Raw genomic sequence first — 69708 nt, 5'->3', positions numbered from 1 at the left:
ACCTGGGAATAAGCAGTGCACGGGGAAAAGACAGTGCATTTTAACTAATTTTACACTTAGTCATTAAGATATGGATCAGGGTATGGGAGTTATGCTGGTTATGCTGGCAAATTGAATGGCCACTGGAGGTTTGGCTAGAAGTCAAATGAGCCACCCATTGTGCAGAGTCAGTTTATGCTGGTCAATTGAAAAGAAAACAGGGAGAAGGGAAAAAAAAAAGAAAGCTTTTAACTCAAGTTATAGTTCCAAGCTTTCAGCAAGCTCCCATTTCCATTTCTTCCTTCTCCCTTCCCCCCCACCTCTAGCTGTGAAGTGCAGATTACTTCTTGAGGAGAGCTTTAGTGGGAGTATGGCAGGGCTGCTTAGGCGAGGGAGCCTTGGGTGTTGGCAATGCTGGAGGCTGGAGGAGTGGAGAGTAGAAGCAGCTCACCAGAAAGCAGCTCAGCTGGTAGTAGGCAAGTAATTGATGAAGTGAAGCCAGATTTAAAAGTAGGTAGTCAGTGTAGTTAGGTAAATCGGGTCTAATATCGAGTGAGATCTAAAATGGAGGCCATGAGAATGAATTCCCGGAAAAGATGAGCAACTCTACTAGAATGTTAATGAAGTCTAGGAGACAGCCCCCAGCAGATTTGAAGATAGCCCATCCCAAAGAAATGTTAATGAACAGCCCCAGCAGATTTGAAGATAGCCCATCTCAAAGAAATGTTAATGAACAGCAAACTTAAAGATGCTGCCTCAGAAGTGCTTCCTGCCCCCATTACTTCTTTGGCCCACCTGTGTCCCACCCCTCGGGCCTTCCCACCTACATTCCATCACCGAAAACTATAAAATGGAGAAACAACCTCACTTCCACGGATTCCACCTCTTGGGTCCCCTTCTTCCTCCAGGAGAAGTCTTTTCTGCTGTCCTTTAATAAACTTTCTAATTTCTACTCTGACCTTGCCTCGGCAAGCTTCTCTGGTGTTATTCTTCAACATTGGGGAAGCAAGGACTCATCACCGGTCAACAGCGGTAACAAAGGGCCCCCAGAGCAGAGTATGGTCCTCCCTTGGTATCTGTCCTTGGTATCTGCTGAGGATTGGTTCCAGGACCACCATAGATAACAAAATTGGCAAGTGATCAAAATAGTTATTTTCATATAACCTACACACATCCTCCTGTAAACTTAAAATCATTTCTAGATTACTTATGATTCCTAGTACAATAGGGAATAATGATGAGGAAAAAAAAAAGTATGTCCATGTTCAGGATAGACACAACTATCATAGGACACTGACTTACATTTTTCTTTTATTTATTTCTATGTGGTGCTGAGGACCAAACCCAGTGTCTCACACATGCCAGGCAAGCACTTTACCACTGAGCCACAATCTCACCCTGGTCCTTCTTCTTTATTTTTTTATGTGATGCTGGAGATTGAACCTTGTGCTTGTGAGGCAAGCACTCTACCTACTGAGTTATATTCCTCAACCCATCCTTCTTATTTTTATTTTGAGACAGGATCTCACTAAATTGCTGAGCCTCTGACTTGGAATTACATTTTCAATATTGCAGATTTAGAACCAGTGGGCCAGACTACAGATCAAATAGTCTAAAAGGTTTTTAAGCCTTGGGAAACAATTCTGTAGATAGAGCCTGGGGCCTGTGAAGTTTCCCCGGTCTCTGAGCAGACAGGCTTTTGTGAGAAGATTCCACCCTGCTTCCTTCCATAACAAGGAGATATTGTTTGCCAACAATGGCCTTTGTTAAGTGTAAATGGTTATTTGCCCTTTGTCCTGGAAACAGGGCAAACAGGATGGGAGGTTTTCAGAAGCAGAGCAAGAATTCAGAGTGTGTGTGTGTGTGTGTGTGTGCCCCCACGTGCACCCAGGTGCACACACTGTTGGGGATTGAATCCAGGGCCTCACACAAGGAAGCAAGTGCTTTACCTGAGTTACATGCCCAAACTCATAACTATGCGACCTTGAATAAGTTAACTCAACCACTCAAAATCTCTGAGTCTTCATTATTAAAATGGGATTCAGTATTAAATAATAAATGAGATGTTTCAGGTGCTTGCAGAAAGGCTCAGAGTTGTGCCTGTACTGTTCTTTTTTCTTTTTTTTTAAGAGAGAGAGAGAGAGAATTTTTTTAATATTTATTTTTTAGTTCTCGGCGGACACAACATCTTTGTTTGTATGTGGTGCTGAGGATCGAACCCAGGCTGCACACATGCCAGGGGATCGAGCTACTGCTTGAGACGCATCCCCAGCCCCCCTGTACTATTCTTGTTGTGCTGTCACACAGGGAACCACAGTCAAGGATTCTATTCTTGGTTTAATATTCTATGGTTACCATATTGAGATTCTTAATTTTTTAACAAAGGGCCCATGTTTTTTTTTTTTTTTTTAAATATTTTTATTTATTTTTATGTGGTGCTGAGGATCGAACCCAGGGCCTTGCACATGCCAGGTGAGCGCTCTACCGCTGAGCCACAACCCCAGCCCCTGGGCCCATGTTTTTTTTTTTTTTTTTTTTTTTTTAAGAGAGAGTGAGAGAGGGGGGAGAGAGAGAGAGAGAGAGAGAGAATTTTTAATATTTATTTTTTAGTTCTCGGCGGACACAACATCTTTGTTGGTATGTGGTGCTGAGGATCGAACCCGGGCCGCACGCATGCCAGGCGAGCGCGCTACCGCTGAGCCACATCTCCAGCCCAGGGCCCATGTTTTTAAAAAATTTTGCACTGTATTGGGCCCTGCAAATTGTATAATTGGTTCTGTTATCAAGGGGAACATACTATCTTTTTACCCAGGCCCCCTGGTTTTGAAGTCAAATGACCTTTCTGAGGGATTCCAGTAAACAACATAGGTTAACAGTGTTAGTGCTATGTACTGGGGAAAAAGGAGGTGGTGGTGGGGGGGGGAAGGAGGTGGCACTGGGGGAGATCCAGTGGCTTGTGGTTCCCAGGCAATAGTGAGGCTGTAATGCAGAAGTCTGAGATCCTTAACATGATAGGCATGTCCTTGCTGCCTGATCTAGAAGAGCTCTTTTTAAGCAGAGTTTCAGATGCTTAGAAACCCTGGGCTTAGCGCTCCTGGACCCTTTGAATTTTTCCTACCCTTCCACAGTTGACTCCTGGGAGGGAAACAGCACAGCATATAATTTAGGAGTGGGTTGAACTACAGGAATTCTTATGAACTCAGCTAGTTGTTTCTTGTCAAACAACAAATATAAAAATTCACAAATGTTCTACTCTTTCAAAGTATTTTTAAGCATATACTAATCTGATCATGTGGTGGGAGAAAGAAACAAATTGAAGTACATTTAAATGAATAAAACCATTTCTGAGGTTGCCTTTAGCTCCATAGAAGAGATTGCCATTTCAGGCTGATGTAAAATGTCACCTCTGTTCATGTCATCGTAGAACATTTATTTCCTCTTAGTGGTGAGTGAAATGAAATATTCATTTAGCAAATCAAGCAACTGATTAGAAACAAAATTGTTATATGAAACAGTATGTGATTGATAGGGGACAGACACATGCAACTGATGGGAATATGAGGTTAAGGGAATTGTAAGCAAAAATAACCAAAATGATTTAGGCACCATAATGAAATACCTGGGACTGGAGCAGACTTCATGGATCAGCTACCTACGTCTTTTATTCAGCAAGGGAGTCAGGCATCTGAGGGGCTTACTTTCTGGGTAGAAAATGGCCCCCAGTTACAGAGGGATCTAGGTTTTTATGAATTACATGGAGAGATGACTTAATCTCTTCAACAGAATGTGTCAGTTTGGGCATTCAGGAAACAATTTGTGAGGTTTTGAAACTTGTTTTGTCTGGGCAAGGATGGAGGGTCCATTGTTTATCTTTTCCTCCAGGGGGTTATTGAACTGTCACTGAGAAAAAAATAATCTTTGGCTTCTTCTTCCAGGCTTTATTGTCACTGGGAAAGAATTTACTAGGAAAGGATCAATATTTTCCTCTTCCTAGGGACTGCCACTTTAGGATTAGTGTTCACCTCCTTCCTAGGGATTATCTTGTCACTTGGAAAGGATTTATTGGGGAAGGATCAATGTTGTGCCTTTTTCTTTCCTCCCTTCTCCATGTCACAGTGTCTTGGGGGAGGGGGTATTGTCATTTTCCATATCCTTAGGAATAATTCTATAAAATGGGCCCACTGTCTGACCCCCCACATGATTTCTTTTCCAAGAAGAAATTTACCTTCAGCCCAATTTACCTTCCTGGCCTACCTGGACAGGATGAGTCACATTCCTCAGCAAACTACCAGTTATCTGCAGGAGAAATGCAGGCCCAAAATAATATCCATAAGAGGAATCCAAGTAACCCTAAATGGGAGACTTTTGTGAACCTTTTCATAGACCAGATCCCAAAAGTCAGGGATAAGGATTTATAGTTAAGAATTCAATTAGAGAATCAGTCAGCATGGACAAAAAAGACCTAAAATTGTCATGGCAGTGAGGATTTGAAAGTCTGATATCATCCTGCTGTCAGGTACAAGTCAAGAGGTGGACCTGGATAGGACTCTCTGTATAACTAATAAGATTGGAGTACAGGAGAGACACACTGTCCCTCTCTTCTCTAATAGGACCCCCTCATCCCCATGTCTCCTTTCCCCCTTTCCCATCCTTTCTAATAAACTCATTCTTGTTACTCTGACATGTCTGAAGTCTTTCTGATTTGATCACAAAAATTGGGGTTTGAAGCAGGAGTCTTTGCACTGAGTTGATTTCCTGGAAGACCCCAGCCCTGTAACATGACAACTAAAACATGTTATACAAAATTACCATGGGTTCTGATTGCAATTGTGTTCCCATGTACTGTTTTTCCTCTTCAGCAATCTCTTTCTTTCATGCACACACACATATATACACATCCTTCCCAAAGAAGACAGTCATCTGATTTCAGTTATTGCAAAGTTCTGGTAAAAATTTAATCAAGCTGCTTGGGCATGATGCAGCACATGTGCAATCCCAGTGACCTGGGGGGCTGAGTCAGGAGGATTGCAAATTCAAGACCAGCCTTAGCAACTTAGCAAGGCCCTATCTCAAAATAAAAAATAAAAAGGGCCGGAGGTTTACTTCTGTGGAAAGTGCTCCTGGGTTCAATCCCTAGTACTACTTTAGCTTTTTTTGTTGTTGTTTGTGTTTTTTTGAGAGAGAATTTTTTAATATTTATTTTTTTTAGTTATCGGCGGACACAACATCTTTGTTTGTATGTGGTGCTGAGGATTGAACCTGGGCCGCACCCATGCAGGGCGAGTGCACTACCACTTGAGCCACATCCCCAGCCCCAATAATATTGGGATCTAAAGTGCCATTAAGCGTCCATTTAGAGTATTGAGGCCAGATCTGATTGCACAAATGGGTAAGTTTTAGGGGGGTTAGGTCCAGGGTGTGAGAGACCCTAGGTTAGCTAAGAGGCAACCTAGAGGACTATGGAAGGGAATGAATGAGGAGTAGCCCATGGTGAGATGTAGGAGGCAAGTTTAGAGGTGGGGCGTCCCCCAGTCTCAAGTATCACCCAGTCAAGAGGTTGGTTACGTTCAGGGGGCCGTCACCACTACTGGGTAAGTGTTGGGGGCAGGGCCCATAGAAGCACTTGGGCGCCTGGCAGGGATTACGTAGAAGGGGCAGAAGCCATAGGCAGAACCCAAGGCTGAGAGATCTCACCAGGAATAACTCCCAATCACCTTTGGTGGTTTTTCTCAAAACCCAGGACCCAAATTAAAGACCACCTATAGACCTGGTCAGCAGTAGGGACCAGCCATAGATGTTAAAGCTGTGGCTGGGGGTGCCCCTGACCACACGGTAATCCTGGGAGTGCTGGTGGATTGACCATCAATCCTGGGAATGTAGTAGATCATTTAGGTAAACTGGAGACAGGGATCTTACCTGAAGTGTCTGGTAGTGGGTGCAGAGAGGGCATTCAGCAGAATGGAGGGCCTGATTCCATGATGGAATTCGGATTGGGGCTCAGGGACACTCAGTGACCCTTGAAGAGGGGAACAAGCACATGGGGAACCCAATCCAGGGTTTCAACACCAATGAAAAAAAAGCGAGGAACTGGGAGATAGGTGAGTGAGAAATGAAAGATGGAGACCAGGCAGAGATACACATGAGAGTTCATTTGTCAGAGCTGACAAATAAAGGAACATCTCTCCATAGATGGAGAGAGGACATACAGGCTTGGGTTCTGTGACTTTTATGGGGCAGGTTCAGGGATTAGAGCAGAATAGGTCTGAACACAGGTGGTAAAGGGTTGGGTTGGTATAAGGGAATGGTGAGCCTTTCTCAGAAAGGCCCTTGGGCAGAAAAGTGAAACTTTTTCTTAAGATGGCAGCTGTCACTTAAGGTGGCCATCCAAGTGCTAAGCAAGGATCTTACAAACGTGGATCCCCAAAACAGCATTTCCTGGGTGCATTCACTTCTCAATGGTTCCAGCACACAGCACCAGATCTGTCCTTGGTGCCATGTAAAGATTTAAAGAAAATTCTATATCATCCTTTCTAATCTCTGAAATCAAGACACTGGAACTCTAGGGAAGCAAGAAAGTGCTCTGGGGTGTGTGAAGAATTCTCTTCTCATACTTTACAGTTTGGAAAGTCACTTTCCATTCAGATTTCATTCAAACCAGTTTTTTTGACCCCAAAACAAATTGTAGTTGGAAGTTCTGCTCTTCTTCAGGGGGCAATTGCAACCCAGACTTAGCTAGGATCTTGCCCTCTTTCTTTAGAGAACAATTTCTCTTTATAGATGGGTCTCTGGATATTACACCTTCCCACTATCAGTGACTAAAATGACTCACAGTGTTACTAGCAGCCTACCCCAGGGACCCTGCCTACATCACTGCTGGCAGGATTCACCCACCTATATATTACTCATATGCATAAGAAGTAAGCAAATAAGCAGCTAGATGGCTTCTCTGTGGGCCCCACAAAAGCAGTACAATTTATAGAAACAAAAGCCAAATGATATGCTAAACACGATTTAGTTAGCCTGTGCTAACCAAGCTGGGGCAAGAGGCAATCTCCATTCTCAGCTACCTTGATATCCCCCAAGCCCAGGAGTAGGGTGGGGTAGGAGAGGCCTTCACCTTTTACTCTCAGCATTGCAAAGTTTTCCTTAAGTTCAGAGGAGTCCTTGGTTTCAAACAGTTCTTTCTAGTTTTCTTTCATTAAATAAAGCAAAAATAGGGACTGGGGTTGTAGCTCCATGGTAGGGTGCTTCCCTAGCACTGCTGAGGCACTAGGTTTGATCCTCAGCACCACATAAAAATAAATAAATAAAATAAAGGTACTGTGTCCATCTATAATTTTTTTTTTTAAAGAGAGAGGAGAGGGAGAGAGAGAGAGAGAGAGAGAGAGAGAGAGAGAGAGAGAATTTATTTATTTATTTATTTTAGTTCTCAGTGGACACAACATCTTTGTTGGTATGTGGTGCTGAGGATCGAACCCGGGCTGCACGCATGCCAGGCGAGCGCGCTACCACTTGAGCCACATCCCCAGCCCCTCCATCTATAATTAACTAACTAAATAAACAAAGTGAAATAAACAAAGGCCCTTTGTCTTTGTCAGGGACCCAAGGCTATTAACCTTTTGTAGAATCACACACATCTGCATAGGTTGCACTGGGTTTAACACCTTGCACAGAAAGTCAAAGTAAAGCCAAGCACAGTGGTGTACACTGATAATCTCAGCTATCTGAGAGGGTGAATTCAAGGCCAACCTTAATTTAGCAAGACATTGTCTCAAAATAAAAAAAATAAAAAGGTTTGGGCATATATGTAGAGGCCTAGCATCCCTGGGGTTAATTCCCAGTACCAAACCAAAAAATAAATGAATAAATAAATAAATAATAAAAGCAAATAAACATGATTCCTATTCTGTGATTAGATATTGCTTTGCCAGGAATCAACTTTCTTCCCTTTTAAAGTGAAAAATTGCTTATAAAGACAATGCAACTGTTCTGTAACTTGAATGTGGTGGTTGTGTGACTATATATATGTCAAAACATAAGATTATCCACTAAAAAGACTGATTTTTGTTGTACACAAATTATTCCTCTAATAAGAATGCCAGCAGGAAAAATGTGGATGTGTAACCGATGTGATTCTGCAATCTGTATTTGGGGTAAAAATGGGAGTTCATAACCCACTTGAATCTAATGTATGAAATATGATATGTCAAGAGCTTTGTAATGTTTTGAACAGCCAATAAAAAAAAAAAAAAAGAATGCCAGCAGGGACTGGCATGGGTGGTGCATGCCTATAATCCAAGCAGCTTGGGAGGCTTAGGCAGAAAGTTCATAAGTTCAAAGCCAGCCTTAGCAACTTAGCAAGGCCCTAAGCAACTTAGTGAGACCCTGTCTCAAAATAAAAAAGTAAAAAAAAAAAAGGCTGGGGATTTGGCCCAGTGTTTAAGCACCCGGGTTAAATCTCTGGTACCTACCCCCCCCCAAAAAAAAAAAAAAGGATAACAGTTGCAGGGAGTGACTCATGCCTACAATTCTAGCAGCTCTGGAGGCTGAGGCACAAGGATCCCAAGTTCCAGGTCAGCCTCAACAACTACCTCAAAATAAAAAATAAAAAGGGCTGGGGTGTAGCTCAGTGGCAAATTATCCTGTACTAAATCCCCAGTACTTCCCTTCCCCCCAAAAAAGAATACCAACAACAACCCAGTTTATTAACATGGAAAAATGTGTAAAACACTATAAATCAGAAGGCAAGAAAGAACTGCAGGAATATAGCTATGCATATATATAAATAAGAACAGGGGAGAAATAAGAATTTAAACTATTCTGTTGAATCAGAATATAGTCTTTAAAAATTTCTTTGTAATTGGTGCTTCGAATTTGGGATTGTAATTGTTTCTTAGGGGGTGGTTGGGGTTGAATTCAGGATCTTAAGGCTAGCAAAGTATTCCCCTACTGAGCTATATCCCCTGCTCTGTAAAAAAGTTAGAAATGAATCTGAAGCAGAGCATAGTGGCACATTGGAGGCAAGCTTGGACATCTTTGCGAGATTCTGTCTCAAAAATAAATAAATAAATAAAAAGGGCTAGCTCAGTGGTAAAACACCCTTGGGTTCAAACCCCAATACCATAAAAAAAAAAAGAGTGTTTGTTACATTTATAAAAATGCATGTAGTACCCTTTAAGTTGGTTTGCTTCATGCATTTTGTTATATCTCAAAAAATTCTTTAAAAAAAGTTTAGCAGGGCATGGGAATAGGAAAGACAGTAGAATGAATCTGACATAACTTTCCTATGTTCATACATGATGAATACAAGACCAGTGTAATTCCACATCATGTTCAACCTCAAGAATGGTATGTATATATAATGTATGTATAATAGTGTATAAAGTACACTCCACTGATGTGTACATCTAAAAAGAACAAAAAAAAAAAGCTTAAAGAAAAATTCTACTGATCAACAGTATACAGCATATCCAACTGAAAAAAATCATCCACACTTAAAATGTGTGCAGTCCACCACAAATTACGCCTCAATAAAATAAACTGGACCTCTAGTGGAGGAGTGATCAAGCACTTCGGCAACGGGTTCACACGACTCACCCCCAAAATAGGCCTCAGGCGCACATCAGACCTCCGCAGTACCTGCGGCCTGAGTCTCCCTAGGGGGAGGCAATCACACAAAAAAACCGAAAAGCCCCCGACACTCGAGGCCTTTCCGCCCACTGAGGGAGGTCTAAAGCCCTCAGGCCCTGCCATCAGAAAGAGAACTGTCGCCTCTGGCTACCCAGTCCCTGCACTCAGCTGCCGCCGCGCTGACGTCACCACCCTGCCTCCCAGTCTCTGGCCTCCGTTCCCGCCCCGCCCCCTTTCCCGGCGTGCGCCGCGGCTAAAATTCCCCGCCCTGGGCTTCTGCCTGTCGCCCCAAGATGGCGGACACAATGAGCCGGTGCCGCGCCGGTTGGCCCTGAGGCGACTCTGAGGAGGAACGGTCGCCTAGGCCCCACGGTCCAGGCAGAAGAGTATCGCCAGTGCGAGAGGGGAAGGAGGCGGACTTACTGCTCGCAGCCCTTCCGCTCGCCGCCAGTGCGGCGCCCGCCCCGCCCGGGTTGGCCCTCCGCAGCCCGCCCGCTCGCCCGCCATCCAGCCCCGCCCCGGCCCTGCGCCGCTGCCGCCTCCAGCAGCCGCCGCCATGAAGCTGACCGACAGCGTGCTGCGGAGCTTCCGCGTCGCCAAGGTGTTCCGCGAGAACTCAGACAAGATTAACTGCTTTGACTTCAGCCCCAATGGCGAGACGGTCATCTCGAGCAGTGACGACGACTCCATCGTGCTCTATGACTGCCAGGAGGGCAAGTGAGTGCGGCGGTGGCTCTGGGCCCGGCTCTTGAGTCCCTCCCTCCCTTCTGTGGCCCAGCACTGGTCCCGCGGCCCGCCCTCCGTCCAGACTCCGGCCCCCGGTCTCTTTTGCTTCTTCCTGGGACGCCTGCACTCCGCAGCCGTCCAAAGACCTTTTCTTTCTTTATAAAATAACGATAATCGTAATAATAATAACATTTTTTTTTATGTCTTCGGCCTCTTCAGAGTGCTTCTGTGTCGTTTTCCGAAACCCGCCTTGACCTTGACCTTTAAGGGCCCTGTCCGTGCATCCCGGGCCCAGCAGGTAGCTTTTCCCGCTCTTCCGACCGTAGGAGGTGCAGGTCGGCTCTGGGCTGGACGCAGAACTGGAGGGACTGCTCTCCTACTCATCCAACAGCGTCAGCTCTCTCTGCCCTTTCCGCGGTGACCTCAATTCAGCTCTGGCACTCCGCCGGTCCCCAGCTTGTCGTGGCCTTTCTGCCGTCAGGCCCCGTCGGTTGCATTTCTTGGCTGTCAGGATTTATTTGTTGTGCTTCCTTGAGCCCCTGGCCTTTTCTTCCTCTTCCAAGCCTTGCACTTATTCCCTCAGACCTGGTCTCCACGTTTATTATAAACTTTTTAACATCCTGAAACTTTTTTTTTTTTCCTTTTTGCCATTCACAAGCGAATTTGACTGTCCCATTCTGATCCGAATGTGAACTCCTTAAAGTAAAGCATCCCAGGACAATTTCGTGTTTCCCCTTACACATTATTTTAACAGTTTCTGGTCCACTTGGAATTATCAAAATTCTGAATCTGGTCATCAAAGTTTTATGTTGCACCAGGTCACTACACTTGGCATGTCTTTGCAATATCTTATGAACAGAGAGCGCTTTACCTTTTCCTCTGTGGGCCTTCTCAGTCTGGCCTCATCCCTGTGGACTTGCTCCAAGTCCTTGCTGAATTGCTCCTTTGGAGCAGAAACTAGTTTAGACTAAATTTTATTTCCCCTCAGCCTCCTTTCCCAAGAAGGTTTGAGGATGTTCCCTTTAATTCAGTGGCTACTAGTTTTTTCAGACTTCATTTTGTTACCTAGTTACAAATTTTATATTTTGAATCCTTGGATTTTTTTTCTCTACTTTCTCCAAGCTGTCCTTTTTGATCCCCCCCCCACCCCCAAACAACTGATGTTTTTCTTTTGGAATTTGTCTCTTCATTTGTGAATTTGATTATCTAAAGTAATGCTGTTTTGGACAGAACTATGTTTTCCCCAAATTTCTTCCCCACTGGAGCTATGATAAAGTATTATGTAACTGGCTTTGGATCTGCTTGCAGTCATGTGGAAGAGTGGCCTACAGTGTGATGGTCCTGGGGGAGAGGGAAGTTTTTTCCTCTAGTACTGGCTATTGAACCCAGGGGTGCTCTACCAGGAAGCTACATCCCCAACCCTTTTTCAAAAATTTGATAATGGATCTCCCTAGGTCATTAAGGCTGGCCTAGAATTTAGGATTCTCCTGCCTCAACCTCCAGATAGGTAGCTGAGATTACAGGTGAGCTCCACTGCACCTGTTGGGGAAAAGGAATTGTTAGCTGAACAGATACTTAGTTATTTGAGTCAGTGTTATTCATTTAGTAGATGAATTCTGTCCATGTCTGGCTACTTGAATCAGTTTGTTGTTTGTGATGGGATTACTTGCTATGTTGCCCAGGCAGCCTCAAATTTATAATCCTCCTGCTTCAGCCTCTGGAGTAGCTGGGATTTCAGGCACATGGCCCAGCTTTTTAATGTTTGGAAGAGGAAGTAATGTTTAAAGCTAGGGTAGAGATTGTCATTGTGAAGTCCTGGAACTAGAAGTAAATTGAAGCTGGTTTGCTTGAAATTTTCAGTGCTTGCGCACAAGATTAGAACCTACCTCCAGAACCTAACAGTGGAAATACATGTCTACGTTCAAAGGAAATGATGGTTGTCCTGGCATTTCTTCAGTTTGTCACCAAATGTTGAGAATTTCTTCCTGTTATGAAGTCTTATATTGTAAAATGCCAATTTTGGCTTTTTACAATTATAGACTTTTTGAAAGTTACAATGTTTCAAAGACTTCCCTTGGGGAAAAAAGAACATACTTGAAATACACTTGAAAAAATGATCCAACAACTTATTAAGTTTTGCACCATTTGCTTTATCATTCCATAGGTAAATATTTAACATGCCTTTTTTTCCCATTACAGAGTAAGTTGGAGATATCAACCCCTTTATCCCTAAACATTTCAATATAGATTTCTTTTTCTTTTTTTTTTTTATATTTATTTTTTAGTTTTCGGTGGACACAGCATCTTTATTTTATGTGGTGCTGAGGATTGAACCCAGCACCAGGCGAGCGCACTACCGCTTGAGCCACATCCCCAACCCTTTTTATTTTTTAATTTTTTAATTTTTTTTATTTTGGGGTACTAGGGATTGTAGTGTATCAAGGGCACTTGATCACTAAACCACATCCCCAGCTGTATTTTGTATTTTATTTAGAGACAGTCTCACTGAGTTGCTTAGCGCCTTGCCATTGCTGAGGCTGGCTTTGAACTCTTGATCCTCCTGCCTCGGCCTCCCTAGCCGCCGGGATTACAGGCATTTGCTACTGCACCCGGCTATTTTTTATTTTTGATACTAGGGACTGAACTCAGGGGCACTTGACCAGTGAGCCATATCCCCAGCCCTGTTTTGTATTTTTTATTTAGAAACTGTGTCTCACTGAGTGACTTAGTGCCTCGCTTTTCTTGAGGCTGGCATTGAACTTGTGATCATCCTCTCTCAGCCTCCTGAGCCACTGGGATTACAGGCATGTGCCACCATTCCCACCCTTTTAATTTTGATTCAGGGTTTTGCCACGTTGCTTGAGGCCTTGCTAAATTTTGATCCTAAGTGTTGTGTATGGCCTTGAGTAAAGACCCTTGAAATGAATCTAATATATTAGGATCTTTCAAACCAGGAAATGAAATTATAGACTTATTAGGAACAAATCTCAGGTTAATGTTTTTGATAAATTTTAGAAGGCCATATCAATGTTTAACACTCCTCCCCCCAACTTCATTTTTTTTTAAGAGAGAGAGAGAGAGAGAGAGAATTTTTTAATATTTATTTTTTAGTTTTCGGCGGGCACAACATCTTTGTATGTGATGCTGAGGATCGAACCCAGGCCGCACGCATGCCAGGCGAGCGTGCTACTGCTTTAGCCACATCCCCAGCCGTCCCCCAACTTCTTTATACCATATTCTTTTAGCATTGGTATTTCAGGGTCTTTTCTGTTTTGCCATGGGCTGAAATAGGGCTTGGTTTGATACATATAAAGTTAGCTGTCTTTAGAAAGCAAGTGCATGCTCATAACTTACTGCCTCACCGGATGCCATGCAGTAACCCTATAGCAGAATCCTAGATGGTGGACCAAGTAGTTTTTTTTTTTTTTTAACCTTTCTAGAGTGACAATTATTTCAGTAAAGGTAAGCATGTGGAAATTCCAGTGCATTTGTTGTGAGAAGTCTTATTTGGCTTCATTGGCATTAGCAACAATTGAAAATGCAAATAATTGACTTTTTTTTTGCAGTACAGTGAATTGAACCAAGGGGTGCTCTACTACTGAGCTACAGTTGCCAGTCTGGTCTCAAATTTGTAATCCTCTTGCCTCAGCCTCCTGAGTAGCTGGAATTATAGGGTGTGTGCTACTGATCTAAATGATTGATTTTTTTTTTTTTTTTTTTTTTTGGTACCAGATATTGAACCCAGGGGCACTTAACCACTGAGTCACATCCCCAGCTCTTTTTATTTTTTTATTTTAGTATCAGGGATTGAACCCAGGGGTGAGGCTTAACCATCAATGCACATCCTGGACTGTTTTCTGTGTTTTAATTTGGGGGGGGGTACCAGGGATTGAACTCGGGGGCACTCAAACACTGAGCCACATCCCCAGCCCTATTTTTGTATTTTATTTAAAGACAGGGTCTCACTGAGTTAGTTGTTAGTACCTTGCTAAATGGCTGAGGCTGGTTTGAGCTTGTGAACCTCCTGTGCTACTGGAATTACAGGCATACACCACCAAGCCCAGACAAATGATTGGCTTCTTAAGGCTTCCCGAGTCATTTAAGTGTTTAGCATCCAGGTTCCAAGAGGATTTCGCGTAGAGAGGGTGAATATTTTCATAAATTTGAACTCTTGATAAATGTTGGTATAGGATTTTGAAATCCTTCTAAGACTTAAAATGTAGAAATTTATTTTTAAGTCATTTTAGGAAAGTGGTAGTGTGGTTTACCACTAAATTATGTCCCCAGTCCTTTTCTTATTTTATTTTGAAATAATGTCTCACTAAGTTACCCAGGCTGAGCATGAACTTGTGATCTACCTGCCTCAACCTACTGAGTAGATGGGATTATCTGTGTTTGCTTTTCTTACTTGGTACATATGAGTTGTTCTGGCATTCAGATCTAATTTTACAGAGATAATTGGGTGGTTTTTGTTGTTTGTTTTTTGCTGAGATCTGCTTTAGCTTGATCTTGAAGGTTCTATAAAGACATTTAGGAACTTCATCAAATGAGTTGGTAACCTGGACTGGAAATGTGTGATTTTATGTTAAAATAAAAAGAACCATTTTTTTACTAGGGATTTAGGCTTGCCTTTAGAGTTAGGTTTGCCTCCTAAAAGTTTCAGCAAATAGGATATCTTCTGCCAGAGCAGGGTATACTAAGAAAGGCAGACTGTTTTGCGTCTGGTTTCAGTTTTCATAAATCATTACCTTCTTGAGGAAAGCTTTCTAAGTGAAAGGCTTAAAAAAAAAAGCTCTTGGGGTTGACTTATTTTCATGTCCCTCTTTGTTGTTAAGACATGACTTGTGTGTTGTTTTGTGTATCTTTCTTTCTAAATAGGTATACTTTTCTCAAAAGCTTTTAAGTTTTGTAGTAGAGATTGAATTGAGCTAGGTATAGTGGCACATGCCTGTCATCCCAGCTGAGGCAGGAGGATCACAAGTTCAAGGCTAGCCTCAGCAACTTGGTGAGGCTCTAAGCAATTTGGAAAGACCATGTCTCAGATTTTTTTTTTTTTTTTTTTAAGGTGGTGGGGTAGTTGGGAGCTGGGAACGTAGCTCAGTAGTAAAGTATCCCTGGGTTCAATCACCAGTACCCAAAACCAAAGATTGAATCTACCTGGGCACTGTGGCACACATATGCACACCCAGCGGCTTAGGAGACTGAGGCAGGAGAATCTCAGGTTAAAAGCCAGCCTCAGCAACTTAACAAGGCTGTAAGCAACCTAGTGAGACACTGTCTCAAAATAAAACATATAAAGGCTGAGGATGTTGTTTAGTGGTTTAGCACCCTTGCGTTCAATCCTTGGTACCAAAAAAATTTTTAAAAAGATTGAACTCGTGAACCCTCATATTTACTTATGCTTCATAATTCTTTCTGTGGCCATTGAGCTTGATTTAAAAAAATTTAAGAGCACAGAATGTCATATTGTCCAGGCTGGTCTCCTTTGATGTAAAATAACAACTTTGTCTTAAAGGAAATAAGACCATTTTAATTTTTTTTTTCCTGAGGCAAATATGAGTGACCATGCCCTAAAAACAGATTAAATTACCCTGAATGACATGTTTTACTGTGGAAAAGGTTATATGAAGTCACCAAACAGAAGAAACTCATAAATCAAACACTTATAACTGATAAGCACCCCTGGGTTCAATCCCTGGTACAAAGTGAGAGAGAGAGAGAGAGACAGACAGACAGGATATTATGTCAGTATGAAAGTTAAGGTAAGTAGTTGTTAAAGGGCCTAAAATGTCCTGAGATGATTTTGGCTATCGAAAACATTCTTTCTCTGTACCCATCACTGTGTTCTAGTCAGCTAAGGTTAAGCATTCTGCAGAATCTTCAACATATATATAGATGCAGTTTCTTCAGAGAACTTCAGTTTACATTGTCACAGAGCAGGAAGCTGAAACTCCAAACCTCAATTCTGGTGTTGCAACAAAAGAAAATTTAAAGTCAGACACCAAGAGTCATGTAAGAGAATTTTATAATCAATGAAGATAAAGTGGAATGAAGTGAGAGTAAGGTGAAAGTAAAGAAGGCACAAGCAGAGAACACTCTCAAGGGAAAGAGTGATAACAAAGGAAACAAAGCTACTTCCACATTCATTGTTGTTTTTGTGTTTGCCTTGAAAACTGGACCACTTTCTGCATCATTCTTTACCAATCAGGTATTCAACTCCTTCACATCAAGGCAGTGGAGTTTTTTACCCTAATTGGTCCTTTCTGTTGTGGTAGCCATCCTATTCAAAAGGTCTTCATCTGTAAGTCAAGCCTATGTTAATGTGGCTGGGGTCAGCAATCAGAGAGGTTAACTTATCATGGTCCTCAAGATTTTGCCCTTTCTGAAACAAGGAGACACTTGGGGCCATAACTTCTAGTTTATCTTGACCTTTATGGGCTCTGTAGAGAGTTAGACCCATAAATCTTTCTTTCTTAATGTATTCCCCCAACTGGCTCTTTTAACATTGTTTATCTTCAAGGTTTATGTACTAATGTTTTTCTACAGGTTATCTACTATAAGTTATTTACTCATCTGTCTTGGCAGTACCTTATAATAAACCTGTGATTTTAAATAAACCTTAAAATAAATCTGTAGGGATCTTGCTATGCATTTTACTATTCATTTCTACTAACTACTACCTAACAGCATCTCAAACTCAGAGCTCTCTGGGGTTCAAGGAATCCCCAGCCTCAGCCTCCTAAGTAGTTGGGACTACAGGTATACCACCTCATCCCTTGATTAATTGATTTTTCCTCCTTTGGTGTTTGGAGGGTGGTACTGGGGATTGGATCCAGGCGTATTCTACCATTGAGCTATATCATTAGTCCTTTTTTTTTTAATACATTTTTTAGTTGTAGATGGACCTTTATTATTTCTTTATGTGGTGCTGTGGTTCAAATTCTCATACATGCTAGCAAGCGCTCTACCACTGAGCCACAGCTCTAACCCCTCCATTTTGTTTTTGATTATGAGATAAGGTCTTGCTAAATTGTCTAGGCTGGCCTCAAACCTGATGATCTTCTTGCCTCAGCCTTGTGAGTCAGTGGGATTATAGTAATGCACCACGGTGCCTAGCTATTTCCTCCTTTTGGATGCAATTCTGTTTTCTTTTCAGTGTTAGAACTTACTGACTGAGACTCCTCATCCTCACCACATCATTTCAAGTGCTACTCTTTATATGGAGATGTCATATTTTGGAGTTGAAGAATTTTGATGATTTTTTTTTTCTCTGTCCATTTCCTCATCAGACCAAAGAGAACCTTATACAGTAAGAAATATGGTGTGGACCTCATCAGATACACGCATGCAGCAAACACAGTCGTTTACAGCTCTAACAAAATAGACGGTAAGCAAACCTTTTTAGGAAGTTAAGGTTATGGTTTCCTTTGTTAAATAGTTCATGAAATCTTTGTGACTACTTCTGCTTTGTTTATAGTTTAGTTTATTTTCCTATGATGTTAGCAATTTGGTAATTAAATTATAACTAAAGGAATGCTGGAAGCAGTACTAGCACTTTGAAAGATTTGGAACTAAGAATGAAAAATCTACAGTTAATATTGAGTAGAAAAGGAAGCAACTAATTACATTTACTTCTAAGTTAATACTCCTTGAAACTTGAAAAAATACTTTTAGAACAAATAAAAGGAAAGAATACTTGACACATAGCAAGTAGTAAACTATTGAAGAAAAATAGTTCCCATTCTTAATATGTAGATTTGAGGTCTGGGGGTGTATCTCAGTGGTAGAACTTAACAAAAGGCTCTGAGTTGGATCCCTAGCGCCGCAAAAACAATATGTAGATTTGAGAAGAGTTTTCATAAAAATATGAGAAAACTTTAGTTCACTCTTCAAATCCCTGGGCTCTAGCAAACTCTTAGGCTCAGATGATCCTTCTGCCTCAGTAGAAGTTTAAATAAAGAAGAGTTTTTGATATAGTGCATCATTTAATGGTCTGTGTCATAAAGGACAGTATACTAACCTTAGTCATCTTTGATTTTAGGGATACTTTTTTAATCTGAATTTTATTCACCCCTCCACCCCCACTCCTGCTTTTTTTTTTCTTTCTTTCTTTTTTTGCGGTGCTGGGGATTGAACCCAGGGCCTTGCGTATGCCAAGTAAACTAAGATATATCCTCAGTCCCTCCCTTTTTACTTTTAAATAAAACTGATCATCTTTGAAGAATAAATTATTTTTAGAAATTAAAACCTGTGAATTTCTTTCTGTAATAAACGGTCTTTGTTTTTATCTGCATTTCCCCTGGGATGACTCCTTCCAAGTTAAAAGATTGTCTTGATAATTGAGCTATAACACTTAATTTCATATTAGGACTCTTTTTTTTTTTTAACGTTGCCTCATTGGTTTATTGTTTTACTTTTTATAGTAACCTCTCTCTAATGTCATTCAACAAGGATTGCTTAGACTGCAATTTTGGCTGTGTCTGTCTCAGAGCAGATGGGCAGAAGTCTTCATATTTTTTGTTTGTTCTTTTTTCCTTTAACAAGATCTTCTACCTGTAGTTGATTTTTTTAGTAAGTATATTATTTCTACTTTTCATGTCTCTATTTCAGAAGTGGTTTTTTAATAAACAGTGCAGTTGATGCTTTTGGATAAGAATATAAAACATTAGGATCCTGAGGAAAATATTTGTATATAATCATCTGAATGACTGGTACATTTCTTCTGTTGGGCTGCTTTTCTGAGTGATTAAATGAGGATTCTCCAAATGTGGTACAATATCAGGCAAATGTGTGGCACTTGCAGCTTTGCTGCCAGGCCTCTGCTGTGGGAATCTTGCTTTTCCTGTCTCAAGTGCATCCTGAAGAGTTCTTCCAGCGCTCCGTTTCCTTTTTGCCTGATTCCAGGCTGAGGTAGTAGTTTGTACAGTTTGAGGGTCTATGATACCACCCGGTACAAGGAGATAACTGTACAGGCCACTGCCTTGCCAGGAACAGCGCGCCAGCTACCAAGTGGGGCGGAAAGGATGGTGAAGCCCTGCTCGTCTCTGGGAATCCAGGTAATGGGGAGGAAGTCTTTTCTTCTTAGGGCAGGTGAGTAGTTTCTAACACTAGATCAGGAATACTTTATAGTTGTCATTTGAGAAGTTTGAAGATGTTTTCAAAGAAACTGTAGTTACAGAACATAAAAAGGTAGCCTTTTCTGAAATTTCCCAGGTTAAATACCCTCTTATTAGGAAGTACAATTATGAACCACCACTGGGTGAATCACATGCTGCTTTCAACCTCTATGTTCTGGATTTCTGTTTGACTTTAGAATGTTCTTTCTGTGCTTTTGTTTCCCTGCATTTTGGTATCATTTTCTATTACTATTTTTCAGCAATTTCTTCTTTTTCCTCATCTTTTTTAGAAGCATAGTACTTTCCTACTTTTCCAATTCTGTTCTTTATGGCACTTAATTCCCCTGCCACCATCATCTTTTTTATTGTTTACTTTTTAAAATAGAATGATTTGTTTTTTTCTTTCCATTTTTATTTTTGGTATTGGACATTTAACGCAGGGGTGCTTTATCACTAAGCAACATCCCCAGTAAGTTGCTGAGAGCTTTGCTGATTTACCGAGGCTGGCCTCAAACTTGCAGCCCCCTGTCTCAGCTTCCCAAGTTGCTAGGATCACAGGCAAGCACCACTATGCCCAGCTGATTAGTGGGTTTTTTTTTGGGGGGGGGGTTATGTGTGGGGGGGGATTCTTTTTTTCTTTTTGGGGTGCTGGGAATCAAACCCAGGGCCTCATGCCAGCAAGCACTTTACCACTGAGCCACATTCCCAGCCCCTGACCTGGATTTTAAGGGTGTGTGTCTTCTTTTTCCTAAGCACAAATCTTGCTGATTATTCCTTTCTTTAAAACTGCAAAATCTCATTTCTGTTACTTGATATATTTCGTGAGTTTGATATATATATATATATATATATATATATATATATATATATTTTTTTTTTTTTTTTTTTTTAATGTCCTCAACCCAAATCTAGACATTAGTTTCTGTGTTAGTTGCAGTGTACATTGTGTATCCTATGGAATGTTGGGATGGGACAGTCTTGAAGAACCCTGGAAAAAATTGCTGCCAGGGTCCATCCTGATCTGTAGCTTATTGTGGCTGCTCATAGCTTTGAGCCTGTTTCCTCAGCAGCCAAATGTGTTTCTATAAGGTTTTTCCATTCTGTGGGCACTAAGACTAATAGTTTTTTGCCAGGGTATATTTGCAGGGCAAGTTGCATTGTAATTTTGAAGAAGCCAAATATTGATAGTCGAACAGTGATTTATTTTACTTTTAATTTTGGTATTGATTGGGATTGAACCCAAGGCCTCATACATGTTAGGTAAGCACTCTACCACTGAGTTATACCCAGAGCCCCCAAACGGCTCTGTCTGTATGCTGTTAACTTAGAACTGCTTTTGAGTTGTGAGAAATCTATATACCTACTCTTAAGCTGCTAAGAAGAATTATTCACCATTATTTATTAAACACTTTACTTGGGTGATGGAATACAGTGGGTTTTTGATCCTGTCTTTTCTTCAAGATGAAACTGCAAAGTAAATTGCTTTTAAATAATATAGTATCACCATCCCTTATTTGTCTTCTTGCAGATACTATCCGTTACCTATCCTTACATGACAACAAATACATCAGATACTTTCCTGGACATAGCAAAAGGTAAGACCCAGGTATTGCAGAATTGGGTAGTTATTTTATCCCTGAGCTAACCCAGAAAACAGAAGAGTGGATTTTATTAGTGAACCAAAGCTATTTCCTCACTGCTCTTTGGTATTCTTTTTATAAATCTTTAGGAAGATATAGTCATGGTGATGTTGGGAATGAGTCTGATAACCATCAGGAACAAGTAGCCAGCTATTGGGGTAGGTTGGGATTGAAGTTGGGTATTCTACCACCAAGTAAACCTGACTATCTTTGTTTCATTAGCCTGCCCCCACATATGCTAGAAATTGAACCCAGTGGTACTAAAGCATGGAGCCACATCCCCAAATCTTTTAATTTTAAGACAAGATCTCTCTAAGTTGTGGCTTTTTGTTAGCCCTTCTTAAATAGTTAATTCTCAATTTCCCAAGGTTGTGAAAGCAGGGGTAGAGCTACAAAGATAAAGAAAATCTCAGTTAAAATATAAGGAGGTCTGGGGTTGTGGCTTAGTGGTAGAGTGCTTGCCTAGCATGTGGGAGGCACTGAGTTCAATCCTCAGCACCACGTAAATTTAAATAAATAGAATAAATTTAAAAAAATATATGTGTGTGTGTGTGTATGTATGTATGTGTGTATACACACACGTGTATGTAAGGGACCAAGCACAGTGGTGCATACCAGTAATCCCATTGATTTAGGAGGCTAAAGCAGGAGGATTACAAGTTCAAAGCAAGTCTGGGTGAATTAGCAAGACCCTATCCCAAAATAAAAAGGGTTGGAGATCCAACTAAGTGGTAAAGTGCCCCTGATTCAATTCCCAGTACATACCCCCCCCAAAAAAAAAAAATACGAGTGTGTGTGTAGATGGATGGATAATAGATAGATAGATAGATAGATAGATAGATAGATAGCAGGGGCTAGAGGTGTATCTCATTGGCAGAGTATGTGTTTAGCATGCAGGAGATGCTGAGTTCAATCCCTTTAATCCCTTGGATTAAAGACACTTAGTAATAAACCTATGTAGTAAAAATTACAGTTGGCATTTAAAAATGCCAATCTCAGGTATCCCTTAATGAAAGAACTGTTTGCGTTTATGAGGCTTTCCAGTACAGGTGGCCCCCATTTCAGCAGGTCCCTTCAAAAAAAATGTTACATGTGAAGCTTTTTGTGTTGGCGGGTGGGGAGGAGGGTTCACTCATGCTAGGCAAATGAGCTAGCTTCACGCTCAGCCACTGAGCTAGCTTCACCCTCAGCCCCCACATTCAAAGATCATTTTTTTTTTTTTTGAGAGAGAGAGAGAATTTTTTAATATTTATTTTTTACTTCTCAGTAGACACAGCATCTTTGTTTGTTTGTGTTGCTGAGGATTGAACCCGGGCTGCACGCATGCCAGGCAAGCACGTTACCTCTTGAGCCACATCCCCAGCCCTCAAAGATCTTAAAGAAGGTGCAAAATGGAAGCAAACACATTTTTGCTTTTTTTTAGGGGGGTGGGAATCAGGGATTGAACTCAGGGTAATTTAACCACCAAACTACATCCCTAGTTCTTTTTTTGCTACTGGAATTGAACTCAGGGGCACTCAACCACTGAGCCACATTCCCAGCCCTATTTTGTATTTTTATTTAGAGATGGAATCTCATTGAGTTGCTAGCACCTTACTAAAAGCTACCTTTGAATTCATGATCTTCCTACTCAGCTTCCTGAGTTGCTGGAATTATAGGCATGTACCACCACACTGCCTGGCTTTTTTGTTAAAGTCAAGAAGTTTAACTCCTTGTTCTATATTATTTTTTTTTTTTTTATTTATTTTTTAGTTTTCGGCAGACACAATATCTTTATTTGTATGTGGTGCTGAGGATCGAACCCAGGCCGCACGCATGCCAGGCGAGCGCACTACCACTTGAGCCACATCCCCAGCCCCCTTGTTCTATATTATATAATATATGCAGGCTGTTTCTTTTTACCCTCACCCTACTTCCCCTAATTTTTTTTCTCCAATTTTTCCAATTTGGCTGAATGCTGTTAACAAATATTTATCTTCTTGGATAATATTTCAGTCTCTTGGGGTTATTTTCTCCTATTCTAATTTATAAAAATGTATAGTAACCCAGGATGGCTTAGAGTGTTACAGAGTCCTGACAAAAAATGGACTGAGAGCTACCTGTTAATAGTTGTACTTCTGAGGCTCAGGGGTACAGTGCTCATCTAGCACATCTAAGACCCTGGGTTAGATCCTCAGCATCACATAAAAATAAATAAAATGAAGGTATTGTGTCCATCTACAACTAAAAAATAAATAACAGTTGTACTTTTGAGTGATTAGCATTCTTGTGTTGCGGAAGACTGGAGATTGTAGCTGTTGGTTATTGTGTATGAATCAGTATTCACAGATTTACTGCTTATAATTAAGGGTTAATGTGCCTGCTGAGATTTTTTTCCATTCTTCCTTATTGTATCTTCTTTACCCAGAAGTACTTTACCATTGATCTATATCACCATTCCTTTTAATTTTTTGTTTTGAGACAAGATCTCACTAAGTTGCTTAGGACCTCATTAAATTGCTGCTGATGCTGGCCTCAAACTTTTGATCCTTCTGCCTCAGACTCTCAAATCACTAAGATTACAGACTTGCACTACTGTGCCTGGCTCTTCATTCCTCAACCCTGTTTCTTAGTAGATGACTGTGTTCCTCTGTTAAGAAAATCACGGTTATCCAAATGAGTACTTTTGAACTTATATCCCTTTTCCTGAAATTCTTCTCTTTGGATCTCCTTCCTTGAAAAAGAAGTAGCCTTCCTTCCTTGATGAAATTAACCTCCCACTTTCGACTTGGCTTCTGTCTCTATAATTGACCTTTTCCTTATTGCATCTACAAACTTACTTGGAATTCCTCATCTTAAGTCTATTTATTGATCCTTTCACCCACTTTTCACTATCAAATATGATAGAAGAATATCTACATTTTCATCTCCAACACCTCATACTTTTCAGTGTTTAAAAACACTTGCTCTAGTCTGTTAGAGTCATATGGACTTGGACACTTAGGTTTCTAACTGCCTCAACTTTCTCTGGAGATTTTGGCTTTTAACAGTATCTTTTGTTAAGGAGCTAGTGCAAATGTTGAGTTATGATTGGAAGAAGAGTTTTTTGGTGATTAACTCAGGATGGTACAGGTGGACTACTCCTTATCCCTCGAAGTTTTCAGATTTTAGAATATTTGCATATGTATAATGAGATATCTTAGGAGCGGGACTTATTGTAAACATGAAATTTATTTATGTTTCATATATACCTTACTCATAGCCTGAAGTTAATTTCATTCAGTATTTCTGGTTCATCCCATTTTGACTACAGCCCCATATGTATGATCAAGTGTGGAATTTTCCACTTTCAGTGTCATGTCTTTTCCACTTTCAGTGTCATGTCAGTGCTTAAAAAGATACATGCTGGGCAAGTACCCTACCATCCCTAGCCCCTTAATTTTCAGATTAGGAATGTTCAAGCTAGGCATGCTAGGCGTGTACTCTACCACTGAGCCACAACCCTATCCCCGCAATCTACATTTTAAAACACCTCTTCCAGTGATGCTGATGCCACTCTAGTTTGGAAACATTAGTGTACTCTTGTACTGTACTGTTGTTTTGTTTTTCTTTTAATTGTATTTTGAGACTTGCCAAGTTGCCCAAGCTAGGATTATAGATGTGTACCACCACACCTAGCTACTACCATCCTATTAAGAAACCATGCTTCTTTAAAAAATTGATATATAGTTATCAAGCCATGAGTTATTCATTTTATTTTTTGGTACTAGGGATTGAACCCAGGGGTACTTTATCACTGAGCTATATCCCCAGTCTGTTTTATTTTTTATTTTGAGATAAGAGTCTTGCTCAGTTGCTTAGGACCTTGCTAAGTTGCTCAGGCCCGTCTTAAATTTGAGATCCTCCTTCCTCAGTCTCCCAAGTTGCTAGGGTTATAGATGTGTGCCACCATGCCAACCTAAATTATCCATTTTAAAGTGTCCGGTTTAGTGATTTTTGGCGGGGGAGAGTGGGTTTATATTCACAAGAGTTGGGCCACAATCCTTGCTATATAATTCCAAAACATTTTGATCACCCCAAAGAGAAATCCCATACCCATTCACATTCACTTCCCCAGTGTCCCTCACAACCACTAATCTACTTTCTTTCTCTGTAGATTTGCATATTCTAGACATTTTGTATAAATGGAAAAAGAAAACTTGTGTCCTTAGTTTCTTTCACTTAGGGTGATGTTTCTAAGGTCTATCCAGGTTGTCAATATGAGTCAGTACTTCATCACTTTTTGTTACCAAACAATATTCCATTGCATTTTATGGGTGAACCACATTTTGTTTATCCATTCATTAGTTAATGGACATTTGGATTATTTCCTCTCTTTTTACATTTCTATCAGCAGTGTATAAGTATTCCAATTGCTCTACCATCCTCATCAACGTCCGTTAATTATTATAGCTATGCTTGTGTGTGTAAAGTAGTATCTCATTGTGGTTTTAGAATTATATATTTTTATAGTAAGGCTTTAAGTTGCTTTTTTCCATCATACTAGTTGGCTTTGATTATTTCAGATATGCTTGCATATATTTCCTAGAATAGCAGTTTTGGGAAACAGGTATATATAGCTAGGCAGAGTGGCTAGAGTTCACATCCAATTTTTGCTCATATTTTGCTTCAACTCCTATTTATCTTGATACATTACAGGGTGGTGGCCTTGTCCATGTCACCTGTGGATGACACTTTCATTTCTGGGTCTCTTGATAAGACTATTCGACTCTGGGATCTCCGGTCTCCTAACTGCCAGGTAATGATACCTCACAGTTACATTTTGTAGCATTTCCTGTGGTAGGCATTATAATCAATTCTCTCTTTCAAGAAGGAAAGCAAGCACTGGTTCCATTCTGAGATCCCAGAGTCTTCCTAAACTTTAGAGGAAACTTGTTTTCCTGGTAGATTGCTGCTTGGTAAGCGGATAACCCTAATCTAGTGTAGTTGGCTTTATACTCTGTGGCTTATTGTTTTAAAAAATTCTTTTCTTAGAGCTTTTGAGCCACAGGTTTTAGCCTCAGGGGATTTGTTTTTATTTGAACTTTTTGTCTATTATATTGTGCAGTTAGGATTGATTAGAAATCTATTTATATGGTGACTTCTTTTTTTAAAAGCTTCAATTTAGTTTGATTTTTGTTTGCTTTTTCTGTACTGTAGGTAGGCTTAATTTTCATTAGGAAAGGTCAATTATATGGTGGTGGGATTCTTACTAACTTTTTGTCGTCTTTCTTCTTTCCTTAGGGCCTCATGCATCTTCAGGGCAAGCCAGTTTGTTCTTTTGATCCAGAAGGGTTAATTTTTGCTGCAGGTGTCAACTCTGAAATGGTCAAACTTTATGACCTTCGTTCTTTTGATAAGGTTTGAATCTTTGAATTATCTTGATGGTATGGAAGTTTTAGAGAAAAGATGGTTATATTAAGCCCTTTTTTTATGGTAGAGGGAATATGTGGTAGATATTAAAGAGCCATAGTTTATCTTTTGCTTTCCCACTCAAAAAGGAATTTCAGTAGCAGAGTGCTTGCCTAGCACCCACAAGGCCCTCAGTTCTGTCCTCGGCCCTGGGGGCTGAGGGGGGTGGGAATGGGTGGAAGAAAAAAGAAATCTAAACTGATATAGAAAGGGAGTTAGCTCTGACAGAAGGAATTATAAATGTTCTTTGTCGTGGGGCTGCTTTTACCTTTTGCAGGGACCATTTGCAACATTTAAGATGCAGTATGATCGGACTTGTGAGTGGACAGGACTCAAGTTCAGCAATGATGGCAAGCTTATACTCATCTCCACCAACGGCAGCTTCATACGTCTCATTGATGCATTCAAGGGAGTGGTGATGCACACATTTGGGGTGAGCTGACATTTTTTTTTTTCCCCTGTTACTGGGAATTGACCCCAGAAGCGCTTTACCACTGAGCTATATCCCCAACCCTTTTTAAACTTTGAGACAGGGTCTCGTTTAGTTTCCTAGAACAGCAGATTTGGGAAACAGGTATATATAGCTAGGCAGAATGGCTATAAAGTTCACATCCAATTTTGCTCATATTTTGCTTCAACTCCTATTTTTTAAAATATTTATTTTTTTAGTTTTAGGTGGACACAATATCTTTATTTTATTATTATGTGGTGTTGAGGATCGAACCCAGTGCCTCGTGCATGCCAGGCGGGCGCACTACCACTTTGAGCCACATCCCCAACCCTTCAACTCCTATTTATCTTGATGATTCCAGACTGGCCTGGAACTTGCAATCCTCCTGCCTTAGCCTCCTAAGGCAGCTGGGATTAGAGGTCTGCACCATTGTGCCTGGCTTAATTGATATCCTTTGAGCATGACTGCTTGCTTGCTTCTCCCTCCTGGGCTGAAAATTGTATTAGTGATGTATAATAGCAGTTATCTTTTCACTGATTAAGGCATGAGCTTGCACCATCTTTCTGTCTATGAACTTTGTTCCTTTGGATTCAGAGCATTTGCTTCTCACCAAGTGACCAAAGTGAGGTGTTTAGATATAAAATAATTCTTAATTGCTCAGTGTGGTGCATACCTGTAATGCCAGCTACTTAGGAGTTAAAAGAGTATTGCAGGTTAAAGGCCAGCTTCGGCACCTTGGCAAGACCTTGTCTCAAAATTAAAAAAAAATAAAACGGGCTGGGAAGGTAGCTCAGTGGTAGAGCACCCCTAGGTTCAATAAAAGTTTTCTTGCCCCTACCCCCCCATATAGGATTCGGTTAGGAAGTGAATATTTTAAGGGTGGCAACTGTATTTGAAACCTTGGTGGTATAGAATATAATGAGAGGGTTTCCTGGAAGATGATGTGTTTACTGGGTTGATGTTCTAGGCATTTTTAAACTAGTGACCCTATAACAACAAGAGAACTGCTTTGTTTGGTTTTGTTTTAGGGTTACGCCAACAGCAAAGCTGTCACACTAGAGGCTTCATTTACTCCAGACTCTCAGTTTATTATGATTGGTAAGCTTCCTTCATTTCTCTTGGAGTTATTTCTGTGGTACTGTGCATTTGTTCAAGCTATTAAACTGATTATGATATCATAACCTGTTTAATAGATGGTTTCAGGTTTCTGTACAGCACATATATCAAGGATATAGTGTCTTTAAACTGTCTGACTTTGGGGTGTTCTTTGCTGGAACCAACATTACTGTTGATCTTCCCTTGACCAGCATTAGAATTAAGCTCTAAAATTACTTTATTAGTATTATTAACTTCCTGGAATAACCCTATGTTCAATTGCCTCAGTGGCTAGATATTGTTAAGCTAATGGTATTCAGCCTCTTTTTGGATGGGAAAAGTAAAGTTAGAGGGGAAGTGACTTGCCTGAAATAAATAAACAAGGTCAAGTTCAAATCCCAAGGCTGGAACTATATAGCTCAAGGGTAGCATGCATGCCTAGCATGCTCAGGGACCTGGGTTCAATTGGCAGTGCCTCTTTCACGCAAAAAAGACTAATTCCCAAATTGAGTGTGCTTCCTTCACTGTTTCTCCTTCCTCCCACTTTGTACTGAGGGCTGGATCCTGAAGCTTGTCTTTTCTCCAGACCTCAATCATATCTCTCAATCATGTCTTTCTTATTTCAGTTGTTTTTGTATTGAGCTATTAAATTTTCCTTGATGATTCTCTTTAGGTTCAGAGGATGGCAAGATCCATGTTTGGAATGGAGAGAGCGGTATAAAAGTAGCTGTACTGGATGGTAAACACACAGGCCCCATTACCTGTTTGCAGTTTAACCCCAAGTTCATGACTTTTGCCAGTGCGTGTTCCAACATGGTATGTGAACAATGCTAAGTGTCTTCTACATAGGGGCCCTCTCCTTTGGGGTGGCAGTGAGCATAGCATGCTGTAGGTACTGAGTACCTGTTTGTCATCTGGCTTCCCTGTTCACCTCCCATCATGTAATGTTTGGCTGGGGTATTTTTTTATTCTTCCCACGAACTGGGGTCACCTCTTGAGTTCCCAAGAGATTGAAGGCCAGTTTTTGCTATGACCTCTGCTTTTAGACTTAAATTACCTAGACTAGTCTTCAGTATAAGGGTAGGAGTTGGAGATTACCTAGACTATGCTAGACACCTTTTTTGCTGCTGGTAGTCTTTTTTTTTTTTTTTTTTTTGGTACTGGGGATTGATCTTGGGGGTACCCAACTACTGAGCCATATTCCCAGCTCTATTTTTTGTATTTTATTTAGAGACAGGGTCTCACTGAGTTGCTTAGTGCCTCAATTTTGCTGAGGCTGGCTTTGAACTCACAATCCTCCTGCCTCAGACTCCCAAGCCACTCGGATTATAGGCGTGCACCACTGCACCCAGTTTGTTCTTGGTATTCTGAACCATTTTTTGTATGTTTTGGCACTGGGGATTGAACCCAAAAGTACTTTACCACTGAACTATATTCCCAGCCCTTTTTTGGGAGCGGGGGATGGTGTCTCACTTAAGTTTTCAGGTTGGCCTTGAACTTGGGATCCTCATGCTTCAGTCTCCTCAGTTGCTGGGATGTAGGCATATACCATCATGCCCAGCTGAACCCATTTTTTTGTGACTACATCCTTTCAGTCTTTCATTTCTCTTGGTTTACACAGATTTCCTCAAAAACTCTTAACAGTTGATGATAACTCACCACTTAGAATTAACTCTAGGTCTTTGTCTCTTCCTAGACAAGACTTTGAAAACAAAGGATCAGTGAGTCTCAGCTCCTAGTTTTCTTCTTGGATCTCTTAAACCTGCCTGGGTATTTGCATATTACCTAGAGTACGTTGCTTCCTCTCTTTTTTCTTTTATTTTCTTTTCATTCTCCTTCCTTCCCTGAAATCCCAGCTATTCAGCTGGGTCACAAGTTCAAGGCTAGCCTCAGCAACTTAGTAAGACCCTATCTCAAAATAAAAATTAAAAGTAGATATAGCCGGATTACAGGTATTGCCACTACACCGGTCTCCTTCCTTTTTTTTTTTCCTTCCTTCCTTTTTTAAAAAAACCAAGCAAGTAATCTCGGAAGAAATGTGGAAAAAAGGGCTGGGGATGTGGCTCAAGCGGTAGCGCGCTCGCCTGGCATGCGTGCGGCCCGGGTTCGATCCTCAGCACCACATACCAACAAAGATGTTGTGTCCGCCGAGAACTAAAAAATAAATATTAAAAATTATCTCTCTCTTTCTCTCCTCTCTCACTCTCTCTTTAAAAAAAAAAAAAAAGAAAGAAATGTGGAAAAAAGCATCCAATTCAATCCCTCTCATTTTTGTGGCTCAGGAAGAAGAGGGGTCAGTTTGAGGTCACCTGGCAGATTACCATTGAGGCCAGGTTCCCCAAATAGCATTCCTCTTTTTCTTCACATACTGGACCACTGTGGTGGAAGGTGGACAGTGAGTATTGGAAGGAAACAGAACCAGCTTAACTTTCATAGAGTGAAGAGTGTTTCTTTTCTTTTTTGTGGGGAGATACCAGGGATTAAACTGGGGGGCACTTGACTACTGAGCCCCATCCCTAGTCCTCTTTTGTATTTTTTTAGAGATAGGGTCTCATTGAGTTGCTTAGCACCTCATTTTTGCCGAGGCTGGCTTTGCACTCAAGATCCTCCTGCCTCAGCCTCTCCAGCCCCTGGGATACAGGTATGTGCCACAGTGCCTAGGTGGAGTGTTTGTTTTCAGACTGCCAGGGTTGGTCATTTGGGAGGGAATGACACCAGGCCATAACTCTCCACCATTGGGGATCGGGGGTATAGAGAGCACTTCACAAGCCTGGTTGCTGACACATGCCTGTAATATCATCTATTTGGGAGGTTGAGGCAAGAGGATTGCAAGTTTAACACTAACCTAAACAATTTAATGAGACCTGGTCTCAAAATAAAAAGGGCTATGGATACAGCTCAGTAGTAGAGTGCTTGCCTAGCATTGCCCCAGGCTCTGGGTTCAATCTTGAGGTGGGGAGAGGGGGCTTGGCTTTTTAAAGCTGGCTTATATGACTTGTGTTCTCTTTCCAGGCCTTCTGGTTGCCAACCATTGATGACTGACCCTGATGCTACTCAGCTATTTCTGTATAATGGGGGTGGCCAGCAGGAAAAACTCAGAGTGGACTGAGATATAAATGGGATTGGATCATTTGACTGGGCTGGACAACATCCTTTCACATGGCCTTCCCATGGATGTGCTGTACATCTGCTCAAAAGAAAAAATTACTTTGTTGAGCTTCTTCATAAGAACTCTTGGTGCCACCGACTCAGTTGGGACTTAGCCTTTCCAGCCATCAATGCACCAGGTTCCTCCAGAGTGACCAGACTTGTGATTAGGTTATAGTGGGGCTCTCAAAAGCACCTTCAGTTTTGAATGTATTTGCTGCTGAGGAGCCAATGAAGTCTTCAATTCTGCACATCCCTTCTCCCATCTCCATAAATGCATGGGAAGCCACAGTTCTGGTTTTGAGATGCTTGGGCAGCTCAGTGCCCCTTGCCCTCACCCTGCATGTCTTGTTACTGGGTCTCCCTGTGTAATTGTGGCATTATTCCACAGCCATCATGTTTGTTAGGTGCCAAACATTTACAGAAATAAGTCTTCATATACCTTGGGGTCAAAGATAGGGATAAATACAGAAGGACCTTGCTTGTCAGGAAGCTGTGCAGTTGTCCTGTAAGGGTGGGTGGTCTGGATAGGCCCCAGGCTCTGGTGTTGGGTAGGAAAAGGCTCAAGAACCTAAAAGGGAGGGAAGGGGTAGCATTGTGTTCCTCGGGCTAGAAGGTTTAGCAGCAGCCTGGTGCAGTCCCATCATCAAGACAAACCTACAGTCCTGGGTGCCTACCAAGCTTGGTTTGTACAAAAGCAAGGTAGGAGTCTATTTTTGTACCTGAGATGCATTGCTCTTTTCCTGTGGGCCAGTATTGTGGAATGAGTCTGAGTTGTTTACACTGATGCCTTCCTTCCCTGTCCACCACAATTGTGTACATAGTCTCCAGTTGACACCCCCCTTTTACCCAGCTCCCACTGAAGAGTTGGTTCTAGGCCTGTGTTATATGTTATATTTAGCCTTTTATATATGACCTTTGATTTTGGTTTGTATTTTAGCACAGTATGTGCATCTTCATTTAAATATATTTGTGCATTCATATATGCATATATATGTATGTACGCATATATATGTATGTATGTATGTGTGTGTATATATATATACATATACATATATATATATAAAATCACCTGTAGCTTCTCAGTTCAGCCGAAGAAGGTGGAGTCCTGCAACCCAGGAGAAAGACTGCATCCTTGCTAATAGTGTTTGCCACAAGTGTTAGTCTTCCCTGTTACCTTTTTTCCTTTGGGAAACTAAATAAAAGCAAAGCTTCTTGTGTTTGCTGTTTCCATGGCAGCTAAGTGAGGGTCTTGGGATGACTTCCTTTGTTCCTCAAGCCGCACTTTGGGGTCCTCTCTGCAGTATTAGTCTCTTTTTTGCCTGGTGGTGCTCTGTCTGCATCTGTATATATGTCACAGTCATTTGCATGGCTTCTGTGCCTGGCTTGCAGCATTTAGGGACAGGATGCTGAAACCAGAGCACTTTGTTTGTCTAAGGCTTCTTACCAATTACAGGTTACTCCTACTTAGTATGGCTACTTTCTTGCTCTTTTTCTTGCTTTTTCTTGAGAGGAAGAGGTTTTAGCTAGGCCCAAGTTGGGGTGCTCCATATCCAGCCCATGGCCTTTTCTTCCCCTGCATGGCCTTCTTAAGAGCAGACCAAGTGGCATTTTACTTCATTAAGTACCCAGTGAAACATTTTATTGCAGACAACACTCCATGCAGATCCAGAAACTGAGGCCCAATAGTTATGACTTGCCCAAAGGTACATAGCTGCTAGGGTAAATCAAGCCATCACTGCTTCTGTTTAGCAGCAGATATAGGCTGTGAATCACTAGCACTTTCTCTTTTTTTGTTGTTTGTTTGTTGTTTAAGCAATTACTCTTTTGACTTTTTAATCAAAGTGAAAGGGCAAATAGGCATACACCTTTCCCAAGAGTAGACTGGAATCTGCAACTGCTACCATGCCACCCACTGTGTAGCTCTTCCTTCCCAGAGTGGAGGGATTCTGAGAAACCAAATAATTTGAGCTGTTACTGCCCTCCCCTGGCATTTCAGGGTAGAAAGTTCACATTAGGAATGGTCAGAGATGGTGCTTGAAACTGAGTTAACAAGAAAGGCTGTATAATTTATATATGTGTAACTAACAGAGAAGGAACTCTCCAATAGTAGGAATATGATGTGTATTTGAGTTCTCAGATGTCCAAAGCATCATGTCCTTTGAAAAACATGTCACTTCACAGCCTCTACTTGACACCCTGTGGAGCAGAGTTGGGGAGGAATAGAAAAGATTAAGCTGCAAGTGTGGCTAGGATAAAAGGGAGAGAAAGACTGAGAGCTGGCCCTGCAGTAAATGTATTGCTGGGGGCTGGAGTTAGGGCCAAAGCCACTGCTTTGTATGTGACGGCAACACTGCACTGCTCAACCACCAGCCAGTGGGGATAGTTTTTAAAAATTACTCCCTATTTCAATCTTAATTAGTACTCATTTAGGATAATTGGGGGAATTTTAAAGAATCAATTGGCCACCCAAATGGTACCACTGTTAATCTTTTGGTGTTAAATGTTCCTCTACACATTTCTGTGCATAGGTTTTTGGTGTGTTTACATAGTTGTTATTCTACTGTATATACAATTTTATGTCCCTTTTGTACTTAACATAAACTTTTTTTTCCATGTTAACAGTCTTAAACAGAATTTTATGGGTACAGCCTCTTCCATTGAGTTTCTGAAGTATTGTCTGCCTGGTACCCCAGAGGGAGGGAGAGAGGGAGGGGATGGGTTGTCTACCTTCATTCTCTTAGCTTGCATGAGGCTCCCTGTAATGCTGTGTGAATGGACTGCTGTAACCCCTGCTAGATAAGGCCTATGGGCGAGTAAGAACCCCTAGGCTCTAATAAGCAGCCACTGGACCAGAAATGAGTGACATTTAAAGGAAAGCCTAAGCCGACCTTAATCTTCGGAACTTATCTGCCATATATGTCAGTCTGCCTTGCACACACACACACACACACACACACACACATACACCCCACACCACTATTTCAACCTTTGACCAGAATGACAACTTCTTGGAATATGCATGTCCTACTAGACCCTGGCTTTTGGTGGCTTCTACACCAGGTCTGGCAGAAGGCCTAGTCACTTGCTTTGGTAACTTATTGCCTAGCCTTGTGAGATGGTAATTCCTGGGGCCTGCTGCTCTAGCTCAGCATCATCAGAGCTGCAGGACCTGCTTCTGACTTTTTGAACTAGAGCAGATGAAAATCCTGCCAGTCTACTTCTATACCACTTTGGAGGTTGGCTAGGGACTCTGATAGAAGGATCCTTCTGGCTTGGGTGTAGCTGGCCTTGGATAGGTTCTCCTGACTCAAGAGTACTCAAGGAGTAAGAGACTACCGTGTGGTGTGGTGGGAGGGTTGCTGCAGCTTTAGCTCTGCTGGGAAATATGAACAAATCAGTCAGAATGGCTGCCCTTGCCACAGCCAGACTCACTGTGGTCTCCCTGCAATTGAAAGACCTGTTGCACCTACTCCCTGGGTCTTGGCCTTGTGCAAAGAACAAGAGCAGGAGCAGGGAGTAGCCTTTAGCTTTGTTCGGAATTGAGGCCAGCAGGCTGTGGGAGTGAGCTGGTTTAGCAGTTGATGTAGGGAAGAGGCAGGGACAGAATGTTGCCCACACTTTGCTCAGGGAGAAGGGGGAAGGCTGTGCTGAGGAAGGAGGAAGTCAAGTCTCCTGTAGGCTGCTAGGACAGCATTCTGGCATTTGCCAGCTGACTGATAAGAGATGCTATGCAGAACTTCAAGGACTAACATTTTGTTATGGCCCCAACTGGGCCCAGATTCAGGCCTGGAAATCCTGGGCTGAGGAATACAATTATATGGAAAATGGAATATATATGGTAATACTTTTTTCTGTTGAAAAACATCTGAGAAATGGAATCTCACAACTGCACAAGTTTTACCATGTTTTACTGGATATTCTGGCTGCAGTCTAAAACTTGAGTTGCCTGGCAAAAGTTACTTCAATTCTAGGAGTGAATTCAGGAACTCAGAGAAAGCTGAAGTCATGAAGGTGGTTTGCCTTGTCGTTCACATACTACCTGAGCCTTAGTAAGTTTTAGATGCCAACAGTCTTGTGAAGAATTGAAGCTGTTTGTCAAGCAGCAAGCCTAAGGATCTTAACAGATGTATGTTTCCTGCTAAATCCAGCTAAAAAGAAGTTTGCATTCAAAATCAAGTGAAAAAGTAACCCTTATGGTACCTAAAGCTGAGTTCACAGTGGTAGTAAAGGCATCCTTTCTGTTTCTTGGGCAACAATGGGGGTTGGGGGGGACTCACTCAAGATAAGAACTAGGGGGGCTTCAGAGAAAATAGTTCCAACTCTATGCAAGTTTGTATGGTAGAGCTAAAACTAATCCTCTGGAAGGTGCCCTTAATCCAAGCTGTACAAGCAATTCACAATTCACAAGGACTCTTCTGCAAATGAACATTTAATAATAGGAATGTGATAAGAAACAAAAGCAAAGGCATTGGGGGTGAGACTAGGGCAGGCCTGGGGCCAGGGGGAAGCAAGTCAGAAGGGCAGGCCAGAGGTAGTGATAAGCATTCCCTGCCCAGCCAACTCTGGAAGTTCCTCTTGCCCCTTTTTGCTCTTCCCCCAACTTTAGCTGTAGGGGCCATGCCCTCCAACAGCAGAGAACAGGGCAAAACCTAAGCTGGTGTCTCCTCCAGAGCTTTCTTCAAGATACGTGTTCTAGCAAATGTGAGACTGCCCAAGATTTTCTTGGGGGGATTGTTAAATGGATGCCCCGACATTCATGGATTGGAAAACCTGTATCCAAATACAGGACGCTACCCCTTGTGGCATCTGACTAATACTCTTAATGTGGGTATCTCTTTCTAAGAATAATTCTTGGGCTATTGAGGATCCTGTCTGAGAAGCCTCACAAGGGTTTCCTAAGTTGTAGGAAATCAGATCCCTCTACCAGAGTGATGTGATTATTGTAAAAGGCAGGACCTGGTGGGCTGGGCTCTTTGTACCCTTCCAGCTCTTGCTGCCTGGTATAAAAAATCCCCTTGAAACAGATGAACCTGGGTGAGAAGCAGGAACATTGGGCTGTGGCTGGGGATGGGACAAACAGGGCCTTCTCTTGGCCATAATGGAGGCATGCCCATACTGCAATGATTGGAGTGCTTCTTGGATGCAGTGTCAGAATCCTCAGTAGCCACTGCCTCCTTGGCTCTGGCTGTTCAAGGGAATCACGAACACAGAGACGTCATCATAGGACACCTGCCTTTCCCCTGTGGGACTGTCGTCCTTCCCCTGTGTGCTGTGTATCAGCATTTGGGCCAACTCCGAGAACCTGTGAAGACCATCATGCAGATGTACTTTGGAGGCAGAGCAAAGGGACAAGGCCAGCCTTCCAGGAGAACTCCCTGCAAAGGTTGGACATTTGGAGGACCCAAAAAAATGTAGTCCAACTATGAGCTGAGCAAAAAAGTCTGGTAGGACCACAGGAATCAACCCAAAGATTTTTTTTTGTGTGTGTGTGTGTGAGCTGGGGATGGAACCCAGGACTTTGTGCATGCAAGGAAAGCACTCTACCAACTGAGGTATATTCTATTCCCTAGCCTTAAGATTTTTTTCTGACCCACAATCACTCCCCCTACTTTCTGAGAAGTTTGAGACAGCCCTAATTGGGCTGGCTGGCAGTGCTGTTTCAGCTTAACTACTTAGGTCCCTGGCATCTACATACCTGTGTGGATCCTCTCTGTTCCCAGGGAGGAAGCTCCGTACCAGCCATGCCACCTGCTCATTGGACAGGACATCCCAGAGTCCATCAGTTGCCATGACAACTACATCCTCTTCCTGCAACTCTAACTGGTCCATATCCAGCACAGTTACCTGAAAGTTAAGCCTGAGGATCCTTAAATGCTCCCTTCCTGGCTCCCACCAGGCTCACTCCCTGTCTTTACAGGTAGATGGAGGCTGGAGTGGAATACATTGTCCTCTCACCTGTGGGATAGAGAGCAAGAAGGGCTTGAGCTGGATGTTTGTGTCCAGGACTCTGAGCTGATGGTCTCCCAGTCCTCGGGAGACAGCCAGCGTTCCCAGTAACCGAGCCTGAGGAAAGAGGAGAGATGTGAGGTGATAAGACCCTGGCACTCCTGAGCACACAGGAAAGGGTGGACTGTAGACCCCAGGAGCTGTGCACTGAAGAAGAAACAAGGGAACAGACCCCACTAAGGAACAAAGGAACTCCCACCTTCACAGAGCAAGTGGATGGAGATTCTTGAAGGGGGACCAGGTACTGACCTGCCTGCCATGTCCGTGGATCAGTGGGTACTTCAGATCTGATTTCTCCACACATTTGTAGCTCCTACCAGAAGCAGAGCCTGCATCAGCCCAAGCCCTCACTTGTCTCCCAACCCAGGGCCCAGCTGTTTTACCCTCATAGGGCCCACTCTGCCCAGGAAGAGGGGGAATGGCACAGCTGAGCCTGGACCTCAAGTCTCTCCCCACCATATTCCCCCTCCCCCCTCACCAGCCGCTCATGTGATGATCCCTGAACAAAACCTTCTGCCCCAAGTCATCCCCCTTCAGCCGCCGAGGGAATTCCAGTCGGGTGAACTCATCAGCCAGAAGCTCAGGGTAGACAAAGGCCTGGGTGGGGAGGCCATGCTCAGGTCAGTCTCCCTTCTATGGCCCCTTGTGGCTCTGGATCCAGGACTTGGGGATCCATAGCCTCCCCCTGGTGAAGGTACCTACCAGATGCTGGATTCGCTGCCGCTCAGTCTCTGGAGTAAACTCAGAGCTCAGCGGCCGAATCTCATCTCTCCGAACCAAGATGGCCCTGTATGGGGTTGAGGAGGAGGAGGAGGGATCTATGAAGTGATCTTCATAGATCTCATCCATGGATACCCTCCTGCCAGCCCCTCTTCACCATCAGGAGCCAGCTTTGGCCATATCAATCCCTGGTTCAAAGCCCTTTAGACTGTCTTCAGGGTAAGGCTCAGTTTTTCACATTAGCACTTAAGGGCCCTATGATGCTCTTCCTGGCAACCCTCACACTTGACATATGCCAGGTACAAACAACTTGGCCATTCAATCTTCCCTATTTCTAAACCTCCACTTCCGGTCATCTTTCATTGTCCCATTTCTGGTTTTCTCCTGCCCACCCCACCCCTGCCCACACTCCAAGAACTCACCTGCTATCCCCAGCATTGGCCACATACAGCTTTCCCTGCAGGGACACAGCCACCAGAGCTGTGCAGCCGCCCACCTGGCCTGAGGCCTCCAGCTCCCGCCCGATCACCTCATCCTGGAGCAAACCGAGGCCATCTTAGCTGCCACCTGTACTTCCATCATACCACTGTTTCCCAATCCCACCCTAAGGTTCACTCCCCAACAGCAGGCCTGGCAGTACCAGCCCAAAGTCCAGCCATGAGTCCTCAATCCCTGTGGTTAGAAGATGCAGATATGGGAAGTGCTACTCAAAACAGAGGAAGAGAAACCAGCCCTTGCCCCAAGGACTAGCAGCATTAGCACTTAGTGCACTGAGCTGTGGATGTAGCTCAGTGGTAGAACACTTGCCTAGCATGCAGGAGGCCCTATTCAATCCCACCTACCAAAAAAAAAAAAAAAAAAAAAAAGCATGTAGTAGAAGGAGCAAACAGGAGAGATTAAGATGACAGTGACAATAAGAAACAAACTCAAATTATGTCTTCCCAGTCAAATCATGGCTTTATATGTTATGTTATGCAGGATTATGTTATGCAGGGATGCCCCACTCAGGTCCCTGGGATAAAAAACTTCCCTTACTCCCCAAAGGGTATACTCACACATTCCTGGAAGGCGCTCTCCAGGGCCCCAATCACCAAATCTTCTGCCCTGATGCCTTTTTCTTCCACAAACTGGGGGTCACTGGGGCAGACACAGCGGCCACTGAGGTGCATGGGGGGTTGAGCAGCCACCATGCCTTCTACCACCGCTTCTAGCTGCCGACGCAGGCAAGAGTGCAGAGTATTGGCAGCCAGGATGGCTGCTGCAGGACCACCGTGCCCATCAAATAGTGCCCAGTAATGACCCGTCAGGAACTGCACAGGAAGGGCCTCCATGTCAGGCTCTGCCAGTTTCCCCCCCGGTCCACCTTGCACTAGGATATGGGCAGCAAGGCAAGAGCCTGTATACCCTGGTCCCAGCCTGTAAGAAAAGTTCAGAACTGGCTGCACTTACTTCTTCTGGGCACAGAGTCAGCCATTCCCTATCCTCTTCAGGTCCGAACTCATATCTCCGGATGCACAGTTTCCCACAGGCAGCTTGATCCTCATTGAACTCAGATTTCTCTGCATTGATGATCCTGAGGCCAGAAAAAGGTCAGGTCAGTGACATACCTGTGTCCCCTTGGGTACAGAGACCCCAGAAAGAGGCAGCAGTTCCTGAGTGTTATTCCTGACAAACTTCTGGGCAATTTTAAGTTTCCTGTTAAGTGGCTTTGTGACTAAGAGAAAAGTCAAGGCCCAGACCCTCTAGAGTCTTATCTGTTGACCCAGGGCTGAAGTAGGAGTGAATTTTCTACAGAGATCAAGGGTTCCCTTTCCTATCCCTTGCCGCATCTTAGGTGTTCCACACAGCACAGGCCATATAACCCAGGGTGAGATTTGGGATTCCCAAATCCCACAATGCTGGAATTCTACAGTCTCCCGGCCTCATCTTGGAAGTCTTGGAGTGCAAGTCGTTCCCCACCAACACTCTTCTCTTAAGGAGGTTGGAGATCCAAAGAAAACACTGAGGTAGGATAAGGAGTCACTAGTTGAAGACAAGAAGGGTTATCTACAAGTGGGATGGGGGTGTCACTCAGGTTAGCCTGTTTTCTAGATCGGCAGAGAACCCTCGACTGGATGGATAAGGCGGGAGCCCTGATGGGGGTTCCTGGATCAAGGGTATCCCGGGTTGGAGGCACTCACTCGGCGTAGCCTGCGTTCCAGGGTAGCGTGCGGCCCCGCGCTGGGCTACGCACTGGCCGGGAGTCCGAGCGGCGCGAGGCGTCGGCGGTTCCTGGGCTGGAGCCAGAGCCACGCAGGAAGCGGGGCCGCCGGTAGGGCACAGGGCTGGCGCGTGGCCCGGGCGGCCGCGGCGCGGGCAGTGGACCCCCAGTCAGGAAGCGGCGCCGGAACCAGCCGGCGGACATGGTGCGGCTGCAGGGGGCTGCCCGCGGTGCGCGGGCCCGGAGGGCTGGGCGGGACCGCCCCTGGGAGGAGGAAGCGGGCTGGGGGCGGGAGCCGGTCTGGGCGGAGACGCGCCTAACCCCACCTACGGCCTGAAGTGTGTGCCGGGCCTGAGCTCTCAGACTTGTGGATCCTGCCGACACCTTTAAGAAGCAAACTCTGCAGACTGGAAAACAGGCCTAGAGAATGAAGTCGCCTGTGTGCGTAAAGCAACACAGCAGGATCACATGTTCATCCACACTTGTAGAGCACTAGCCTTTGGGAGGGGAAAGTCCCTCCTGCTACCCAAGATGCTGTGGACAGTCATCCAGAGCAGGCACTGGGCCCCTGTCCACCGCAAAGCCTCAAGCCTCTTTCTGCTGGGCGGGTACCTTGCGCAAGAGGAAGATGGGGACAGGATGTCCTTGGGGGGGTCAGATAGACACATTGAGTAAGCGTGTGTAAGAAACTTGGTGTTCACTCAGGACGTCTCTGTTCCTCACCCACCCAGCCGGGCATCTCCACCCCCAGATGGAAGTTAATGGTCATCTGGGCCTTCCCCACCCTGAAAGGCTGCTCCTGCCCCAGAGGCTAGTCTCCCAAATGGCTGCTCCTCCAATTAAGATGTCCTCTCTGGGCAGACAGCAGGATATTCACTAGAGGGTGAGTGAACATATGGGAATTGAAAGGCGAATCCATGGTGCCCCCAAAGGCTCTAGCTGGTTAGAGTTCAGAACTGGGTGAAAGACTTTCTTCCACGCTGAAAATAAAGATGGTTCAGTCTCCTCGTAATGCCTGGCTAGCTATCACCATGTGGTCAGCAGCAGTTTCCCCTTTCATATCTACATTTTAAAAGCACCTTGTCACTCTTCTGACACTTTAAATTCAACACCCTGTGAATGACTGCTATTTCCATTTTGTAATGGAGGACTCTGAGGCCCACTGAGGGGAAGTCTCTGATGCTCTAAGCTGTGCTGTTTCCTTTTTGACAGTGCAGCTGACTTAAACAACCTCCCACCCCCAAGGGATTTCTCTTCCTCTTTCCTTTTCCAGAAAGCAAACTCAAAGTCCATAAGCCCCCACAGCCCAGAGCCCCCAGGGATGGCTATATGAAGAGTCCCTACCTTCACCTCCACTCCCAAGCCCAGGATCATGTGAGTCCCACTTCCTCCATGCAGCCAGCCCTGTCCCATCTATAGAGTTTCTCTAGCCCAAGGAGAAAGATTCTTAGAACAGAGAACAGTGCCCAACACCCATTCCCTCAGATGAGTCAGATCCAGAGCAGCATGGTGGCTAACTCATTACCCTATGTGTGCCACGCCCACACTGGGCACAGAGTTAATGGAGAAGAGCCAGGCATTGTCCCACTGAGCCCCCATTGTGATGATAGTGGAAGTTAATGATAGATGGTGCTTGATCTAGCTATCAAGTGAGTGGGGACAAAGCCATAGAAAATTACCCTTAAGGACACTTGTCATTTCTGTCATTGTGACAGAAATGAACCAGGGACCCAAAGTGAGACAGACTGTGAAGTCACCTCCTCACCCCTACCAGTAGATGCCTCGAGGCTTTTTAAAAATACCTTTATTTTTATGTGGTGCTGAGGATCCAAACCAGGGCCTCACACATGCTAGGCAAGCATTCTACCACTGAGTCAGAACCCCAGCCTGACTTGAGGTTTTTCTGTAATGAGATTTTATGTGTGGATTGAACCCAGGGGCACTTAACCTCTAAGCTACATCTCTAGTCCTTTTATTTTAAAAAAATTTGAGACAGATCTCACTCAATTGCTAAGGATCTAAGTTAATGAGACTAGCCTCAAACTTGAGATCCTCCTGTTGATTCAGCTTCCCCGAGTCACTGGAATTAGAGGCATGTGCCTCCCTGCCTGGTGATTCAGAGGCTTTTAAAGTATAAAATTTGAAAAAAAAAAAAAAAAAAAAAGCAAATTCACTCTATTCCCCAATCCATTAGCTTGGACTTGCCTACAGTGGGTCAAGGTCCTGTCCTAAATCATTCTCACAGCTCTGGGCAGCCAAATATTTCACGGGTAGTCTAATGCCCAGTTTATTCACTTGTTTTCAGAGCTGTGTGGAGCCCTGTAGTAATCCCATCCTCTCTGTTCAAAAGAAGTGTGAGTGTTCCCTTATGCCATCTAGGCTCCTCTATCTCCCTAGGCTAGGCACCTGTTTTTACCTGGAATCCAAGCCTGCCTTTTTTGGTTTGTTCCCTCATTTTGCTGAAGCATATCCTTCAATAAATTTCCAAGAAAGAATGACCTGGAAGTAATTTCTTGGGTTCTTGCTGGTCTCAAAGGGTTGTAATTCTGTCCTTGTTTTTTTCTTTCCCTGTCCCCACCCTACCCCAGATACTGGGGATGGAACCTAAGTGCACTCTACTTCTAAGCTACACCCACAGCCCATTTTATTTTGTTTTGGTGCTGGGAATCGAACCCAGAGGTTCTTTACCACTGAGCTAAATCCCCAGCCCTTCTTATTTTTTTGAGACACGGTCTTGCTAAATTGCTGGAATGGGAGCAATTTGAAGAGGCTGGCCTCCTCAAACTTAGCCTCCAGTCACTGACATTATAGGCATGCACCAGCACACGCCACTCTACCTCTGCTTTTGACTACTGTACTGTTTGGAATCCTACTTCTATTAATTTGTCTTTTGGTTGCCACTGCTGATGCTGAAATCCAGTATCTTTCTCATTCTTTAGATTGGCCTGTTGCCGGGTTTCTGTTCTCGAGACTAAAAGGCTCAGGGGTCACTCTAGTTAAACTGGGCTAATTGGGCTGCACAAAACAAGAGACACAAATACCTTTTTCTTTGGGGTTGCTATGATGGCTCCTCTGGCCTTAAGGGTCCGCAGAAAGAGAGAGAGCATGTGCTGACCCCTTTTATTGAGAAGCTATTCAAATGAGGCAAGGGGTCAGGTTTCAGGGGGCTGAGTCTATCTTCATGATGTCCACTGTCAGCAGGTTGACTGAAACCTGGGTAGGCCACACCCAAGGGTACAGTAAGAGAAGGGGACACACAAGGCATTTCCATGGAAGATTCTATCCTAAACAGGGCAAGGGGTTATATTACAAAGGAACAGGTGAGCGTAGCTTCACCTATGGGGCCCTAGCAAGACACACCCGTGCACGAGAGACACCGTCCCTCGAACCCAAGAAGGGTGGGGAAATCTCTGCCACATTTCTGTGACTGAGTGTCTCAGCACCCAGCTGGGGAGTGACTCAGTCACGTGCAAGGTTGGTCTCCAACAGCCTGTGTTTGCCCCTTTCTCTTTCCAGAAGCTTCCAGGCTTTTTTTTTTTCCTATTCGGTATCTAAAATGGATGAGATCCTTTAGGATGAATTTTTCTTCATTCCTGATCTAGGTTCTCCCAGGGCAATATAAACTCCTCACTCTCACTGACACATTTCTCCCAATTGCTCCAATGAACCCAAGTCTGCCACCTTCTGGCCAGAGGCTTCTCCCCAGCTAACATGAGAGGTGGTGGGGGGAAGAAAAAGGAAGAAAGGTTTTATTCTACATTTTTCCACTCCCAATGAAAGTAGCTTTTATTTAGTTCCATATCTGTTCTTTAATAAGATTTATTTTAGATTTAATTTTTTAAAATATTTTATTATTTTTAGGTGTAGATGGACACAATGCCTTTATTTTTATGTGGTGCTGAGGATCGAACCCAGGTCCCACCCTTGCTAGGCGAGCGCTCTACGGCTGAGCCACAATCCCAGCCCCAGGTTTAATTTTTTAAACTTAATATTTTTATATGACTATCTTTTATTATTTTCACAAAGTATAAAAATATTTATTTAGCAGCAAGTCGTTCCCACAACTCATTCCTCTTCCCAGAGACCTCTATTATGACTAAATTTATTGGGGGATCCTTCCAGAGATGTCAAAGAATTCTGTGCAAATTTAAGTGAAAAGTGTGTATGTATAAAATCTCTCCTCTCACACAAATGGGTACATTTTGACAAACTCATACATGCAAGGAATTTTATTTCAATCCCAATGCCCCTTTCCTTTCCCTCCTTCCTCTACTCTGATTTTCCTTTCACTTATTTACTTATTTTTGGTACCAGGGATTAACTCAGGGGCACTCAATCACTGAGCCACATCCCCAGTCCTATTTTGTATTTTAGTTAGAGACAGGGTCTCTCTGAGTTGCTTATCGACTGGCTTAGAGCTCATGATCCTCCTGCCTCAGCCTCTGAGCTACTGGGATTACAGGTGTGCACCACTACGCCCAGCTTTCATTTATTTATTTTTGATTGATACTTTCTACATATAAAGAAATTCCCTTGGTATATTTATATGTGCATATAAAATGATTTTGTTAAATTAATTCTGTTTCCTCTCCTTTTCCATTCTTCCTCCCTCCTTCTTGTTCTTCTTCTTCTACTCCGTTGATCTTCCCTATTCCTCTATGATGTATGAACCCCCACCACCTTCTTTCCCTTATTTTGCTCTAGTTTCCACATAAAACATTTGACCCTTGGTTCTGGCTTATTTCACTTAGCATAATGTCCTTCATCTGCAGTTTTTTTATTACTTATTTTTTGACTGGGGACTGAACCCAGAGGTGCTTCACCACTGAGCTACATCCCCAGCCCCCCCCCCCTTTTTTTAAATTTTTAAAGTACTTTTTAAAAAATGTGGTGCTAAAAAGAAAAAAAAATACAAATGTATGGAAATAAATAGTTCATGAGTTTTAAACTAAAAAAATAAATAAATAAAAATAAAAAATGTGGTGCTGAGAATCGAACTCAGTACCTCATAAGTGCTAGACAAGCACTTTATCACTGAGCTACAACCCCAAACCTCCCCAGCCCTTTTTAAAAAAAAAAAATTATTTATTTTTCCGCAGACACAACATCTTTGTTTGTATGTGATGCTGAGGATCGAACCCGGGCCGCACGCATACCGGGGGAGCGCGCTACCGCTTGAGCCACATCCCCAGCCCCCCAGTCCTTTTTATAACAGGATTTCATTAAGTTGCTTAGGTCCTCATTATATTGCTGAGGCTAGGATTATAGGTAAGCATCATTTCACGCAACTTATTACTTTAAAAAAAAAGAGAGAATTTTTTAATATTTATTTTTTAGTTTTCGGTGGACACAACATCTTTATTTTAGTTTTATGTGGTGCTGAGGATCGAACCCAGGGCCCCGCGCATGCCAGGTGAGCGCGTTACCGCTTGAGCCACATCCCCAGCCCTACTTATTACTTAAAAAAAAAAAAAAAAATTAACTCTTTGATCCACCTAAAAAATAAAACTTATAATAATTTCAATAGCTAAATGTCTGTGAGAAACATCAGAAAGATAGGGGCAACCAGTCTGCCCCTGACTCATTTGAATACATATGTAGGCAGCTTTCTCATCTTTTTGCCTGAAACCAGATCTCAGCAGGAGGTGGAATCTGCTTTGGTACTCTGCTGGCCTTGGGGTCCTTGCCCACATCCCAGATCTTAAGCTGAGCAGGAAGGGCTCAAACCCCCAATATCCCAGAAGATTCCTTTCATACCTGATCACTGAAGTGTGAGAGATGGATGGAGGGAACAAGGGTCACTGCTTAACAGGATTTCCCCCCCTTTGTTCAACTTCTCCAGTAAAGGAATCTAAGGTTCTTGAGCACACTCACTGCCTTATGACCAAACGAAGACATTTCTCCAACCTGAAAGTCTTCATCTGTATGATGGAGACAATAACATTTATCTCAGGGGCTGTCAACAGGATTAAATAAATGTGTGATACAAAGACTATCAGATTCCAGGCAGGCCACACATCCATCATCATGTCTCAGCGACCCCCACCCAAAAAAGGAGGCTTCTTTTCCAATCTTCCCTTTCAAGAAGTCCCTGAAGAGAGTCTGACTGGATAGGCTGGGGTCATACGCTCACCCCTGACTCAATAACAGGAGTCTGGAAAATACAAAATGCTGATTGGCTGGTAGCAGCAGTCAGTTCTGATGCCCGGAAGGAAAGGCTGCTAGGTTGGAAATTCCTCAGACTCACTAGGTTCCTTTCATCTCTGGGCCTTTGCACGTGCAGCTCCCTCTTCAAAGAAAACTTTTCGCTCTGCTCTGCTGGGTCACCACATTCTCTCCTTCAGGATTCTACCAAATTTTTGCCTCCTTCCAACGGCATCTCACATTCTCTGGGTAGGGCTCTCGCCACCACAGATCCACAGATCCTGTTCATCTGCTGGTTGCCTGGTAGAAGGTGGGTCTGGGCTCCCACCGTAAGGCCCAGGCCGGTGCTCTAATGTGCTTAATGCTCCGCGAAACGCGCTCGGGAAACGTCCCCTGGGTATAGGATCCCCGCACAATCACGCACGCGCTTACTTACCTTCTGACCCCTTTTCTGGTCACAAACTGGGGTAAGTGCGGAACTGTCCCTATTTACAAACCTACTCAGACAGGGGCGGACAGTCTTTCCCACTTGCACACACGGATTCGCCCCACCCACGGATTACTGGATTCAGGCGCACCGACGCCCTCGCATCCCCCGGGCAGACGCAGGCCCCTTTCCCGGCCACAGAGCCGCGCACAAAACCGGTCAGCCAGCCTGACAACCCTGTAGACCAAGGGCCACGCTGCGCGCACGCGCGGCCCTGAGTCCCCGCCCTCCCGGCCTCGCCCGTCGGGGGCGGGGCGCCGCTGGGGGCGGGTCCTGCGGCACCGCCCGGGAAGCTGCGCGAGGTTCGGCGGCTGCCACCACATCCTCCTCCTTTGGGTCCAGGCAAAGGGAGCCTGGTCAGGGCCAAGCGAAGGGCTCCGACGGCGCGGGCTAGCGGAACGCCGAGCCATGACGCACCAGACGGGCATCCACGGTGAGGGCGGTTGGTGGAAGGGCAGAGGTTCCCAGAGGCTCTGCTCTGGGCTGCGCCCCCTTTCCGGCTGTCGGTCCCTTCCTCCCCCTAGCATCAGCAGGGGGAAGCTTCCTGTTCTGCTTTGTAGCCGCCAGTCGCTTGGGATGGGCACATCTGGGGGAGTACAGACTTGCTGTGCATAGCTGAGAGTGGGTACACATGCACCCACACAGCTGGGATGGAAATACCTACGTACCCCTTGGGGGTAGATGTTCCTGTGTGTGCGGGTCTGTGTATTTTTGTTCCTTTCTTGGGGTGGGTGTACCCGGATGTGCACATCTGGCGGAGTATACACGCATGTGCACATGTCCTCTGTATACAGTTCCATGCGTACCCATCTGGATGTGACTTGCTTGTACACATCTAAGATCATTCATGTACATGCCCTAGTGGCTGTTTGGACACTGTAGGTAGCATGGGACCATCTTAGACATCACTGTTTCTTGACAGTGTGCACATGTGTGTGGGTGTCTGTGTGTGTGTGCACAATTGGTACACATCTCGGTGTGCATTTGTTACCATGGTTGCATGCAGTGGATGTGTCTCATGACTTGTATGGGTTTGTGAATGTGTGTGAGGAAGGGGTCCTGACCTTTACTCCTCTCAGGATCCTCACACTCTTTGCAGGCTAAGCTGGGGAAAACCTTTGATAGGGCCCTCTAAGTGGCCTGGGGAGAGTTGTCAGTCTGACCTTGACCTCTGACCTCCCTCCCATTTTCCTGTTGATCTCTTTAGTCTGCCCCAGCCAGGGTTGGAAAGTCCCAGCTCCAAGCTGGAGGGAGAGAAGAAGGTCCAGATGGGTAGATTTGTAGGAGGTCCTGGCCCTAGAGAAACCAGGCCAGCTCCCATCCCCATCTTCATGGCCAGGAAGCATCTATGGCCTAGAGTATCACACATAGAACCCCTCCCACAGGGACCCAGTTTCCTCCTTGGACAGGCTGGGAGAGAAGTAATGGCTGGGAGCCAAATACCCTGACCCTCCAGGCCTCAGTGTCCCATCTGCCACTGGCCTGGGAGGGCTGCCTGGCCTGTAGTGAGGGCTCAGGCTGCTTGCCTAGACAGCTTGGTGGTTTTGGCCATCTGCCACTCCTGCCACCACACCATGATCCCCTGCCCAGGGCTACCACCATGAAACTGCCTGAGTCCTGGCTTGTGGCTTGTGGTTGTGGCCACTTGGTGGCTGAACTGCCCAGAAAGGGTTTCCCTGGCCCTACTCCCATTTTCTCCCCACTGCACCCCCCTGCCCCGTAGGACCCAAGAATACAAGGGCCTGAGTCAGGGCCAGCCTCCTGACAGGTGGACCAGCCTATCTCCAGGAGGAGCTGGAGGGGTGGCATCATGAGTCAGCCCCACAGAGGGATCTACTGCCTGGCCTGCCCCTTCCTTCCCCTTTGCCTGGTCATAGCTGCAGCAACCCTCATGTCCCCTGTTGACAGCTCCTGTGGCCAGGGATCTGCCTCATTCCTTCACTTCCTGTACAGTGACACAGGGATGCTTAGGGGATATTGGGGACTGTGCTGCCCCCAGCCCTCCTTCTACCTGTGAATAGCCCTCCTTCCCATTTTAGGCATGGAGAGGTAGCAGGAGAGAATACCCTGGAGTACCTGCCTGGTCATGGGCCATAGCTGTAGGTATGCTGACCTCAGATCCTGGCAAGTAGAGGGACTGTAACCTGAGGCTCATTGGAGTTGGGAGGGTGGGCAAGGGGCGGGGGGTCATGAATCTTTGATGAGAAAGGTTCAGATATCCCAGGCCTGGCTTCTGGATTATTGATGGCAGCTGGGGAGGGATTGGGGTGGGGTAGGAAAGGATGTCTTCCCGTGCTAGGGTGTCAGTTTGCCCTAGTAACACTAGAAGGGGCTTGTCAACCTCTCTGAAGAGGAGCTTCTTGGTCACCCTCCCAAGGTCTGAGCAGGTAGAAGGAGCAGCTATCTTACAGTAATAAAATTTTTTTTGGGGGGGGTTGTTTGTTTTTTAAGCACCAGGGGCACTTAACCACTGACCCATATCCCCAGCTTTTATTAATTGATTGATTGATTGATTAATATTTTGAGACAAAATCCTTTTAAATTGCTTAGGGCCTTGCTAAGTTGCTGAGACTGGCATTGAACTTGCAATCCTCCTACCCCAGCCTCTGGAGCCACTGGGTAAAAGTTGTTATTAAAAGAGGCCCCATTCCTGAGCACTTCATCCCATTTACTCCTCATTATAGTCTCCGGAGCTTGGGGGTATTATCTCCCTTTTACAGATGAGGTTGAGTTTCAGAGAAGTCAGAGGTCACACAGCTAAGGAAGAATGGAGCCCTAACACTAGGCTTGAAGTTTCAGGAAACTACTGTTTGCTGCTGTTGCGAAGTCCTGTCCTGACCCAAAGAGGCTGTACCCTCTTGCATGCAGTTCAACGCCACGAGGCTGTGAGCCCCAGAGCCTGCTGGGCTCAGTTGAGCTTCTGCTTACCCCATGACACAAGGTCGCTGGGGAAGATGGGGGCACCTGAGGCCATGACCAGTTGTTTTCTTAAAGCCCCCCCCCTCCCGCTGCCCCTGAGCTGCCCAATCCAGGCCCTATAAATATTCTCTTACCTCAACCCTCCAGCTGTGTTCCTGTGGGAATTCTTCTGACCCCTGGGCAGCCTCAAGGTCGTGCTGGCTTAGCCCTGCTCACTCAGATACCCAAGCAGAGCCCTTCCCCACTTGGACCATAGTGTTCCCATTTGCTACTACTAGTGGTTCTGAGATTACCCATGGTTCCCTAGCTCTGACCATGATCCATACCTCTGCACTTGGTTCCTTCCTTGGTCACTGGCTGTCACCTTCTAGCTCTGCAGCCTAAGATCCAAAATGGAATTACTTTCCTGGGAGCCACTCCTCCTCCAGGAAGCCTTCCCTACTGTCTCAGAGGAGAGCTTGTTGTCCCTGGTGGAGCTGTGCCAGGCAGGGAATGGGTTCTCAGGGCCTCCTCAGCATGAGGCAGCCTGGCTGGGGGGCTGGAGCTGCATGTGCATGCATCTGTGAAAAGATGTCTCTGTGTTTCTGTGTGTGCTTTGTAATCCTCTTGCCTGCACACTGTCTTAGCCAAATTCTGAAGGTGCCTGCCTACGTGTGTGTTAGAAAGCTAGGAATTATATCTGAGTGCATGTTCTCATGTCTAAATATGTATATCCATTTATGTTTGACCAGTTGAGCGTGTGTTCACATACAATGGTATTTGCAGTCATGTCCCTCTCTGCATTATATGTGTCTTTTATATTCACATATGCTCGATTTAGTGAGTCGGCACATGTGATGTTTGTGTGTGTGTGTGTGTGTGTATGTGAATGGACATAACGGTGGCATTTGTCTGTGTATTCTTTGTGGATTCCACAGTGCTGAGTGTGTTTCAGGCCATCCCACTGCTGGGCCTTCATGGGAGCAGAAGACAGGTGGGGTCATTAATTCTGGCTGGACTAGCTTGCCTAGAATCTGCCCCATCTTCGGGTGGGCTGTCCCGCCCCTGCTTGCCCCTCCCCATCACCAGAGCAATCCCAGCCAGCAGGCCACCCGCCTGCCACTTCTGCTGGCTAAATTTGGGAGCTTGTGTTCAGTGGCCATCTCAGGTTCCCAGTCACATGGCGGGGCCGTATTTAACCTGGTTCCCAACTCAGCCACCAGATTCCGCAGGACAGAGCAGGCCCCAAACTTGTCCCTCTCCACTCTGCCTACTCATCCCCCACTATGTTTCTTGTTCTTGTAGCCACTGAGGAATTAAAGGAATTCTTTGCCAAGGCGCGGGCTGGCTCCATTCGGCTCATCAAAGTTGTCATTGAGGACGGTGAGTGCCCCCCATGAGCTAGGGCATATGTTGGAGGCTGGACCTAATTGCTTCTGGAGGGCGTATTGGCCTCTGAGCCCCTCTGGATCTCAGTTTCCCTGTCTGGAAGTGGGGATAAGGCCACTCACAAAAAGAAGCCTCAGAGAGGAGCACAAGGTGGGCATGGTTATCACCCCTATTATGCTAGCCCCTATCCTGGAGTCCTCTGTGGTCTCCCCAGAGGCTGTGTGGGTATTGAGATGGGCCTAGTCCAGATGCTGGGCTGAGCAGGCAGGGGTCAGGGGATGAGAGAGTCCAAGTGCTGCTGCATATGGCTAGTGCTACCCACTTCCATCTGTTTGTGGTCGGCAGGCCTGTTCTGGCTTGGCTGTTGCCGAGGAGAGACCTAAGAGATGCCGAGGCTCTTCCTTTGGGAAGAATCCTCAAAATGGGGAGAAGGGACTTGGGTACAGCCCATTCTGAGGGCAGGAGGGGGGGATATTCCATGCTTGGCAAGGCCTCAACGTGGACCCGGAACTAAATTGGGGTGTTGGAAGTAAGGGACTCCTCTCTTCTTCTCTCTGTGCCAAGGGACTGTCCCATTCTGTAAGGGGAACAGACTGGGTATGGGCTGGATCTCTAGGGGTCCTTGCAGACCTTCTCAGTAGTCTGTTCTACTGCCTTTTAGGGGCTTCCCAAACAGGTTTGTTGCTCCGCTCACTTTAGTAGGCACTGTCCAGACCCAGAGTTGACCCCAGGCTTTAGGGCCATGACCATGACTGTGCTGGGCTTTGTTCAGAGTCCCCAGATTTCCTCAGAGACTGGATAGGAGTCATGAGGTAGCTCATGAGTGAAGGACTGGGCAGTAGGCCACAGCCTCCCACCCTTAAAGAGGTAGCTGTACTCATTGGCCGCAGTCCTCAGACACAACTTAAGATCTTAAGCAGGAAGAATCTCTAGGTGGGCTCTCCAGGTTTTTTGGGTTTTTTGTTTGTTTGGGTTTTCGTACTGGGGAGTGAATCCAGGGGTGCTTAACCACTGAGCCACATCCCTAGCCCTTTTTTGTATTTTATTTAGAGATAGGGTCTCACTGAGTTACTTAGGGCCTCGCTAAATTGCTGAGGTTGGCTTTGAACTCTTAATCCTCCTGCCTCAGCCTCCTGAGCCGCTGGGATTATAGGCATGCGCCACCATGCCCAGCTTATTCCAGTTTTGTATTACAGTTTTAGGAGTACCTGGGAGTGCCCAGAAGTGTCCACTGAGGTGGCTGGAGCTCCTGATTTTTCTAGAGAAGGTCTGACTTTTACTTTTTATGTGAGATTCTTGGTTGGAAAACATGAACAGCAATGTTGACAATGCTTCTGCAACCCATTCAGCCTGTGACTGCTAGCTGTCAACCCTGATCCCATACGAGTTCTGTGTGGGCAGGTGAGGAAGCTGGCATGTTGGAGTTTCCAGGCAGATGGATCCCTTATCCCACTAGGAGGATGTTGTGGTGGGGTGCCAGACCCCTGGTCAAGCTTAGATTGCCCCTTTGCCCCAGTTCTTCCTCCATCCTACAGCTGTGTGTTCCGGGAGGGTATTTGTGAGATACCAGCCCACAGGGTAGCCTGATGCCCCCTTCAGCCACTCTGCACCAGCCAGGGAGGTGACAGGCCTGATGAGCCCAGGCATGAAGAACTTGACTGCTGTTGGGTTTGTGACTTGGAGGAGAGGGAACTACAGCTGGGGGTGGTGGCAGAATACCTGTTTACAGAGTCTGGCATGAGTCGTGCCTTCTTCCTCTCCATAATTTTTTTTTTAATATTTTGGTTTTAGTTGTAGTTGGATACAATACCTTCCTTCCTTCCTTCCTTCCTTCCTTCCTTCCTTCCTTCCTTCCTTCCTTCCTTCCTTCATTTATTTATTTTGTTTGTTTGTTTTTATGTGGTGCTGGGGATCAAACCCAGCAACTCACACAAGCTAGGTAAGCGCTCTACCGCTGAGCCACAACCCCAGCCTCTCTCCAGATGTTTTTGTCCCTGCAGATCTTTATGGCCTGGAACTGTGACATCACCTCTTCCAGCACATTTGTCCCAGGAGGGGTGTGCCAAGTTTTTGTTGTAACCCTGGGCTTAGGGAGGAGGGAGCAGGAGGTGCATGGAGGGGTTCCTACACTGAGCAGCGTGCCTTGCCTGTAGTGTGGGGTCAGAGTGATTGTTGTGGGTGTTGAGAAGGAGCCGTGTGATTGCTAGTTGTGGACACATGGCTGTGTTTTCATGTGGTTTGTGTTGGGTGATTTGTAGGGGATTGGAGGGTAGAGAGAGCAGCCTCTGGGTAGTAGCTTTTGTCCTTGTTCGTTCACTCACTGATCAGGTAACATCATTTCATACTTTGAAGATTTGGGGGCTCTAAGAAAAGTGGGGTGGAGTAGCCAGCAGGTCTGAGCTAGCTCAGAAAGCCACCTCCAGAGGATATTCCACAGGCAGAGGTGAGGTGGGAGATGGCTAGCTACTCCGGCTCACCCGGCCTCTGCCCCCAGAGCAGCTCGTGCTGGGTGCCTCTCAAGAGCCAGTGGGTCGCTGGGACCAGGACTACGACAGGGCTGTGCTTCCACTGCTGGATTCCCAGCAGCCCTGCTACCTGCTCTTCCGCCTCGACTCACAGAATGCTCAGGGATTCGAATGGCTCTTTCTTGCCTGGTCACCTGATAATTCTCCGGTGAGTCCCAGGGACCCCTGTTTAGCCCCAGGCTCAGGGCCAATGGGGGAATGGGGAGGGCAGCTGAGACTGAGCAGGATAATGAAGCCCTGTCCCAGGGATCCTAGGGAATGCATGTCAGGTCCTGTCCCAGAGATTGACAGGACAGGGCCCTGTGCTTGAACCCTGGAGACTCAGAGGCCTGTGAGTGGCATCAGCTTGACCCCTGGAGGCTGAGGTTGAGCTAGGCCAGAGCTCCCTCTGCTGGCAGGAACCACCATTGCACCCTCACCTTCGTGCTGTGCCCCCTGCTGGATGTGCTCGCTGGATGAGTTGAAAAGGTCCCCTTCTAGAGCCTCCTGCCTGCTCCTGGAGAGGCAGACCTGCCCACAGGGATCTCACAGTTTGGCCTCCACCCTTCAGGTGCGGCTGAAGATGCTCTACGCAGCGACACGGGCCACAGTGAAGAAGGAGTTTGGGGGTGGCCACATCAAGGATGAACTCTTTGGAACAGTGAAGGTAGCCACCCAGGCCAGAATGATGGGGGCTGGGCCTGTGAAGGGCTGCAGGGAAGCCCAGTGCCAGGCTTGGGATGAAATGGGAAGGCCGGGAGTCCAGGAGCTGTAAGCTGAGATGCTCAGCAGGGCTTCCTCCAGCCTGCCTGAGGTGCCCACTTATGCCTCCTAGGATGACCTCTCCTTTGCTGGGTACCAGAAACACCTATCATCCTGTGCTGCACCTGCTCCACTGACCTCAGCTGAGAGAGAGCTCCAGCAGATCCGTATCAACGAGGTGGGTGTGCTGGGTCACATGTGCCTGGAGCCTGTGCTGTTTGGTGGGCTGGGCTGTTCCCCAGGCTGGACAGGTGGGGGTCTCCTTCACTATTGCCCTGCCCCCCAGGTGAAGACAGAGATCAGTGTGGAAAGCAAGCACCAGACTCTGCAGGGCCTCGCCTTCCCCCTGCAGCCTGAGGCCCAGCGGGCACTTCAGCATCTCAAGCAGAAGATGATCAACTACATCCAGCTGGTGGGTGCATGGTCCTGCCCTGGTACATGCTTGGGGCAGTGTGGCCCACCCCTACTCCTGCTCATACACATATGGGCATAGAACCCCTGCTCCCATCAGCCCAGGAGTACCTGAGCTGTTCCACATGCTTGTGGGAACACACTGTCCTCCTTGTCCCTCCCTGTTTCCTGCATTAGAAATAGCCACCAGGTACACATAGTTACACTCTTTTTCTTCTGTCCTCTGCCTTCCCACATGGGTGCTGCTGTGAGCTCACTGCTCCCTTTCATCCTCCGCATATGCCCACTCCTGGGTTCACACTGACCCCTAAGCCCCTTCCTGTCCCAGGCTCCTTCTGCAGCTCTCTTGACCACTTGTTTTTCCCAGACAGGGTCATTCTGACCCATTGATTAAGGTGCCCCTTCCAAAATGCTTCCCTCAAGAGGCTCTGCCTCTGAGGACAGGCTGGCCTGATGTTGGTGAGCCCATCCACACCACCCCATTCACTGCTGTTCGGGGGAGTACCTTCTTTAGCAACTTTCAAAGGGCACCATTGGGTTTGGGCCCAGGAGTGCCTCTTTGGGATGACCCCCACAGAGGTACAGCTATGAGGAAGAGATCATGAGCAGGTGCCTGCCTGCCAGCAGGGTTCCTCTTGGGTAGCTGGTGCCCTCATGTGTCCCCTGACCCTCCACAGAAGCTGGACCTGGAACGGGAGACCATCGAGCTGGTACACACAGAGCCCACAGATGTGGCCCAGCTACCCTCACGAGTGCCCCGAGATGCTGCCCGCTACCACTTCTTCCTCTATAAGCATACCCATGAGGGGGACCACCTTGAGTCTGTGGGTGAGTGGTTACTGCAGAGGCCCTGCTATGTGCTGGGTAGGGTAGCACCAGCCTGCTGCTGGGTGGACCTGCTGTGGGGGTGGAGGTCTGCAGGTTGCTCAGCCTGCATGGAATCACCTCCCTGTCCTTCTCCAGTGTTCATCTACTCCATGCCGGGGTATAAGTGCAGCATCAAAGAGCGCATGCTGTACTCCAGCTGCAAAAGCCGCCTCCTTGACTCTGTCGAGCAGGACTTCCAGCTGGAGATCGCCAAGAAGGTGCGTGGCTATCTCCAGGGACCTGTCACCCCACCTTCCACATGGGCATTAGAGTCTTGAGTCAGTAGCATGGCAGGACTTGTCACTACCGTGGATGGATGGGAACCTGAGGCTCAGGGCAGCCTGCACTGCCCAAGGCTGCCCAGATGACGGATAGCACAGACAAACCCAAGCCCTGGCCACCAGGACAACTTTCCCTGGTTCTGGGGGGAGAGAGAAAGGGGGTGACCCAGGTAAGCAGAGTAGCAGGCTCCAGGGTCTGAGTTCCAGTGGGTGGCATTCCCAGTGGGAATCTACAAGGAGACCCCAGGCCTGAGGCAAGAGATCAAAAGGATGCCCAGGAGTGGAAGTCACCAAGGGTGATGTGTGTCAGAGTCATTGGACTGACTGTGGCCTTGCCCTACACAGATTGAGATTGGCGACGGGGCAGAGCTGACAGCTGAGTTCCTCTATGACGAGGTGCACCCCAAGCAACATGCCTTCAAGCAGGCATTCGCCAAGCCCAAGGGCCCTGGGGGCAAGCGAGGCCACAAGCGACTCATCAGGGGCCCTGGCGAGAATGGGGACGACAGCTAGGTGGCTGGACCAGAGCCAGGCCAGCGAGTGAGCTGTGGGGCTGCCTACCTCACCACTCCCTGCATCTCCCTCTTTCTCACTCTGGCTCCAGGGAAGTGCTTCCTGTGGGTCAGACAGGCTGGTGGCTGAACACACTTACAAGCTTCTGAGGGTCACTGGGTTGGCATTTTGTGACCCTTCCCCATTGCTGACCCTGTCTCTCATCTGTGTGCCCAGGGCGTCTGGGGGCCCTGCCTGGCTGGCTCAAGGGGGCTGGGCGAAGGATCTGTCATGAACCTGGCCTCCAGGGGATCTGAGACTGGGGTCCCAGCACAGCCCAGAAGCCTTTGACCACAGTGGGTAGGGTTGGTTGGGGCTGGAGCAGGGGTCACTGCAGGATGGGATGGTTGAATGCTGTATTTTCTAAAGAATAAAATATTTTTAAATCAATATGTATGTCTGGTTCTAAGGGAATGCTGCTAGCCCTTGGAATTGGGTAGCCCTGTGCAAATAGCTAACTGCCCCCTCACAGGTCAGGAGAGAACGGTTGGTCTGCTACATGGAGCCTCAGTGTTCCTGGCCACAAGGGTGTGGGAGAGGCTGTGTGTATGAGGGCACAAGTCCTGAGGTTGATGGGATCCCCACCTGAGAGGCAGGCACATCTCCACCACGATAGGGGGATTTTCTAGATGTCTTTGTCTCCCGTAGTTGCTATAACAAATCACCACAAACTTGGTGGTTTTTCTGCCCCTAAGGGAGGTAGGATGGCTACCGGAGATGGGAGGCTGGCTCCCTGGTCCTAACCAGATGTTTTCATCAGCTTTTGTGTTGCTGTGACAAAATACCCAATAAGAACAACTTCACAGAGGAAGTGTTTATTTTGACTCACGGTTTCAGAGGTCTTGGTTCACAGATGACTGACTTCGTTGCTCCGGGTCGACGATGAAGCAGAACATCATGGGGGAAGGACCTTACAGAGGACAGTTGTTCAGCTCACAGCTCAGTTGGGTTGGGAAGCAGAGAGAAGAAAAGGGAAGTGGCCGCAAGGAAGATGCACTCTTCCAGGTGCAACCTAGTGACTGCCTCCTCTAGCCATGCCCCATCTACCTTTAGTTACCACCCAGTCAGCCTCATTCAAACCAGGATGGGCTCATTAGGTTACAGTGCTCATGATCTAATCACTCCACCTCTGAATAGTCCTGAATTAACACAGGAGCTTTTGGAAGATACCTCATGTCCAAGCCATAACCCAGGGATTGTAAAGTCTCTCCTGGACTTGGAGTTCAGCAGGAGCCAGGCCTTTAGCCTGTGTCTCTGAGACATGGATGGAGGCTCCTGTCACAGGTGGGACAGGGCTAGAGATGTGGCATTGCTGACTGTGATTCACCTTTTCCTGACTCAGGGCTGTTTCCCATCCCTGGGGCCTCTTCCCAGCCCCTGCTAAAGCCCCTAGGATCATCTAGGGGACCATATCTAGCTGGGAACATAGCAAGGATCTAGAAGAGGTTTGTTCAGGCCCGTCCCAAACACTGGTGAAGAGAAAGACAGTGCTAACACCCTTAAGCTGCTGAGTCAGCTGGATGACTGGACCTTGGGCCCCACACGCCATGACACCTCCCCAAAGGTGGTTCTGGGAGGAGTGGGAAAGCAGATGTGTAGCCTTGCCTTCCCCAGGAGTACACCCCATTTGTTTATTCATTCATTCAGAGATATCCTGTCTGTGCCTGCCCAAAGCTGAGTGCAGGGGATCTATCGCTTCAGTAGACATTGAGCGTTTACTGTGTACGGGCATTCAACTGTGCTGGGGATACAAAAGATCTTTCACTCAAGAAGTGGACATTCCAGCAGGGGAATCAGACAATATCCACTAAACGGCTGAAAGTCAACAGTAGGGTGTCTCAACAGTTGAAAACACATTAAGCAAAGAGGAAAATCAGGCAGAGGAGCTCAGGAGAGTCAGATCAGGACTGGAAAATTTAGGTCAGAGAATGGGAGGCTGAGGCAGGAGGATCACAAGTTCAGCCAGCCTGGACAATGGAGGGAGACCCTGTTTCAAAATAAAATAAATAAATAAAAAGGGCTGGGGATGTGGTTCAGTGGGTAGAGTGCTTGCCCCAGTGTCAATCACCAGTACCAAAAAAGAAAAAAGAAAAAAAAAGGAGAGGGGAATTCTCACAGAGATTTAAAGGAGGTGAAGGAGGGGGTCATATGAGAATCTGGGAAAAAAGATTCCAGGCAGGTGGAATAGCACAGTCAAAGGCCTGAGTCAGGAGAGTGCACAAGTGTGTCTGAAGCAACAAGAAGGCCAGTAGGGGTGGAGAGAGATCAGGGAAGGAGTGGAAGGGCAGGTCTCAGAACTTTGGCTACTATATGGACTGTGACATATACTAGTTTGATTCCAGAGACAGCTATGGAGGGAACCTGAGCAAAGGAGGGACCCAACACAACAGGTCTGAACGGGCCGCTCCAGGGGACATGGGGGCTTGAGAGCAGGGACAGGGCAGCCAGATGGAGAGATGCTAGGGATGCAGATAGGCAGGTGGGTGCAAGGTGGTGGGTAGGGGGAAGATTCTGAAGGTGAGCCAGTAGGACTTGAGAAGGGCTCCCAGGGTCCTATGAGGACTTGAGCCGGACTAGTTCTGATCTGGGTCAGAGGCGGCATGGGAAGGACTCAGAGAGCGGAGGATCACCTAGGGTCCCAGCTGGGCCAGCAATGCAGCCAGCCTCAGGACCCCCCGGGAGGACTGCTGTGGTCTCTGTTCTGATGGGGCATCAAGGGAGTTGGAAATGCAGGATGTCCCAAGGCTGTGGTAAGGGCTTCCTCTGGGCATGAGAGGCCCCTCAGAGCTCTCTAGGTGGGGGCAGGTGGGGTCCTGAGTATCAACGGGGTCAGGGTCTTAAGGCATGAGGATGAGAGGACCTGGCATGGAGCTACCTTAAATTCTGATCTCTCACTGACCTTAGGCTGGGCTTTGAGCTTCATTCCTCCCAGGATCAACCACAGGACAGATGTGAGGCCAGTGTGGGATATAGGCAATCTGAGAGGGGAGTGGAAAGAGGAAGGGGTGAGATTCTGTCTGCCACCTGACTATGCAAATGGACTCTGACTCATTACACACCATCTGCCCTCCCCAAGCTGGGGGTAAGGAGGGGAGCTACTAGGCTGTAGTGAAATTCTCACTTCCTCTCCTTTCCGTACCCTAAGTGTGAGAAGCACCCTCATCTGCAGTTACTTCCCAGTCAGCCGGCCAGACCCTCTGGAGAAGCTCTCACTCTCCAACATGGTAGGACAACAGTTCTTAGGTCTGGGGGAGGTAGATGGGCTGAGAAGGGGTGAGGAGGGAGGTGTGCTTGTCAGTTGCAGGCAATAGTAAAAGGGACTGTTAGCTCATGGCCCTGGGGACACTCACTGCACCCTGAAAACATCAAAGCAAAAGGTCTTCTCTATGGGGTGGATGAAGAAGCTGATGTCTGGAACCTCAGTCCGTGGTGGGATTGGGGCTGTGTGACACCCAAGGAAGGGCATCAAGCTGATGCCTTGCTTCCTACAGCTCCCTCTGATTTGTTCTGGCCCATAACCCCTAATGGTTGAGGCCAGTGTGGGAGGCAGGCAGAGGGTGGGGGAGCTGGGCTGCTCACCTTGCCAGGGGCCTGTGTGGAAGACAAACTGAGCCAGACAGGGTGTTGAGGGAGAGCTTGGGAGAAGGCTGATGGAGAGGGGATTTCAGGGTGGCTGGAGGGAAGAAAGTGGCTGCCACTTTGTTCAGGAGGAAAGAGCAATGGTTCCCAAAGGGAGGAAGGACAAATGGGTCTTTTGACCACCTCTCCTGACCCTCATGTCTGGCTAGGCTCAGTCATGTAGGAAAGTTCCAAATCTTGGGAATCTAGATTTCAGGCTCAGTCCTGGTTCTAAGTCCACATTCTGAGTCAAAGGCTGAGTTTGAAATCAAATGAAGGTTCCCTATGAGCCTTAGAGGGTGAGAAGGGGGTTCAACAGCCAGGGAGGAGCCTCACTGGCAAGGCTTGGAGAGAGGGGAGTTGGAAGTTCTGCTCCAAGACCTTATGAAGTGGAATGGGTGGAGGTGGAGCTAGGGCTGGACACTTATGTAGCCCCTGGTCCCCCACAGGGTCCCTGCCCCAGGGCCCTGCACCCTCTGTCTCTCTTGGTGCAGGCTGCAATGCTGGCTGTGGCCTTGGCCCTGGGTGCTCTGCCTGCCTTCCTGCCCTGCGAGTTCCAGCAGGGTAGTCTGGTGGACTGCAACTGGCTGTTCCTGAAGTCCGTGCCCCACTTCTCTGCAGCAGCACCCCGTGGTAATGTCACCAGCCTTTCCTTGATCTCCAACCGCATTCACCACCTCCATAACTTTGACTTTGTCCACCTGCCTAACCTGCGGCGTCTCAACCTCAAGTGGAATTGCCCCCCGATCAGCTTCAGCCCCATGCACTTTCCCTGCCACATGACCATCGAGCCCCAAACCTTCCTGCATGCGACCAAACTGGAAGACCTGAACCTGAGCTACAACAGCATCACCACTGTGCCCGCCCTGCCCAAATCCCTAGTAAACCTGACCCTGAGCCACACCAACATTCTGGCACTAGACCATACTAGCTTTGCTGGCCTGCATGCCCTGCGCTTTCTATACATGGATGGCAACTGCTACTACAGTAACCCATGCAGCGGAGCAGTGGAGGTGGCTCCAGATGCATTTCTTAGCCTGCGCAAACTCACCCACCTGTCGCTTAAGTATGACAATCTCACAGCAGTCCCCCACAACCTGCCTCCCAGTCTGGAGTACCTGTTTCTATCCTACAACCACATTGTCAAACTGACAAGTGAGGACCTGGCCAATCTGACTGCCCTTCGAGTGCTTGATGTAGGCGGGAACTGCCGTCGCTGTGACCATGCCCGCAACCCCTGTGTGGAGTGCCCTAACGTCTCTCTCCAACTGGATCCTGACACCTTCAGCAAACTAAGTCATCTTGAAGGCTTGGTGTTGAAGGACAGTTCTCTCTATACACTTGATAGCTCATTGTTCCAAGGTCTCAGAAACCTCACTGTGTTAGACCTGAGTGAAAACTTTCTCTACGAATGCATCACCAATACCTCGGCCTTCCGGAACCTGACACAGTTGAGCAAGCTCAACCTGTCCTTCAATTACCGCAAGAGGGTGTCCTTTGCCCACCTGCATCTGGAAGACTCCTTTAAGAACCTGATCTCACTGCAGGAGCTGAACATGAACGGCATCTTCTTCCGATCACTCAATGAGAACACGCTTAAGCCGCTGACCCATCTGCCCCTTCTCCACACACTGCATCTACAAACGAACTTCATCAACCAGGCCCAGCTCAGCATCTTCGGGGCCTTCCCTGGCCTGCACTTTGTCGATCTTTCAAACAACCGCATTAGTGGAGCTTCAAAGCTGACAATCACCACTGGGGAGGCAAATGATTGGAAGCAAGTCCAAATGTGGTCTAGGGATCTCGCTCCAGCCCCACTGGACAGCTCCAGCTCTGAAGATTTCATGCCTAGTTGCAGGTCCCTCAAATTCATTTTGGACCTGTCTAGGAACGACCTGTTGACAATCCAGCCAGAGATGTTTTCCAACCTCTCACACCTCCAGTGCCTCAGCCTGAGCCACAATAACATTGACCAGGCAGTCAATGGCTCAGAGTTCCGGCTGCTGACTAGTCTTCAGGTGCTGGATCTTTCCCATAACAAAGTGGACCTGTACCATGGGCGCTCGTTCACAGAGCTGCCGAACCTGAAGGCTCTGGATCTCAGCTACAATAGCCAGGCCTTCAGCATGCAGGGTGTAGGCCACAACCTTAGCTTTGTGGCCCAGCTGCACACCCTGCAATTCCTCAGCCTGGCACACAATAACATCCACAGTCGTGTGTCACAGAAGCTCAGCAGCACCTCACTGCAGGCCCTGGACTTCAGTGGCAATGCTGTGAGCCATATGTGGGGTGAGGGAGACCTCTATCTCCACTTCTTCCAAGGTCTGAGAGGCTTGCTTCGGCTGGACCTGTCCCAGAATCTCCTGCATACCCTCTTGCCCCGCTACCTGGACAACCTCCCCAAGACTCTGCAGCTGCTGCGTCTCAGTCACAATTATCTGGCCTTCTTCAACTGGAGCTGCCTGGCCCTCCTGCCCAATCTGAAAGCCCTGGACCTGGCAGGAAACCAGCTGAAGGCCCTGAGCAATGGCAGCCTGCCCAATGGAACACAGCTCCAGAGGCTAGACCTCAGCAGCAACAGGATAAGCTCTGTGGACCCAGGCTTCTTTGCCCTGGCAGTGGAGCTGAAAGAGGTCAACCTCAGCCACAATGCCCTCAAGACGATTGAGTCTTCCTGGTTTGGGCCACTGACCTATTCCCTGAAAACATTCGATGTGAGTGCCAACCCTTTGCACTGCGCCTGTGGGGCGGCCTTCGTGGACTTCCTGCTGGAGGTACAGAACGCTGTGCCAGGTCTGCCCAACCTTGTGAAGTGTGGCAGCCCGGGACAGCTGCAGGGAAAGAGCATCTTCGCGCAGGACCTGCGCCTCTGTTTGGATGAGAGGCTCTCCTGGACTTGCTTCGGCTTCTCGCTGCTGGCTGTGGCTCTGGGTCTGACTGTGCCTGTGCTACAGCACCTCTGTGGCTGGGACCTCTGGTACTGCTTCCACCTGGGCCTGGCCTGGCTTCCCCTACGGCGCGGCACCCGCGCCCTGCCCTACGATGCCTTCGTGGTCTTCGACAAGGCGCAGAGCGCGGTGGCTGACTGGGTGTACCATGAGCTGCGGGTGAGGCTAGAGGAGCGTCGCGGACGCCGCGCGCTCCGTCTTTGCCTGGAGGAGCGGGATTGGCTGCCGGGCAAATCACTCTTCGAGAACCTGTGGGCCTCGGTCTATGGCAGCCGAAAGACTCTCTTTGTGCTGGACCACACGGATCGGGTCAGTGGCCTCTTGCGCACCAGCTTCCTGCTAGCCCAGCAGCGCCTGCTGGAGGACCGCAAGGATGTCGTGGTGTTGGTGATCCTGCGCCCGGACGCCCGCCGCTCCCGCTACGTGCGGCTGCGCCAGCGCCTCTGCCGCCAGAGCGTCCTCTTTTGGCCCCACCAGCCCAGTGGTCAGGGCAGCTTCTGGGCTCAGTTGAGCACGGCTCTGACCAGGGACAACCGCCATTTCTATAACCGGAATTTCTGCCAGGGACCCACTGCCGAATAGCGTGGAGCTTCAGTGGGGTGGGGCCTCACCTCTAGACCTCGCTGCCCGGGAAGCCCAAGCCGTCTCTCTGGGCACCTCCACTGCTTTGCTTCCCACCCGCACGCGAGACCCAGGGCAGGCAATCAATATGCTACCAAGCAGAGTGATGTAGCCCGTATCTGTAATCCCAGCTCCGCGGAGGGTAGAGGCAGGAGGATTGCAAGTTGAGGCCAACCTGAGCAGCATAGCGAGATCTTGTCTCAAAAAAAAAAAAAAAAAAAAAAAAAGCAAATAAATAATAATTTTAAAAAGAAACGGGGGTGTGTGTGTAGTTCACCCCCGGTAGAGCACCCCCGGGTTCAATCACCAGTACTGCAAAAATCAACCAATTAATAATAAATAGTATAAATAAATGAATGCAACAAATAAATTAAAAAATAAAATGCATGCATATTACTAAACAGCTAACCCTGAGCTTCCCAGAGGTGTGGGTGGGAGAAAAGAAAGGAAAATTCTGTAGGACTCTATAAAGTGAATAGGGGAAAAGAGGCAGTTTGGAGAAAAGAGAAAAACGGGGGCCCATAGGACTAAGGTTGGCTGCTAAGGGCCATTTTGTTCAGGGGCGTCTTTTCAGGGGAGTCTGAAGATATTTGGCGAATGTGGTCTTGGACCTTCACGGAGAGCAAGGGAAGGATTTCTGCCCTTTTCAACCCTTCTCTCAATGCCCTGCCTGACCCATTCCAGGCAGAGCCAGGCAGCTTCTGCTAGGCTTGGGTCAGCACCCGTCTTGGGTATTAATCTCGGGTATTTGCCTGTCTTCCCTACTAGACTGAAAATGGTTTGAGGGCAAAGAACCTGCAAGTCTGGTATATTTCTGCCTCTCAGCAAAGTCCTGCTGAGAGGCCAGCTCAGGAGATGTTCATTCCAAAGTTTTTAGTAAATAATGGATTTATGGCCAGTTCAGCTGGTGATTGCGCCATCTGGTGGCCATGCCTATGCTGGCTTCAAAGACATAACAGCAAAATTTTTGTGACTTGGGTACAGGTGCTCAGGCCTTGGTGTTCCCTGCTATTTACTCAAATCAAACACAGAGGAGGATATTTTATTTATGGGTTGGGAGCCTTGTGTGGGCTCTGACGTGTCCTACTTCCTGAGCCTTCCTGGGGCAGGGAGAAAATAAAAGCAGTCATTTCCCCCAGCCAGGGTGGAGTCTTGGGGAAGTCCCTTACTGAGTAGTTCCCAGATTCTTCTGGGCACAGGCAGAAGCAGGAGCGGGAGAGGAAGCTAGGCCTTGTTTAGGATACCATATTTTACTTATAGGAAGCACAACTTGGACAGCAAATCTCTCTGGAAGTTCCAGGTAGACCTTAATCTCCCCTTACCCCTGCTTGTGCTCTCACACAGACTTGGTGTTCTGGAGGCTAGGACCATTTTAGAGATGAAGCATGGGTGTTGTGGTAGGATCTTGGCTTGACTCAAGTAAGTTTTGGGGTCTGAGGTACTTGGCTCTGTGCTATCTATGGGATCAGAAAGGGCAGAGTTCCACTGTTTCAGATCCCACAGGAGGCAGTCTGAGCTGGGCCACTGTGGGCTGTGTAGAAGGTGGCTCCCACTGCACTGTCGGGAAGGGTACTCAGGGATGGCTCCAGGTCCTCTCTTCTGGCCATCCTCACCCACTGACATTGACATTGATTCTGCCAGACCAGGAAAGAGAAAATTCAGTTCAGATTTCAAGGGGCTAAATCCCAGCTCTGGCATTTGGGTAATCTTGGGCAGGCAAACTTCCCTTTGGAGTCTCAGCTTGTTCATTTATCAAGGGGGTTGTCCAGGGCTATTCTGAAAGCTATTGTAAGAATGAATGGTAATGTGTGTAAGGTCAGGCACGGTGACCAAAAGGAGGCAGACTAAAAGCTGCTGAACAAGGCTTTATTGAGATTCACTCCCGGGCAAGATCCTCCAGTGGAACAGAGCGGGTCCAGGAGAATCCACTCGGGCTCAAACGGATTGGAATTTTATTGGGCTTAGGGCAGGAAGGGAGGGCTTGGGACAGGAAAGGGAGGTTTTTAGAGTCCCTTGTTCTCCTGGGGTTGGTCAGGAGACCCTGATGATTGACAGATGGTTATCAATGCTTGTCTGACAGTGCCTGATGTGTTGTAATTTTGCCCCCGAGCAGGTTGCCTTAGCCACCTCAAACTAACCTAACAATGAATATAAAGGTTTGAAAAACCTAGCAGGGCCTTAGTTGTCATTATTAAGTATTGAGATTTTTACTCAGGACCATGAGATGATATGGCTTCAAAGTTTCTCTCTCTACCCTGAGAATGATCCTCCTGGGCCAGGGATGGCTCCCAGAGCACCATGTTCAGAGGCAGATGTGACTGAATCAGAAGCACATGATGCTGGGGACCAAAGCTCTCCTTGATAGTCTGCAGACCTTGGGTGGTTTCCTTGTTGGGGAGTAAGGAGCACCAGAAAATGTCATGATGGGGAAAGGCTACTAAGATTTTAATACACAACTCACCCTGCACTCCCTTGGCACTTTACTTGGTGTCCTAGACTTCTAAATACTCTTGGCAAACTTCCCACTGTGTTGTAGTTTTATACTAGACTTGCTTATAAAAGCCAAACATCTCATTTTTATTTTTTTTAAGAGAGAGAGAGAGAATTTTTTTTAATATTTATTTTTTAGTTATTGGCGGACACAACATCTTTGTTTTTATATGGTGTTGAGGATCGAACCCAGGCCGCACGCATGCCAGGTGAGCACGCTACCACTTGAGCCACATCCCCAGCCAAAACATCTCATTTTTAAATCATTCTACTTCCTGTAGATCCTTCCGTCTTTTTCTCATAACCCCAAGAAGGAGGGAGAGGAAAGTGTACCTCCGGGCCTTCTTCTTCTTCTTTTTTTAAAAATATTTTTTAGTTCTATATGGACACAGTATCTTTATTTTTTATGTGGTGTTGAGGATTGAATCCAATGCCTCACACATGTGAGGCCAGTGCTTTGCCACTGAGCTACAGCCCCAGCCCCAGCACCACTCCAAGCCTTTTTGACTCTCCTTGTTCTTATGGAGGAAGAGTGGGTCCTAAGTGTTCAGGCCCCCATTAGAGGCAAGCAATCCTACTTGAAGGAAAGGAGGTGGAGCGCTGTCCAGGCGTGGGAATGTGAGAGACAATGGAGAGCCCTGAAAGCCTATTTGAAGGAGCAGAGCTGGGAAAGTGAGTTGTTACCAGAGCAGGAAGGAACCATATTGTGATTCCGAAGTGACGGACGTGACTTCCATCATACCCAGAGGCCTGCTGAGACTAACAGTTTTATCTGATGGGACCATAACTCAGTGGAGCCCTCCCGTGTGCCTCAACAAGCCCAGGCCAAGTACCAGCACAACTCTTCCCCAGGGGAGAAAGCACAGCTGCCTTTCTAGAGCTAAGAGGGGGAGTCAAGCCCAAAGATGCTCCTTACCTCCAGCAGGTTGGTTCTTCTTCAGCACACTTGTTCTTTTTAGTAGACTAAGATGTTGTCACTGGGGTGCCCTTTCATTCATTCAACATTTTTGCTTATCATCAACTGTGTATCAGATTCTATGCTGGATTCAGAGGGTACAGAAGTGAGAAGAAAGAGCACCTTTCTTCATAGGGATAATATTACAACAGGGGGGAAAAATCACTGTGTGGCGACTGTTTAAGAGCAGCAAGGCTAAAGGCCCAGCAATGGGAGGAATTAAAAAAGGGGTGTACCCAACTGGGCACAGTGGCACGTGTCTGTAATTCCAGCAACTCAGGAGACTGAAGCCCAAAGATCAGAAGTTCAAGGCCAGCCTCAGCTATTTGGTGAGGCCCTAAGCTGTTAGCATAATTGCAGCCATCTTCCTTTTCCCCACCCCCACTTTATGAATACTGTTCTTATTCCCAAGAAATAGAAAGTAGAGAGATAAAACCTACTGGCCTGGAGACGTGCTGATCTCTCCCTGTTCCCTCATTGAGAGATAGGAGACAACTTACCGCCCTGAGATAGGGACGTACTGGTTTGCCTGTTCTCTCCTTGAGAAGATACAGGGACATGCCGGTTTCCCTGTTCCCCCTTTGAGAGATAGGAAAACTGCCTGTCTCTGTTCCCAAGAAACAAACTTGGCTTCCATAAGATCAGGAGATGCTTACTATGTCAGTCAAGACTAAACCTGCCCCTCACCTGCAGCCATGATTCTAGCCTATAAAAGGTACATTCAAGGGGAGTTGCTGCTGCTGTCCCTCTCTTTTTGCAGAGCAGCCTTGTCAGGCTCCTGACAATAAACCCGCCTCTTATCCCAGGTGTGTGTGTGTGATCAGTCCTGCACCACTTTTCTTTCATAAGCAACTAGCAAGATTGTCTCAAAATAAAAAATAAAAAGGGCTGAGGATATAGCTCAGTGGTAAAGTGCCCCTGGGTTCAATCCCCAGTAACTAAAAAAAAAAAAAAAAAAAAAAAAAAAAGCAAGGATGAGTGAGTGAGCTGGGTGCAGGAGCATGCACCAATAATCTCAGCAACTCAAAGGGCTGAGGCAGGAGAATCACAAGTTCAAAGCTAGCCACAGCAATTTGGTGAGGCCCTAAGAAACTTAGTGAGACTTTGTCTCAAAATAAAAAATACAAAGTATTGGAAATGTAGCTCAGTGGTAGAGCACCCCTGGGCTCAATTCCAAATACCTAAATAAATAGACAGTTAGCTCATGTATCTGGGGAGGTCTCACCCTTATCCCGAGTGAAGAGAGGTGGTCACACCATGTGTTATGGTTTAGATAGTAGGTGTTCCTCTAAAGCTCATGTGTGAAACAATGCAAGAAGGCTTAGACGTGAAATAACTGGGTTATTTCAACCCAATTAGTGACTTAATCCCTTGATAAGGATTAACTGAGTGGTTACTGAAGGAAGGCAGGGTGCAGTTGGAGGAGGTGGGTCATTGGAGGGCCTGCCTTTGGGGTATTTTTTTTTTTTTTTAGTTGTAGATGGATACAATATTTGTATTTTATTTATTTACTTTTATGTGGTGCCTCACTCATGTGAGGAAGTGCTCTACCACTGAGCTATGCTATGACTCTAGCCCCTGGAGTATGTATCTTGTGAGCTGAGTTTAGCTCTCTCTGCTTCCTGGCACCATGTTCCCAGCTGCTTTCCTCTGCCACACTCTTCCTCCATGATGTTCTGCCTCATCTCAAGCCCCTAGGAATGGAACTGGCTGTCAATGGACTGAGACCTCTGAAACCATGAGCACCCAAAGAAACTTTACATTCTCTAATTGTTCTTGTCAGGATTTTTAGTCATAGCAACAAAAAAGCTGAGTAAAAACACCATGATCCAGGGCAAGAAAATCCAGACAGATAAAGAATGGCTGAAAGAACTTTAGTATTTGGGACCCAGAAGTGAGCCCCAACATTAACATAAACAGAAAGTGGGTAAATAAGGATGGATGAAAGATGAGGCTGGAAGCTGGATAGGAGCCCAACCCCAACATGGCCAGCCTGTGAAAGGATTTTAGAATTTAATCTCACTCCAACTGGAAGACTCAAGAATGTTTTGTACAGAGGAGGAACATGATTTGACTTTTTTTTTTTTTTTTTTTAATAAGACCTCTCAGGCCACTGTTGGAGTAGAGGCAGGTGTATTTGGCAGCAGTGGAGGAGGTAAGAGCAGCCTGGCCTGAGATGTGTTTAGAGTAAGAACTCAGAGGACTTGCTAACAGTGTACATGTGATGGAAGGACAGAGCTGACTTCCAAATGAGAGGCCTGAGCACCTGGGTAGATGTCAGTAAGACCACATGAGCAGCAGGGGTGGGCAGACTCGGGGTGCTGCCTAAACCAGTGTGGGCCTAGATCGTTCTTGCTTGATACCCAGAGGTGGCAGGTGGTTGCATGCAGATGGAATTGATAGCCTACAACAGATCACATGGGGTGGGAAGTGTTGCATACATCAGAAATGAGCCCATTGGGGTCATCAACATTCACAAGAGGATCCAAACAGACCGAGGAGAACCAGCTCATGAAGGAGGAAGACAATCAAGAGAGGTTAGGGGAATAGAAGCTTAGGTGAGGAATCTGTTTTTTTTTTTAAAGGCCAAGGTCAGCCACCTCCAATACCACTGAGGGATCCAATGAAAAGAAGATAG

The 69708-nt window shown here is 46.2% G+C and overlaps 4 protein-coding genes across 5 annotated transcripts; 3 read left to right on the top strand and 1 right to left on the bottom strand.

The window, feature by feature from the left end:
• The first annotated feature begins 9889 nt into the window (after positions 1-9889).
• On the top strand, positions 9890-33841 carry Wdr82 (WD repeat domain 82). The gene is made up of 9 exons (XM_026383886.2): positions 9890-10326; positions 17625-17722; positions 20980-21046; positions 25769-25868; positions 26354-26470; positions 26799-26954; positions 28001-28070; positions 28741-28883; positions 31080-33841. The coding sequence occupies exons 1-9, from the start codon at positions 10166-10168 to the stop codon at positions 31107-31109; spliced, it is 942 nt and encodes a 313-aa protein (XP_026239671.1). The 5' UTR covers positions 9890-10165; the 3' UTR covers positions 31110-33841.
• A 1830-nt stretch (positions 33842-35671) lies between these two features.
• On the bottom strand, positions 35672-40450 carry Ppm1m (protein phosphatase, Mg2+/Mn2+ dependent 1M). Of its 2 annotated transcripts, XM_026383902.2 has the most exons (10): positions 40124-40450; positions 39393-39516; positions 38999-39253; positions 38366-38478; positions 37926-38010; positions 37702-37820; positions 37473-37536; positions 37173-37280; positions 36913-37061; positions 35672-36519 (listed from the first exon to the last, which is right to left on the bottom strand). In XM_026383902.2, exons 1-10 carry the CDS (start codon positions 40345-40347, stop codon positions 36375-36377), a joined length of 1386 nt encoding a protein of 461 aa, XP_026239687.1. In that variant the 5' UTR covers positions 40348-40450; the 3' UTR covers positions 35672-36374. The 2 variants fall into 2 exon arrangements, with proteins under 2 accessions (XP_026239687.1, XP_026239688.1); XM_026383903.2 differs by lacking the exon at positions 37173-37280.
• A 10430-nt stretch (positions 40451-50880) lies between these two features.
• Positions 50881-56828, top strand: Twf2 (twinfilin actin binding protein 2). Its single transcript, XM_026383885.2, has 8 exons — positions 50881-51055; positions 53556-53734; positions 54137-54232; positions 54401-54505; positions 54614-54739; positions 55416-55566; positions 55702-55823; positions 56232-56828. Exons 1-8 carry the CDS (start codon positions 50959-50961, stop codon positions 56397-56399), a joined length of 1044 nt encoding a protein of 347 aa, XP_026239670.1. The 5' UTR covers positions 50881-50958; the 3' UTR covers positions 56400-56828.
• Positions 56829-59600: 2772 nt separating this feature from the next.
• Tlr9 (toll like receptor 9) lies at positions 59601-63758 on the top strand. Its single transcript, XM_026383884.2, has 2 exons — positions 59601-59662; positions 60506-63758. The coding sequence occupies exons 1-2, from the start codon at positions 59660-59662 to the stop codon at positions 63584-63586; spliced, it is 3084 nt and encodes a 1027-aa protein (XP_026239669.2). The 5' UTR covers positions 59601-59659; the 3' UTR covers positions 63587-63758.
• The last annotated feature ends 5950 nt before the right edge of the window (positions 63759-69708 follow it).

The sequence above is a fragment of the Urocitellus parryii genome, chromosome 2, assembly GCF_045843805.1.
Source record: "Urocitellus parryii isolate mUroPar1 chromosome 2, mUroPar1.hap1, whole genome shotgun sequence".
In the NCBI taxonomy this organism is placed as follows: domain Eukaryota; kingdom Metazoa; phylum Chordata; class Mammalia; order Rodentia; family Sciuridae; genus Urocitellus; species Urocitellus parryii.
This window is presented reverse-complemented; position numbering and strand designations above follow the sequence as displayed.

Bases quoted from the DNA above. Each gene is read 5' to 3' on its own strand.
- Twf2 (XM_026383885.2), top strand. From the start codon at position 50,959: ATGTTTCTTGTTCTTGTAGCCACTGAGGAATTAAAGGAATTCTTTGCC. The intron at 51,056-53,555 runs GTGAGTGCCCCC...CTCTGCCCCCAG, and splicing joins CAAAGTTGTCATTGAGGACG to AGCAGCTCGTGCTGGGTGCC. The intron at 54,506-54,613 runs GTGGGTGTGCTG...CCTGCCCCCCAG, and splicing joins AGCAGATCCGTATCAACGAG to GTGAAGACAGAGATCAGTGT.
- Ppm1m (XM_026383902.2), bottom strand. From the start codon at position 40,347: ATGTCCGCCGGCTGGTTCCGGCGCCGCTTCCTGACTGGGGGTCCACTG. The intron at 37,821-37,925 runs GTAGGTACCTTC...CTCCCCACCCAG, and splicing joins GGCAGCGAATCCAGCATCTG to GCCTTTGTCTACCCTGAGCT. The intron at 37,062-37,172 runs GTGAGAGGACAA...CTTAACTTTCAG, and splicing joins TCTTGCTCTCTATCCCACAG to GTAACTGTGCTGGATATGGA.
- Wdr82 (XM_026383886.2), top strand. From the start codon at position 10,166: ATGAAGCTGACCGACAGCGTGCTGCGGAGCTTCCGCGTCGCCAAGGTG. The intron at 17,723-20,979 runs GTAAGCAAACCT...GTCTTCTTGCAG, and splicing joins CAGCTCTAACAAAATAGACG to ATACTATCCGTTACCTATCC. The intron at 25,869-26,353 runs GTAATGATACCT...TTCTTTCCTTAG, and splicing joins TCCGGTCTCCTAACTGCCAG to GGCCTCATGCATCTTCAGGG.